This window comes from Psammomys obesus, unplaced genomic scaffold, assembly GCF_907164565.1.
Source record: "Psammomys obesus unplaced genomic scaffold, mPsaObe1.curated_primary_1811, whole genome shotgun sequence".
NCBI classification, from domain to species: domain Eukaryota; kingdom Metazoa; phylum Chordata; class Mammalia; order Rodentia; family Muridae; genus Psammomys; species Psammomys obesus.
Genome location: NW_026596158.1, coordinates 2,804,869 through 2,867,527, shown reverse-complemented (window position 1 = coordinate 2,867,527; position 62,659 = coordinate 2,804,869). Strand labels below are relative to the sequence as shown.

The 62,659-nt window shown below is 52.9% G+C and overlaps 5 protein-coding genes across 5 annotated transcripts in view; 3 read left to right on the top strand and 2 right to left on the bottom strand.

Annotated features, from left to right (window-relative positions):
• The window catches only part of Sbsn (suprabasin), a 4,348-nt gene extending 3,779 nt beyond the window's left edge, over positions 1-569 (bottom strand). Inside the window, exon 1 of the mRNA XM_055594670.1 lies at positions 1-569. Within this exon, the coding sequence (XP_055450645.1) occupies positions 1-569 (569 nt within the window).
• A 6,482-nt stretch (positions 570-7,051) lies between these two features.
• On the top strand, positions 7,052-19,207 carry Gapdhs (glyceraldehyde-3-phosphate dehydrogenase, spermatogenic). Its single transcript, XM_055594698.1, has 12 exons — positions 7,052-7,118; positions 7,937-7,990; positions 11,739-11,916; positions 13,127-13,223; positions 13,405-13,511; positions 16,043-16,133; positions 16,219-16,337; positions 16,625-16,706; positions 16,990-17,141; positions 17,271-17,433; positions 18,853-18,950; positions 19,035-19,207. The coding sequence occupies exons 1-12, from the start codon at positions 7,052-7,054 to the stop codon at positions 19,105-19,107; spliced, it is 1,281 nt and encodes a 426-aa protein (XP_055450673.1). The 3' UTR covers positions 19,108-19,207.
• Positions 19,208-19,409: 202 nt separating this feature from the next.
• On the top strand, positions 19,410-21,252 carry Tmem147 (transmembrane protein 147). Its single transcript, XM_055594682.1, has 7 exons — positions 19,410-19,620; positions 19,696-19,765; positions 20,256-20,315; positions 20,412-20,548; positions 20,672-20,756; positions 20,849-20,970; positions 21,050-21,252. The coding sequence occupies exons 1-7, from the start codon at positions 19,544-19,546 to the stop codon at positions 21,171-21,173; spliced, it is 675 nt and encodes a 224-aa protein (XP_055450657.1). The 5' UTR covers positions 19,410-19,543; the 3' UTR covers positions 21,174-21,252.
• Positions 21,253-24,056: 2,804 nt separating this feature from the next.
• Positions 24,057-35,431, bottom strand: Atp4a (ATPase H+/K+ transporting subunit alpha). The gene is made up of 22 exons (XM_055594665.1): positions 35,420-35,431; positions 35,184-35,324; positions 35,009-35,068; positions 34,386-34,589; positions 33,134-33,247; positions 32,748-33,000; positions 32,315-32,583; positions 31,690-31,888; positions 31,355-31,464; positions 31,142-31,276; positions 30,657-30,849; positions 29,642-29,817; positions 28,838-28,974; positions 28,604-28,754; positions 28,350-28,518; positions 28,104-28,258; positions 26,525-26,648; positions 26,064-26,209; positions 24,823-24,956; positions 24,451-24,552; positions 24,266-24,357; positions 24,057-24,085 (listed from the first exon to the last, which is right to left on the bottom strand). Exons 1-22 carry the CDS (start codon positions 35,429-35,431, stop codon positions 24,057-24,059), a joined length of 3,105 nt encoding a protein of 1,034 aa, XP_055450640.1.
• Positions 35,432-55,418: 19,987 nt separating this feature from the next.
• On the top strand, positions 55,419-55,867 carry Pmis2 (PMIS2 transmembrane protein). Its single transcript, XM_055594697.1, has 2 exons — positions 55,419-55,580; positions 55,739-55,867. Exons 1-2 carry the CDS (start codon positions 55,419-55,421, stop codon positions 55,865-55,867), a joined length of 291 nt encoding a protein of 96 aa, XP_055450672.1.
• The last annotated feature ends 6,792 nt before the right edge of the window (positions 55,868-62,659 follow it).

Sequence of the window (62,659 nt, the reverse complement as noted above, 5' to 3'; positions counted from 1 at the left end):
CCAAGAGCATGGTGGGCCCCCTGACCAAGCTTCTCTGCCTCCTTCCCACCCTGGCCAAGAGCATGGTGGGCCCCCTGACCAAGCTTCTCTGCCTCCTTCCCAGCCTGACCAAAAGCATGGTGGGCCCCCTGACCAAACCTCCCTGCTTCACTGCCCGCCTGGTTGACCCCGTGGTGGGCCCCATGGTGGATGATTTTGTCTGTCTCCTTTCCAACCTGTCCAGCGGCGTGGTTGACCCCATGGGCAAACTTCTCTGTTTCCTTTCCTGCGTGTCCGATTCCACTGTTGACGCCATGGGCTACCTTGTCCAAGCCATGGTCCACCTCCTTGCCGGCCTGGCTCCCCATGTGGCTAAGTCCATTAAAAACTTTCTCCACTTCCCTTCCAGCTTGAGTGATTCCATTATTGATGCCTTCAAGGGCCTTGCCAACCTCTGCCTCGGCATTGCTCAGCCCTCGGCTGAACCCTTCTATGACCTTCTCAATGGGATCCTCCCGGGCTGCCCTCGCAGGCAGAGCCTGGAGGAGCAGTAAGAGGCAGCAGGTCCTGAACAAAGTGGCGAGCTGCATGCTGTTGAGAAGGCAGGGAGGCTGCAGAGAGGAGCGGCGGGAGCAGGCCGCTATTTATCCTTCGGCTCCCTCCCTCTTCTCCATCCCGCCTTCCCCCCTCCCCCATGACTCAATTGCCCCTGCGAGGCTTTGACTTGGTTCCAGTCAGGGAGGTGTTTCCCAGAGACATTAGGGATTGAGCAATGAGAAGGAGGAGGAGGAAGACAGGGTGAGTCACGGAGAAGAGCATCTTTCCTCTTTGACCCGTTCAGGCCCTCCACCCCAGAGTAGGGTTCTGCCTTGCCCAGACCCCGCCTGTTTTCCTTTCTCCCCCATTGCCATCCACCCTCCCTTGCCTTTGAACCCACATTCAGACCCCCTCCATCCCTAGCCACCATGTCAGCCCCCTTAGAGATCTAAACCTACAGCTGTCCTGCTGAATGACTCCCAACCAAGCAGACAGGGAGGAGGAGAGAATGCCCAGGAGCTGAGGGCCTTGTCTGCTTTCATCCTTAGGGGCCCCTCTCCCACCTCCACCGCTGCTTCAGTTACATGGCCTTTGTCCCGGCTCCTCAGACATCCCTCTCACAGGTGCCTAACGGCTTTGCGCGTGCCTGGAAGCTAGAGTGTCACACAGCTGTCTCCTCTCACGCTGCACCTGGCCCAAATGGCCGCAGCAGCATCACAGCGAGACCTTCCGCTGTGAAGGTCTTCCATCTCCCAGGCACAGCGTGGTGTTACAGGTATGACAGTCATGTCCTGTGACATCATCCCTCGGTTTCTATAGTACTTATCGCCGTCTGAAATTGTATTTAGTTTCTAATAGTTGTGTCTCGCCTTCTAGGTGGTTTGCGTCTAGCCAATAGGCCCTTTGGACTGGGTACTGCCATAGCCCCAGTTTGCGGGAGACATTAACTGGGGCTCATGGATGGGTTAGAGGGAAGGGAAGAGTCCAAGCCTGAGACCATCTCACAGGGGCACCTGGGTCCCCAAAGCTACATGGGGTCTCTTGGGGAGGGCTGCAACTTTTGGAGGCAGAATCACGTGCTCATGACAAAATCCAGACCTCTTACCTCCCAGCCCAGGGGCTAGGGCTGGGGGCTGACTGCCACTGGGAAAGGACGCAGTGGTACCTGAAAAGCCGGTTGAGGCAGCCTGGGGAGAGGCTTGGAGACCTGGTGGAGCAGAAGCTGTCTCAAACATGCGGGCTGGGGGCCAGGACCTTTTCCTTCCTGCCTTCATCCTCGGGGCCTCCAATGCCCTCACCTGAAGCCCCGGGCATTGGCACTATTGGCTCAGATTAAAGGGGAAGCCACTGGGAACCTGGCCTGGGGCTGGTGTCTGGCACGAGAAAGGCAGGTAAAGGGTGGTGGAGCTTCCCCGGTGTCTACCTGAGGGGTAGTTTAGAGGAGGCAAACAAGAGTGGGGAGCAGTGGGGTGCAGGGGTGAAGATCAGTAGGTTGTGATGGCGATGCTGAGGCCGAGCGAGGGGGCAGTACTGGGAAGGGCGGGCGTGGAGGAATGCACAGGGTGTGCGCCAGCGGAGGAGGTGGAGCTATGCGCGTGGGTGCCCAGGTGTGACCGAGAATCAGCGCGTGTTTTCAACTCCAAACCAGGGCGCGAGGTGGTCCCCTCAAAGCAACAGCAGCCCCACCCAGAGCCAAACAGCCCAGGACCAGGCACCCAGGAGCCTCAGCCTTCCCAGCTCCGACAGCAGGGGCTGGTTAATTGAGCCAATAGGCAGGGTGCATCTGTTTCCCAGTTTCACACTCCAGTGACAAAGGTGATCTCCGGGCAATGTTGGGCGTGGCGCTCCAGCCGGAGCATCTCTAAATGATGGAGAGTCGGAGGTTAGGCAGAGAAGTGAGCCAGGGTGTGGGGGTGGGGGGGGTCAGAATCCTGGTCCACCCCAAGATACATAGGTTTGGCCTACCTTTTTTAAAAAAGTATCCCATCTTTTCTATGTTCTGTTGTGACAGGGTCTCAGCTAGCCCAGAATGGCCTGGAGCTCTTTATGTACCTGAGGCTGGCCTTGAATTCTCTATCCTTCTGATACCCTGACTGAGTGCTGGGATTACAGCAGGCATGAATCACCACTCTGTATTTTCTTTCCCGTCCTTCTCTCCCTCCATCAGCCCCTCTTCTCAGCTTTCAGTTCCCATCTGCCAATAGATCCAGGACTTCTCGCCTTTCTCCATCACCGAAAAGCAGCCTCTGGCAATCAGGCTGTGCTGCTTTCTCGGTGCTGGCAAGGAGCTCAGACTCCAGACTCCACACTTCATGCCATGGTGCCCAAAACTGTAGCCTATGTTCATGCTGGTGTCTGCCCAACCAAGATCAAAAGTGGGTGCCTTACCCAGAACCCCTCTGAAGAGGACTGCGTGGGGCCTGCCAGCGCACATCTGCCACAGGTAGAGAAGCAGGTGCCATTGCTGGCAAAAGGCAAGCCTCTCTTCCCTGGTATTCGGCAGATGTGCCCATAGAATTGATCTGAACCAGCTGTTGGGAGAAAAATCTCATGACCGTTTCCTCTCGTTATTAATTTGTCACTCCGAACGGCAGATGTGTCACTTTGAATGGCAAATTTTGAGGAGTTATTGGTCATTTTTGTTTTGTTTCAGCTAGGCTGACCTCAAACTCATGACAATTCTACCCACCTCGGCACCCTGAGTTCTAGGTCACAGGCACGGACCACCATGGTGCCCACCTCTCAGAGGGGGTCCTTTTGGTGTGATTCTGGCCTTGGCTTTATGAGAAATCTGTATCTGAACCTCTATATGAAGCTCAGGCTAGCAGAGAACTCTTCGTTTTCATGCCTCAGCCGAAAAGGGGCCGAGATGACAGGCATGTGCCACCACACCAAAGAAAACTTTGCCCAATAGCATCTAGATGGCCTGTCCCATCCATCCTGCTTTCTTTCACATGCTAGGCATGTGTTTACCAAAAGGCTATATATGCCCTAGATATTTTTGCGTTTCTTTTTTCTTTCCTTTTTGTTTTTGAGATGGGGGTCTCACTTTGTAGCCCTGGATGTCCTGGAACTCACTGTGTAGGCCAGGCTGACCCTCAAACTCCCAGGGATCTGCCTGCCTCTGCCTCCCATGAGCTGAGAGTAAAGATGTGTGCCACCACACCCAGACCTTTTTAAAAAAAAAAAAAAAAAATATTTTGAGACTAAGTTGGCCAGGCTGGCCTTGAACTCACTCTGTAGCCCAGACAGGCATCAGGCCTGCAATCCTCCTGCCTCAGCCTCTAAGTAGCTGCCTTGACAGATTCATGCCTATCTCCCTCCAACTTACTTTCAGTTTTCCTCTCCAGAGCCTTGCCAATCCCCACCCCCCGGGGCCAGTTCTTGACATGATATGGTTCTGGCTTCAGTTTTATGAGACAGGACCTCTATGTGGAGCCGTGGAAAGTTTCCACGGGGACATGGAGAAGGAAGAGATTATATCATTGTATGAGTTTTGGGCTTCCACCCTTCTCTCTAAGATGGTGACTCCTATCTGCAGCAAAGCCCCACCCCCCCTTGGTCACAGCTGCGTGTCAACCGGCCCTGCGGGTGACGGCATGTGCTAGTGAGTCACAGAAGTACAAGGGAGCCCTGGGGCTTGAGGGGACATTTTCTCCCTGCTCTTTCCTAGACGCACCCTGAAAGCCTGCCTTGTAAAGCTAGGCATGGAGACCTGTAACTGGCGCCGAAGCATCTAGGAGGATCACAGCAATTCTGAGATACGAAGTGTGATCTCGAAAGGAAGAAGAGCAGGCCTGAAGAGGTGGCTCAGTGGTTAAGAGCAGGGACTGCTCTCGAAGAGGACCTGAGTCCAGTTCCCAGCACCCACGTGGTCCATCTGTAACTCCAGTTCCAGGAGACCCGACACCCTCTTCTGGTTCCCAAGGACACACAGTGCACAGACATACATAATAAGTGTTGTTTTAAAAGAAGAAGGAGAAGGGGGAGAAGGCCATTTGTGGCAGATGCTGTCCCAGATGTTGAGACGCAGCCAAGGCTACAGAATACACGGGGGGAGGGGGGGGGAGGCGGGTGTCGGGGGGGACGGGGGACGGGACATCAGCGGGTGCTGAGAACAGGGAAACTGCTTGGAGGTCGCTTCACGACTGGGGGTGAGAAAACAAATGAGCTGAAGTGCGATTCTACGGAGAGGCACACGCTTAGCCTATGGGAACCCGGATTCCATCTCCGGGGCCCTCCTACTTCCGGCCAAGGATGACAGACAAGGTGCGCCGCACATGTGCCAGCTTACACACTCAATAGGACAGGTTAAGGGCCCTGTCACTCAACCCCAAGCAAAAACTAAAAAAAAAAAAAAAAAAAAAAAAAAATTGCTATCTTTTTATCTATTTTATTTTTACTTATTTATGTTTATAAATATATTTTAAAAAATTTTTGAGGCAAGTTTTCTCCATGTAGCCTTGGCTGTCCCGGACTCGCTCTGTAGACCAGGCTGGACTTGAACTCCTGGCAATCCCCTGCCTCTGCCTCCCTGAGTGCTGGGATTGAAAGCTTGTGCCACCACCGCCCGGCTCTTTTAAGATTTTTATTTTCTTAAGTGTGAGTGTGCAGCTATGGGAGTGTGAGTTCAGCGAGGATGGAGGCCAGAAGGTGCCTGTTGCCCTGGAGCCGGAGTCACGCGGGGCTGCAAGCCCTGGGACCGGAGCTGATGTCGTCCCCAGCGGCCCTTTGCCCCTGACTCATCGCCCCAGCTTCCCAGCCGGTACCAAAATGCTGGGGGAAAATAGCCCTGTAGCCCCCCGGTCCTTGCATCATTTCCGTGGCCGAAAGCGGAACCGCTAATATTGATAAGGTTTTTTTTTTTGTTTTGTTTTGTTTTGTTTTCCTGTCTAAAACTTTAAATAAGTAATGTTTAAAATTTGCAAGTTATAAAGTTTAAAATAATAATAATAAAAAAAATGTGCCAGGGTAATGTGTTTTGCTTGTGGAGTGAGTGACTTCTCAAACATAGGGTCGCCCAGCTGGTGCGCTGGCTAACGAGTTCAGTCCCCAAGACCCTCACCGCGGGACACAGCTTACACGCGAAAGTTGTCCTCTGGCCACCGCATGTGGGAGTTGACACGCACGCATAATACATGCATGTAATCTGTCATCAAAGGGAGACAGAAGTAACAATAGGCAGGGAAAGCCCCGCCCTTTCTGCACTGGCAGGGGCTCTCGCTGAGGCAGGGTCCCTCTGGCTTCTGCAGGGCCGGGGACTCCAGGCTAGCCGGCCCACAGCAATCTGGACTACAGAGGCATGCTACCGTACCTGGCTGTGCTCACACACGTGTGTGTCCTAACTCTGTTGCTTTTGGTTTTTATTCTGGGAATTGGTTGTTTATGCTTGTATATTACCGTATTTTGTTTTTAAATTTTAAATCTTAGTGCTACTACTTTTTAAGAATTCCCTGGGTGCATCAAATGCGTTTGGATCATCTCCATCCCTTCCCCGCCTCCTCCTCCTCCCAGATCCTCTCTACCTCCCACCCTCTTCCAATTTCACAAAAAAAACAAACAAACAAACAAACAAAAAAAACCACCAAACAACCTTTTGAGGTTTTGGCTGCACCTATGGGCCGTGCCTGAAAGGACCAGAAGAGGGCCTGGATCCCCTGGATCTGTAGCTAAGGATGGTTGTAAGCCACCGTGTGGGTGCTGGGAACTGAACGCAAGACAGCAGCAAGTGCTCTTAACGGCTGGGCCGTGTCTCCTGCTCCGTGTCTCCTGCTCCGTGCCCTCATTTCTTTGTCTTTCAAGCCCACACTGATTGGTACTGCCAACAGACTCATGGGTGTGGGGTGTCCCAGTAGTGTTCCGTTTACAACCCTAAACAAAAACTGACTTCCTTTCCCAGGAGCCACCAACTGTCTATAGCTCCTGAGCCGGGGGTTGAGGCTGCTGAGCCCCTCCCCCGCCGAGAATGTTGACGGCAGCGATGTCGGGCAGGCGACCACCCCTGCTGTGAGTTCAGGAGTTCAGTGGGTCCAGGGAATGGCCAGGAGACACTGCTTCGTTGCCGTTCTCCCGGACTTCTGGATCCTACAGTGCTTCCTCCCTCTCCTCGACCTCGGTGAGAAGAGCCACTCTTAAACCATAGGAAACCCAGGCATCCAAGGGGAGAGCTGGGAGGAGCTTTCTAGGCATTTCATACCCTGGGGAAAGCTAGCAGAACTCCTCAGAGAGCCAGGAACAGCATGGAGCAGGTGTAGAGGGGAGGGAGGAAGAGAGACTCAGCAGCCATGAGCAGCTGTGTGAACCTAGTGGATTCCACTCTAGGAGCCAGAGGCTGGCCTTGAAATCCTCAGTGTGGGCCTCCCAAAGGCCTCTGGAGGGTGAGCTGAGGCCTGCACACCACTCCCTCTGTGATGGCACTGGGTACTGTGACATCATCAGAGGCCCTGGAGGCCCTAGGCCTGGGCTCTGGGAGCTTCTTTATACCTCAGTAACACCTTGGAGGGGTCCAGGCGGCCAAGTCATGAGATCTTAGGCCATGTCACAACGTGAAGTCGTCCTCACCAATGTTACCGTTGTGCAGCTACTGAGGCAGCCATGCCCGGGTGAGGAGGGCCTTTTGGGGTGACCCTGAAATGAGGAGGAAAGTGGGGCCTGAGTCACCATGCCCTCACACAGGGTGCCTGAGTCCTGAGACCCTTCCTCCACCAGAGCGCTGGCTGCTTGGTGGCCCTGGGGCAGTGGGCCAGGGGTGGGCCCTTCAGGGGTGGGCTCTTTCTCACATCCTTCCCTTCTCTTCCCCACTCCCATCCCATCTCTTTCCTCACCCCAGAGCTTCTAGTTGAGATGGGGGTGGGGGTGGGGGCTGGGGGCTGTGTCCCCAGGATTGTCTGAGTTTTGGGTTCTATCAGTGGAGAGGGGAGAAGCAGAGGCCAAGATGAGGCAGGGCACAGGAGAGGGAGGGGTGACCAGCATTTGTGACAGGGTCTACATGAGTGTGTTTGCTGTACTCCATTAATGTCCCTGGTGGCCAGTGCCAAAGGGGCTGGTGAGCTTAGTCCTCCCTGGGCTGCAGAGAGCAAGGGTGCTGGCAGCACCCTTCCCCCACAGGCTGCACCCTTTATGGGCAAGGGAGGCATGCGTTTTCACAGAGCCTCACAGGCACCAGGGGAGGCCTGAGTGTTCACTGTCCCCATTCCATGGAGGCCAGCAGAGGTCAAGAGAGGGCAGGCCACTTCCCAGCCTCCCAACCAATCAAGCAAGGAAGAAAGGGTGCAGCTGGGGTTCTCCCCGGGACCTTGGGACTCTGTATCATCTTACTGCCAGCTGCTGGGCAAACCCAGTCTGAGGCTTGTGTGCATGTGTGTTCAGGTGCTAGAGGGCGCAAGGGCTTCTGGGAGGACAACCCCCAGTTCGCTCTGGTGATCACACATGCGGATGGGTGTGTGTGCTCGATTTAGGACACAGCAGCAGACGGGTTAGCAGCAGGGACCTGTCCTTTGGCCACCAGCTGCACACTCCTCTGTTAAGTGGGCATGTGTGATGGGGGCAGGGAGGGAAGGCCCGTACTTTTCTCTGAACCGCTTTGGGGTGAGGGCAGATCCCTGCTTGGAACTCTAAATGAAGAAATCTCTCTGCCTCCTTTCGTTCTCAAAGGCTTTCCAGGGGTTTGTTGGGACATTTGGTGCCACAGCACACTGTGGAGGCAGAGGAGAACTTGGCAGGGCGCTCCTTGCCGCCGTATGGGGCCCAGGGATCTAAACCAGGCAGCCAGGCTTAGCAGCAAGCACCCTTTCCCACTGAGCCCTCTCGCTGGCCCAAACCTCTCCCCCTCTTGTGACCACAGAGAGGAAACATCCCGTCACCAGTGAGTACAAGGTCATTGCCACCAGTAAACACTGACTGACACCTTGAGCAATGATCTGTTCAGTTGGGAACACCCAGGGTCCATTTGCAGGCCTCAGGTCTGAGAAGCAGGGAAGAAAGAGGTCAGGGGGAGGCTGGACAGCTGGCCCCTGGCTCCCATCCCCAACTTCTCCCAGTGCCTTATTCCCTTGCTGGTGGTGGCTCCCAGCCCTGTCCTTTACCATACTCCAACTTCCTGCCCTGTGCCACTAAACTCACAAGTATGTAGGTCCTCAGGTCCCACCCTTCCATTCCCTCTGGATGGAAGTTGAGATGCACCATCCTGGAAACAGGCCGGAGAGGTTCATGAACTTCTCCAGGGTCATAGGGCCGCAGGTAGCTGGAATGCGCAGCTTGAGATCTGTCGCCCGTGGCCCCTAGCTGCTGTCTTCAGTCCCCCGAGGCCTTCACGTATAGTTCAGACAGGACCACCCTTCCAGGAACACACTTTAGGTGTGTGCGTGGGGAGCCAGCAGAGTTTCCACCCAGGACAGTGCCATACACTCTGTCTCCTGAAGGTCCCTCAGGCTGTTAGCTCCCTGCGTGCTGCTACCAAGCAGGCTTCCTGCCCGGTGTACCAGCGCTGTAATCCCAGCACAAAGCGGCAAGGGTTCAAAGTCATCCTCACCACAAAGTGAGTTTGAGGACAGCCCTTGGGCTCTAATGAGAAAACCCCTGTCTCAAGGAGAGAGAGACAGAGACACAGAGAGACAGAAACAAAAGTCCTGGCCCTCAGTCTTGCTATTGTCAAGCTGAGTCAGATTTTCCTGGGAAAAGGCCTTTCTTTGGCAATTCTTACCATAACAGTCTGGGGCTCACAGAGCTGGCTCTGTTCCCAGACAGGATCAAAAAATGATCTTGGTAATATTAACGTGTAAGAGTGGGTGTATGTAAGCATGGGGTGTGGGAGGCCCTGGGTTTTAATCCAGCACTAAAAAGAAAAGGGTAGGGGGAAGCCTGGCAGAGTGTCGTAATCCCAGCATTAGGGAGGATGAGGCAGAAGGACCAAGAGTTCCCGAGTGGGCAACCTGACTCAGACAAGTTGTCCTCTGACTTAGACACACGTGCGATCGCGAGAGTGCGCGCGCGCGCTTTTGAATTAAGACGTGTAGGCTGGGGTGTGGCTCCGTGGCAGAACACAAGGTTAGCAGATATAAGGACCCGGCTTCAATCTCCAGCACCAGCCTCTGCCTAGAAAAAAAAAAAAATCAGGTGCCTGGGATTTTTAGTCATAAACCTCTTATATTTAATAGAGTATAATATAATGTAAATTTTTCTGTAGGGTCAGAGGGGAGGGCCTAGGTCATTTTAGACAAGTGCTCTACAGCAGATTTTTCTTCGGGTGTGTGTAGCTTTCTGTCTCTCTGCGTATTCGTGTGTGTGTGTGTGTGTGTGTGTGTGTGTGTGTGTGTGTGTGTACCAGTCAGGGCACAGTGTGGAAGTCAGAGGTCTGGAAGTCAGACTTCCACAGTGTGGAAGTCTGCAGGGTGAGCTGAGGCCTGCACACCACTCCCTCTGTGATGGCACTGGGTACTGTGACATCATCAGAGGCCCTGGAGGCCCTAGGCCTGGGCTCTGGGAGCTTCTTTATACCTCAGTAACACCTTGGAGGGGTCCAGGCGGCCAAGTCATGAGATCTTAGGCCATGTCACAACGTGAAGTCGTCCTCACCAATGTTACCGTTGTGCAGCTACTGAGGCAGCCATGCCCGGGTGAGGAGGGCCTTTTGGGGTGACCCTGAAATGAGGAGGAAAGTGGGGCCTGAGAGTCACCATGCCCTCACACAGGGTGCCTGAGTCCTGAGACCCTTCCTCCACCAGAGCGCTGGCTGCTTGGTGGCCCTGGGGCAGTGGGCCAGGGGTGGGCCCTTCAGGGGTGGGCTCTTTCCTCACATCCTTCCCTTCCCTTCCCCACTCCCACCCCATCTCATTCCTTACCCCAGAGCTTCTGGTTGGGATGGGGGTGGGGCCTGGGAGGTGTGTCCCCAAGGACAGGGAAGATAGGGAGAAAGAAAGAAGATTCCTGCGTGCCACCCGTCTTGCCAAGCTAAGTCTGATTTCTCTTTAAGAATTAAATAAATAAATAAATAAATAAATAAATAAATAAATAAATGCCTCCCAGAGTGAGGCTTATCTCCAGAATAGTTTGGAGCTCACAGAGCTGGATCTGTTATCACACTTGGTGGGTACAAGATCTCTGAAATGTTAGCATTTAAGAGTAGAGTGCAGGCAAGTGGGAGAGCGATTAACAGATGGGAGGTCCTGGGTTTACCCCCGCACTGAAAAGGAAAAAAAAAAAATGTGTTAAAGTGGAATGAAGCTGTAACCTCATCTTTGTGGAGGCTAAGACAGAAAGACCAAGACTTCAGGAGTGAAGTCGGGTGGTGGAGGCATACACCTTTAGTCCCAGCACTTAGGCAGATCTCTGTGAGTTCGAGACCAACCTGGTCTACGGAGCTAGTTCCAGGACAACTAGGACTACACAAAGAAACCATCTTGGAAAAAAAAAAAAAAACCCAGAGTTTTCAAGGTGTGGGCTGGAGAGATGGCTCAGCAGTAAAAAGCACTGACTGCTCTTTTAGAGGTCCTGAGTTCAATTCCCAGCAACCACAGGATGGCTCACAACCAGCTATAATGTGATCTGGTGCCCTCTTCTGGCCTGCAGGCGTACATGCACATAGAGCACTCATATACATAAAGTAAAATTTTAAAAAACATCTTAAAAAGTTCAGGCGTGAGACTCTGGGAAGAGACAGGGAAGAAAATAACATATGGAATGTTTTATCTACATCTCACAGAACGAGAAATGGGCACAGAAAATTCACCCTCATGTAACTCCTAAACACACACACAATGAAGCCAAAGCTGGGGAGAAATCCCCACACACATCTTAACCCCCGAGTGTTCTTGCTTCTATGGCTCAGTGGGTTGGGGAAGAAACGTTAGGCCATATAGCTGGCCACTAGGGGTACAGAGCCCAATGGGTTCTTTGTGGGAAAAACCCACTTTGTGTGTGTGTGTGTGTGTGTGTGTGTGTGTGTGTGTGTGTGTGTGTGTGAGAGAGAGAGAGAGAGAGAGAGAGAACGCACATGTGCATGGGAGGGTCTCATACCTTGTATGTGTGTCATACAGGTCAGAGGACAGTTTGTAAAAGTTGGTTCTCTTTCTACCACATGGGTTCCAGGATTGGCACTCAGGTCATGAGCCCTAGGCGCAAGCACCTTTGCCCACTGAGCCGTCTCACCACTGCCCATATATCGTGTGTAGTGTGTAGTGACCCAGCTCACTAGCCCCCTTCTGAACACTCTCTGCTCCCTACAGTAATCAGATCACCCCCACCTGCACCCAAAGCTGAGGAACCACCACCCAAGGCTGAGGAGCCGCCGCCGCCGCCACCCCCAATGGAGCCAGTCAAGTATGAAGAGCCGGCACCAACCCCTCCTCCCACTCCTCCGCCACCCAAGAAGCCACCTAAGGAGCTGACAGTGGGCATCAATGGGTGAGTCTATCTCAGCCTAAGCGGATGCTGGAGCCAGCCAGCCAGCCCTGCAGGCTGATGCTGTGTTCTCTGGTCACTATGGGCCGGAGGCATCATCTTCTCACTGGGCAGGCCAGCCCTCAGAGAACTCCCTTCTAGAAGACAACAGTCAGACAGAAGGAGGTAGTTCAAGGCTGCAGTCTGGACCACAGAAGGCCTCTGGGGAAACATAGGGATGAGGCCGTGTGCCAAGAGGCAGCCAGCTGTCTCTCTGCTTGGAAAAAGTCTTTGAGGTAGTGGGCAAGCAAGGGCGCTGTCACGGAAGCGACATGCTTAGTGTATTCTTAGACAGCCAGGAAGTGTGAGCGCCTGCAAGGACAAATTGGGGCTAGCGGAGGGGTTGCAGTCTCCTCTAAGACCTGAAGCGCCCCAGTGTGAGGAATATAGCTGTCACCTAACTGAGAGAGGACAGTGGTTTTACACGTGGAGAGGTAGGAAGCTTCCCTAAGTCCACCGAGCTGTAAGAACGGGGACGTTAGCAGGCATCGTGCTGTGCCTATAACACTAGCAAATGGCAAATGCGAGACTAAAGCAGGATTCCCAAAATCCAGGGCCAGCCTGAGCTATGAGTTCCTAGCTAATCTGGGCTACAGAGGAAGATCCTGTCTCAAAGACACAAAACAAAACAATGCAAAAGTGAGCCGGAGGCTGGGAGTGGTAGCACAGGCCTTTGATCCCAACAGAGGCAGAGGCAGGGAGGGGATCTCTGTGAGTTCTAGGCCAACCAGGGCCTAGAACTGTCTCAGCCTAGACGCTGTCTCAACTACAGAAAAATAAAGAAGACGCAGGGGCTGGAGACAGAGGTATATAAATAGGTGGTTGCGTACTTGCCTAGCTGCACAAAGCCATGGGTTTGGTCTCCAGCACCACACTTGCACAAGAATTCTTAGTGCCGTATGTGAGTTAGTGTGTGTGTGTGTGTGTGTGTGTGTGTGTGTGTGTGTGTGTGTGTACAACTTGCAGGAGTCCATTCTTTCCTTCCACCACATGGGTCCCAGAGATAGAACTGAGGAAGTCAGGCTTGGCATCATTGAACCATCTCACCAGCCCCAAGATTTCATCCTCTTATGGTTCAAAGTTCAACATGAACTTTGGTAGGACACTGGCACCATGACATCCCTGTCACTCTGTTCTCTCACCCTTCCCCTTCTCTGTGTTCCCACTTGAACAGATTTGGACGCATTGGCCGGCTGGTTTTGCGAGTCTGCATGGAGAAGGGCATTAAGGTGGTGGCAGTGAATGACCCATTCATTGACCCAGCGTACATGGTGAGTAGCACATGGAATGGGCCAGCAAGGGCGGCACTCAAGCTGGGGAGCTATCCGGGAACCTTCCCCCTCCCCCCGCTGCCACGCAGAACCTTGCTGACTCTTCCACAAGGTGGGGACTTGTCAAGGGCTGCTGGTTCTGCCACCTGAGCCCGGGCCCCCACTCTGTCTGCTGCTGCAGGTATACATGTTCAAATATGACTCCACACATGGTAGATACAAAGGAAGCGTGGAACATAAGAATGGACAGCTAGTTGTGGACGGCGTTGAGATCTGTGTATACCAGTGGTAAGCACAGGGCGACACCATGATTCTACACCTGACCTGTATGTGCGTGCCTCGAGGCACTGTTTAGAAAGAGGGTCTCTGGCCTCCGGAACAGTTAAGAACACTCATCTTCAGGACCGCGTGTGGTTCCTGGGTGTTCTGCATTTCACACACACCTGCCTATGCTCCCTGAGGTGTGTGGCTCCACCGCCTCCGCTCCTGCTTCCCCTGAGCCATCAGCCACCTCTCTATGGCAATTGAACCAGGAGCCTCTGAGGCCTCTTGAACCTCCACTGAGCCAAGGTACTCCTCTACCTAACCCCCATGCTCCTCAGCACCCCCAAACAAGGGCCCAGCCTCCAGAGTTCCCCATGTGCGGAGCATGCCACCCTGCAGTGTCTATGGCTCTGCTCTGCCACACTGGTCATCACCTCTGGGGACCCAAGCAAGGCTGACTTCCCAGTGCCCGCCACACACGGCTTCTGCTGCTGAAGCTGGGCCATTTATTTAGGTGTATCTCTACATCGGCAGTAACATGCCAGGTGGGGGGGGTACACTTGTGACCCCAGCCCGGAGCCACAGAGTAAAATCTGTCTCCAGGAAAACAACACAAAACAACACTATCTTGCTACTTTGCAAACCCTGAGAAACACTGAAGCCCCAGGTCTTTTGGCTCCGTGTGTCCCTTTTAAGTTGCTGTATGAGGTATGGGCAGGGAGCCTGGGGTGGGGGGCTGAGGGGAGGTGGGACTGGGAGTCAGGGAAATTAGAAGCTGAGTTTGAATGGCCCCAAAAGCGATTCCAGGAAGGCAGTTTATCAGTCACCCCAAGTCTGCACCTGTCTGGACCTCATCAGTCCTATATCTTGTGTTCTCCCTCCCTCACCTTCTCCACACAGAACCCCACTCCTATATTGCTGAAGAACAGCCGTACTTTCAGTTTTGAATGTTTATAAAATATATATGGCAAGACAAAATATATGGCTAGACAGACAGACAGATACATACATACATACATACATACATACATACATACATACATACACACACAGGCAGACAGATAGCAAGCAAAATGTCAAATCAGGTGTACAAAACATCTGGTGGAAATCAACGGGGATACCCCAATAAGCAAGTTCCCAGGCAGAGCTGGTGAGGCTTCCCAGTAAACGAGCAGACAGCAACAGACAGTGATGAAACCTCAGCTAGTTGGGGGCTTACAACACTCAGCAGAGCCTGCCTGGAGAAGCTGAGCTTTCTCTCACAGCTGAGCTTGCAGCCTCACCAACTGCCCAGCCTTGAATACCATGGGATAAACAACGGTCACCTGTATTCTCAGAGACTGAGTTTTACTGTCCCCTCCTTCCTATGTCACAGAGCTGAGAGGGGCCAGTCCATCCCTGGACAAGGGGTCTTGAAGAACACTTGACATAAACATAGGAGGGCAGAGGGGGAAGCCAGCCTGGCTTGCAGAGCAAGCTTCTCTGTGAGCCAGACACAGCTGCCCTCCTTCACTAATGCAGCTGAACGAATGGCTCTTCAGAACAGAGCTGTAGGCAGGAGGGGCTGTGCCAACTCAAGTATTGTTGCAGGAATTGCTGGAGTGCACCCAACTTGAAAGCTGAAAATAGGTGCATCCCATAAAAGCTACCAGAAAACAGTGTGGAGCAGAGGGAAAAAGAGCCATGTGCCTGGGGGCAGAAAGACGGGAGCCCCGTGTGTTCGTTCATTCCCACACTACAGTTAACTGGGGACAGAGCCTGGAGCCAGGTTCACATGCTGCCTTCCCCAATGCCCCAACACTGGCTTCTTTGAAAAATGAACATAGTAGTGTAATGGCGTTGTGGTAGCTAAAGGAGTTTCCTAAACTCAGACCAAAGCCTGAGGGCAGTTTAGCGAACGTGTAGAATGACTAAAATGAAGCATGTAAGACTAGGGATGTAGCTCAATAGTAGAAAACTTTCCGCTGTGTATAAAGCCCTGGCTTCGATCCTCAGCATCACAAAAAAAATTAAACAAACATGCACTGATAACTCAGCAATAAAGATCACAAATAGCTTTCAGAGGACCCAAGTTCCATTCCCAGCACTCCCAGCTGTTGTCTGATGTGTTCGTCCATGGGGACGTCCCAACAAAGGCTCAAGGGGTCATGACAAGAGGCTAGAAGACGTGGTCAGAGCCGGGACCAAGCAGCTTTGGTTAGCCTCACCATCTTCGGAGTCCATGCTCTGAGCATGTGGTGGGGGGAAAAAGGCTCTGGTCCCACTTTGGCAGTGTGGGATGGTTCCTGAGGGAGTAAGAGCCTGAGCTGAAGATGTGAATGTCTGTCTAGACACAGCAGGGCACAGCAAAGGAAGAGCGGTTGATTGTGAACCTGGAACAGGCAGGCGTATGTGGAGCTAGGGACAGGTATTGGCATTCCAGGCCCCAAGGCCTCTGGCTAGCCTGAGCCCAAGTGAGGGAAACTGACAGAGAGCCCGAGCCCAAGCGAGGGAAACTGACAGAGAGCCTGAGCCCAAGCGAGGGAAACTGACAGAGCCTTCCCACCGCTCCACAGCAAAGAACCCAAAGAAATCCCCTGGCGGTCCCTGGGGTGTCCCTATGTGGTGGAGGCTACAGGTGTGTACCTGTCACTGGAGGCGGCTTCGGTAAGTCAGGGAGAGTGCCCGGGGCTGTCTGGGAGGACGGTGCAGCGGTGCTGGGGAGACCCTAACCCTTGTACTCTGTCACTAGGCACACATCTCAGCTGGTGCCCAGCGTGTGCTGATCACTGCGCCCTCCCCTGATGCACCTATGCTGGTCATGGGTGTGAATGAGAAGGACTATGACCCTGGCTCTATGACCATTGTCAGGTACCCGGGACCACAGCTGTCCTTGGGCGTGAGGGTGGCAGAACTCTAGATCTCTGATGTCTCTCATGTCAACCTGCATTGTGTTCATTTCACCCCAAAACTACTAGGAATGCTCAGTAGCTGGAGGGCATGCCTAGGTAGCATTCCCCAGTGGAACCTCCAGTGCTCACTCTTTACAGCTCCCCAGAGGGCCCGCCCGCACCCATTCCCCCTTCCTCACAAAACCAGACTTAACGGGGAAGGTGTGGTGGCTCTGCCACACATCTGACACACTATGGCCATTTCAGCAATGCATCCTGTACCACCAACTGCCTGGCTCCTCTTGCCAAGGTTATTCATGACCGCTTTGGGATCGTGGAAGGGCTGATGGTGAGTTGGGGCAAGAAGGGTGGCAGGGAACCCAACACCTTCTTCTCAGGCCGTGCATAAGGCATGGAGTTAGCAGGCAGATGGCTCGGGAAGGAAGCCCACCACCTTTTGGAAGGCTTTTAACGAGGACAGGCCCTGGCCTCCAGGCGTCCCTCCTGTGGTCTGTTGGTGCTGGCCCTGGTAGCCTCCACACCTAGGCCACCACCACCCCCAGGTTCTAGAAGGAAGAGGAATGAGAGGTTAGGAGTGAGGAGGCTTCATCTTGGTCCTCTTGTCCCCCAAGACCACAGTCCATGCCTACACGGCCACTCAGAAGACAGTGGATGGGCCATCAAAGAAGGACTGGCGAGGTGGACGAGGCGCTCACCAGAACATCATCCCATCTTCCACTGGGGCTGCCAAAGCTGTAGGCAAGGTCATCCCGGAGCTCAAAGGGTATGAGGAAATGAAGGTGCTGCCAGGGTGGGAGAACCCTAGGGGGCCCTCACTGGCCTCAGGGCAAGGAGAGAACAGAAGCACAAGCCCCTGGCTCTGACAACCCACCCTTCATCTGAAACCCTCCAGGAAGCTAACAGGAATGGCATTCCGGGTACCGACCCCAAATGTATCTGTTGTGGACTTGACCTGCCGCCTGGCACAGCCTGCCTCCTATGAGGCTATCAAGGACGCTGTGAAAGCGGCAGCCAAGGGGCCTTTGAATGGCATTCTTTCTTACACAGAAGATGAGGTAGGGACTGAGGAAACCTTGGGGGAAGCTCTGGGATGGGGGCTGGGGAGTCCCCCTCGCCAGGAAGCTATTCTGCCTGGGCCAGGATTAGCACTGCAGACCAGGCCACGGTGATACACAACCGAGTGACTCTGAGGTCCAGGCCTGCCGGGGCTACATAATGAGACCTGTCTCAAAAAACAGAAATGCAGAACCTGCAGGCCAGGGAAAGCAGGTCTTCCTGCCTGAGCACTTTAGCCACTGTGATCTTCCAATGCTGCTTTTCCTTACAGCCTTGACCGTAAGACACTCACGTACTCTGTAGCACATACTGTCCAAGGAAACAGTGATTTAAGAGCTGAATCTTACAGCACTTTCACCACCTACACAGGGCCTGGCATCCAGAAGGTGCTTAATACATGCTTCGTGAACAAAAGACATCAGTTTTCATCTTTTGAATTCATGCTCAGGGGCTAGGCCAGGTCAGATACCTTGCCTAGAAGGAGACTTATAAAAAGTGCCATCTGTGCCAGGTGCGCTGGCCCACGCCTGCAATGCCAGCACTTGAGGAGGAAGAGGCAGGTGGATCTCTGTTGAGTTTGAGGCCAGCCTGGTCTACAAAGTGAGTTTAGAACAGCCAAGGCTACACAGAGAAACCCTGTCTCCAGGGACGGGGTGGAAAAAGTGCCATCGGCTAGGTGTGGGGGCACACGCCTTTAATTCCAGCACTCAGGAGAGAGAAGCAGCAGATCTGCGAGTTTGAGGTCAGCCCTCTACAGAGTGAGTTCACTCCTGTGCTCCCACCTTGGTGAAGTTCCCTTGCATTGGCTCCTGAAGATCCACTCTCAAACCAGTGTCCTTAAGGGCTACAGCCCTCAGGGTCTGTGTCTGTAGCTCCTCCCACCTGCTGCTAAGAACCAGGCTCATGCCATCCATTGCTTGTAGGCAATGCTTACTGGAAGAGCATGGTGATGTTTGTGTGTGCTCTCTTTCCCCTCGTGTATGAATTTGATGTCTTCCTCCACTGCACTCCATTCACTTACTGAAGAAAGCTGTAACTATAGCTTGCCAACTCCAGCCAGTCTAGCTAGCTGTCTTTCCCCGAGGATCCTCAGGCTAAATCTGGAATGTCAGGCTTATAGGTGTCTGCCCCTTGCTCAGCCTCTACATCTAAGTCCTAGGGATCCAAATGCAAACGCTTATGCTTGTGTGACAAGCATTTTTACCCACTAAACCACCTCCACCACCCCAATCTGTGTCCCTGAGAAAAAGGTCCCACCTGCCTTGGTTACATCCTGTCACCAACAAAACAAAAAAACAAAACAACAAAAACTCTATCCAATATGCCAGATGAGTGAATGACAATGTGGTCTGGGAGTCAAAGTTTGGGGTCCTGGAGGTCCTTGCTCTGCTACATGTATCTTTGAAACTGTCACCTAGGTGGTCTCGACCGACTTTCTCGGCAATTCCCATTCATCCATTTTCGATGCTAAAGCTGGAATTGCCCTCAACGACAACTTCGTGAAACTCATTTCCTGGTAAAGGGGGAAGACGCCTGGTAAAGGGGGAAGGTTGGTAGGAGGGCACACATACACCTGACGCCCCCTTCCTCCCCTCCCCAGGTACGACAATGAATACGGCTACAGTCACCGGGTGGTAGACCTCCTCCGCTATATGTTCAGCAGAGAGAAGTAATGCAGAAGGCCCCTCCGCGTGCGCACCTCGCGTTCCTGCCATTGGGAAAGTTCCCCCTCAATGTAGGAGGCGCGGCTCTCGCGCAGCTGCCAGCTCAATAATAAAAACCACAGTGCATACAACTTCGCCCTCTTGCCTCTGCGCCGGTCACCGTGGGTTCAGGGCCGTGTCCAAGGTTCTCGGATGAGCGAGAAAAGTGGCGGAGCTGTCAGAACACCAGCGGTTAGGCTCTGGAAGCCGGCAGCGGGGCGGCCGATGGGCGCTCTGACGTCACAGCGCGCGACGGGCCGGGCCGGACTACAGTTCCCATAAGGCCGCGCGCGGGCCACGGCAAACCAGGTGGGCGCCAGGCGCCGGTGCCGGGAGGCCGAGACCCCAGCTCAGAGGAAACGCCGCCTGGCGAGTCCCGCGCTGGCGGCACCCGGTGGCCGGTGTCATGACTCTGTTCCACTTCGGGAACTGCTTCGCCCTCGCCTACTTTCCCTATTTCATCACGTACAAGTGCAGCGGCCTGTGAGTGCAGGGCGGGCGCGGGGCGGAGAGGGTGCGGGGCCCGGGCCGACCCCTCACCGTGGCCCGCTTCTTCAGGTCTGAGTACAACGCCTTCTGGAAATGCGTCCAGGCCGGGGTCACCTACCTCTTTGTGCAGCTCTGCAAGGTGAGGGACTCTTTGACTCCACGTGTCTGGCCTCCCGTCACACCAGTTCTCGGGGGCCCGGCTCTGCTGCTGTGGCCTTCCATAGGACCACCCTCGAGACCACGCTTAGGGGCTGTGCCTTAGAAAGGATGGAAGCCTGGGAGAGGCCTGGATGCAACTTTTTCCCAGCACTCGGTAAAACTGAGGAAACCTCTTAGCGTTGTCTAAGCGATATTTCACCCACAGGGTGTCGCATTGTGGTTCCTGTGCTACGCGTGCGTTCGCGGAGGCATTTCTAGACTTAACATTCCCCTGTGAACTTCTAGACAGGCACTTGCTCTCTATCTCCCCCACTCCCGTGATCTTACCACTTAACACCTAGAATGACCCCCAGAACCCAGCCTCGTGCCCACTCACTTTCCACAGTATCCACGTAGGTGTTCTCTTTTTTTTTTTTTTTTTTTTTAAATCTCCCTCACCTTCCGGTGACCTTTCTACTTTCTATTCTTAGATGCTGTTCTTGGCCACTTTCTTCCCCACCTGGGAAGGTGGCATCTATGACTTCATTGGGGTGAGTTGGACAAGGGAGAGCAGAGCGAGCGGCAGGGAGTGCGGGAGTGGGCTCACCTGGTCCCCGTGTTTACTGGAGCCTCTGCCTGACACACAGGAATTCATGAAGGCCAGTGTGGATGTGGCGGACCTGATAGGCCTAAACCTTGTCATGTCGCGGAATGCAGGCAAGGGAGAGTACAAGATCATGGTGGCCGCCCTGGGCTGGGCCACTGCTGAGCTCATTATGTCCCGGTGTGTGGAGCAACCTGGGAAGGGACTCCTGGGTCCCACAGGGCTGCTGGAGGGTGGGGATCAGTGTCTGGGGGCTTGAGGGGAGTGTGGGTACTGGAAACTGCCTCGCTTTGCCTCCTTCAGCTGCATCCCTCTCTGGGTGGGAGCCCGAGGCATCGAATTTGACTGGAAGTACATCCAGATGAGCATTGATTCCAACATCAGCCTGGTATGCATGCTGTTCCCATCCCGCCTTCATGCCGTCAGCCGTATTTCTCCCCAAAACTTGGTCCCAACTTCCCACTTCCTCCCTCCCTGCAGGTCCACTACATCGTGGCATCGGCACAGGTCTGGATGATAACGCGCTACGACCTGTACCACACCTTCCGGCCCGCTGTTCTCCTCCTGATGTTCCTTAGTGTCTACAAGGCCTTTGTCATGGAGTAAGCTGGGTGTGGTTTGAGGCTGGGTTCAGATGGAGGATGGTTCTTTTTCCTTTCCTCATGTGATGTTTCCCCACAGGACCTTCGTCCACCTCTGCTCGCTGGGTAGCTGGACGGCGCTGCTGGCCCGGGCAGTAGTGACAGGGCTGCTGGCCCTCAGCACCTTGGCCCTGTATGTTGCTGTTGTCAATGTACATTCCTAGCTTAGTGCCCCAGGTGTTGGCCCACCTTTTCGCTGCCTCTCTCCAGATTTTAGTCAAGTAAACGGTGTTTGGAAAGTTTTGTGTGTGTATGTCTATTTCTCTCTCAGAAACCGAATCCTAGGACTATGTCACTTAGGTCCCACAGATCCTGTCTGGCTTCAGGACCAGGTAGGCAAGCTGGAATGTTGGCCAGTCCTCCTGGTTTCCCCAGGGGAGCCTGAGGGCTTGATAATCATTGAACGGGCTAAAGAGTGGGCACAGTAGAAGGTAAGAGGGGGATTTGGGCAGAGGGCATTCTTCCTCCTTACAGCTTGGCCTGAGCTTTCCTGCATGTGGGCCTTCCCTAGGTAGGCTACCTCTAACCCTCCAGCGCCCTACTCCATACTCCGGCCCATCTACTGCGTGACAGCCAAGGGCCTTCATTTGGAACCCGTCCAACCGGGTCACCGTCTCCGTGGTGCTTCATTGTAAAGTTGACAGCTGCCTGTGCCCTTACCCTTGAGACATCTGGAGCTGCCCCATGGAATGATTTCCCTAGTCAAATGCCTACCGTCATTCAAGCCACAAGGCCTCTATGAAAAGTGCCTTGATTCTGAGCTTCTTCATGCTAATTCTGCAGCCTGCAGATTAAATCCTGCCTAAGTCTCAGTGTGTTCGGGGTAGGAACTCTAGGTCAAATAGCTAGAGTTGAGCCCACCAACTTGGACACTGTCCGGAATGCCAACTCCGCCACTGCAGTCATGCCCTTGCTTGTTCAGTGGGAACAAGTGGATAGGGCTTTTGCCCTATCCACTTTCTTAGAAGAACCAAGGCCTTGACTGTCTCGTTTAAGCTCCACTGAGGTGGAAATTGCATTGTCTTAGGAGGGCGCTTCCCAGCCTTGGTCTTCCCGGTGTCATCTACTGGGGTAGGGCAGTTGCCCCATCCCACTTTGACTGGGCTTTCGAGATGTTTAAGGTTAGACATGTTGGTTCTCCTCCTACCTAGGGGTCTGTCTCCAGCCCATGAGCGGAGGAGCATGCCTGGAATGGCCCGTGAGCACTGTACAGGGATCACCCGCCCCGGGAACCACTTCAGGGAGCTAGTTCAACTACTTCTAAAGAACAAAGGTTATATACCCCTTGGGGAGTGGGATGCTTGATTTGCATTAAACAGCACACTCCTATCACATGAATGGAAACACAGTGCCTAATCATCATGGAGTCACAGGGAGCTGTGTCAGAGGTCATGGTTAGGGGCGGCTGTGTCTAAAGACACTCCATGAAGTCAGGCAGAGCAGGAGGGCCTGCTGGGAAAGAGGGAGTCCTATCTTTAAGGCAGAGCTCAGAATGGCTGTCCGGACTCTGAGAGCTACATCCTCAAACAGCAGGGTTCCTGCAATGTAGACAGCGCTCCTTCAGGCTCGTTAGGACAGTCTGCTTACACACGGCACACTTCCTCTCAGATGGACCACCTTCCTCAGCGCCCCGAGTGTCCCCAGCAGCTCTGTGCACTGCGACTGAAGAACAGCCTTCACTGTGCACTGTGGAGCTGTATTGGGATCACTTTCTCATGTACCTCCATCTCAAGGCCTGCCTGTCCCTTCATGGAGACGACAGAACTAACTAGGGCCCTCATGGGGAAGCCTGGGCTGTGGCTAGAGGTCTGGGTGGAAAACAGGGTTTAGTGGGACAAACAGAAAAAGAAGTGTCCAGGCAGAGGTAAAGGCCTGGCTTCTGCGAAGCATGAGACTGCCTGATTCCAATTCAGCAGGCCTTGTCCAGTAGCAGTCAGTAGCCACAGCTGATGGCTGATATGATATTGACCAGGGCAGTGGGGGTTCTACCAGAGTCGGTTTGGGGTTTGGGAAGCTGGCCATGGTGGTGGTATCGAAGGACAGAAACCAGAAGGCCACGGTGAAACAGTCCTCAGCAGGGGTGGGAAAGTAGCTTGAAGCCAGAAAGTGAGTTGTTTTTGTTGGTCGGTAGGAGGCAAAGTGGGGAGGAGACAGGTCTGTAAAGGGATAGCACTCATTCGGGGCTTGGCAGCTCCCAGGAGCCTTCCCCCTTCCTAGGGAGGTGTCCCCTGCCATTGGTGCAGGTCTGAGAGTGATGGAAAGGCCAGTGTGGGTCACACCAGTCCAGCGGGAGAGGCTGGACACAGACGTGGGCATAATGACAGGCGGGACTGAAGTCCTCAGGGCTTGAGGGGATGGGGGCAGACAGGAAGGAGAATCTCAGGTCCAGCCAGAGAAGCTCCTGACACAGAAGCGGGGTGAGGCAAACAGGTTACCAGGAAAGGGAGTGGCCACCGGGATGGGGGCATTCCCAGTAACTGGAGGAGTTGGCTCTTCAGGAGGTAGGAGTTTTTTGGGGTGGGGGAGAACCTCCAAGATTTGGTAAGGACACAAAGGCCCAGGCACCAACACGTGAAATCAGTGAAGACTCTATGCACTGTGGCCACAGGCTGCTTGCTGTGGACGTCTGTGCCAGGAAGCTCTGGAGACACTGCAGCCCTGAACATTAGTCCCTACAGGGTAGGCTGTGAGGCGTCAAGGGTACTGGTAAACACTTAAGACTGCGCCTTGATGTGGCATGGTTTATTACTGTCCAGCAGAACAAGAGGGGTTTGTAACCGCCCCCAGCAACCTTCTTGGCCCTCTGGAGTCCTTGGGATAGGCATGCCTCCATAGCAACTGCCATGGCCATGGAGGGCCTAGCCCCTCCCACCTCAGAGGAATTGCCTGGGGTGCAGGAACTTTGGGGTAAGAGTAGAGGGTAGAGTCCCTTTGAGGGGCTGTCAGGGGTTGCAGAAGTGGGTACCGCCTGGGAACCAGTTGCACTGTTTTGATGGTCACTTGTAAGTCCCATCCCTGTGCTGATAGATGGAGGGATGATGGTCCCTCTAATAGTAGAGTTCCTGGTCCCACCAGCCTGGAGGAGAGAGGAGAAACAAAGTTCAATGCTAGGGTGCAGAGGCAAGAACAAGGTCACCAGCAGTAGTGCTTTACAGAGGGTCAAAGGCTTGAAGTTATACGTAAGGGTCAGAGGTCAGGGAGTTGCTCGGTGAACCAGTCAGTCCCCCAGTCCCAGGGCCCTAGCCTCCACACTCACTCCCTGGGCAACAGCGAACTCCAAGTTTCCGGATCTCGTCATAGACAAAGATGAGGAGGCCGAAGGGCATGGGCACCAGCCACCACTGGAACCTGAAGAGCGGGTTAGGGATGATGGGATCAAGGCTGTGCCCCCGCCGTGTCCCGCACCCCCCATCCCTGTGGCAGTACTTGGCAGCTCCTCACCGGATAGGCATGAAGTTGAAGATGTTAGGCATCCCTGGGCAGTAGCACAGGAAGCTACCAATGCAGACCTGGAACACAATGGCGATCACCAGGATCCTGTTCCTGTGGGGGCAGAGACAGACCGGCCAGCTGAGGACAGCAGGAGGAACTTAGGGGGTCTGTAACTCCGAATGGCTGCTCTTAGGAGCAGGAGCCAGCCCTGTTGGCCTCAGCCCGTGGTCAGGATGTGGAAGGGCCCTGATGGCTAGCTAAGGCCTTATATCCAGGGTTTGCTCCCAGCTCACTGCACATGGTGCCAGCATCTGCTGTTTGGGAGCTGGCAGGATCTGGAACGGGGGACTGGAGGGTGGGGCGGGGGCCGGCTGGGGACACCTGAAGAAGCCCTGCTGGAAGGCCGAGAGGCGGCGTGTCTTGCGGATGAGGACGTCAGCGATCTGGCACATCTCGATGCTGATGAAGAACACAGTGTAACAGGTATACTGCTGGTACAGGCGCTGACCGAATGTCTGCAGGACAGGAGAAGACGGAGGGGCAGCCTGAGCCTGGGGGAAGGGTCTCTGCTGCCCATTGGGCACTGGCGTCCCTCAACTCATCTCACATCACAGGCTGAGCTGCGGACACCAGCATCTAGAGGGGTCTGGGAAGCTCTGCCTCAACAGACAGATGGACCACGGGGGATGGGGTGTCCCAGGAAAGAGAGAATTTCCTGAACGCCGAGTTAAGGAGCCTGGGAATGGGAACTGGAGGGTCTTCAGAAGTGACAGGGACCAAAGAGTAGCAGAGAAGGAACTGGGCAATAGAGGGTGTATGCTTATTTCTTTAGCACCACTCCAGGTGTGTGTGTGTGTGTGTGTGTGTGTGTGTGTGTGTGTGTGTGTGTGTGTGGCCCTGACTGGTCTAGAACTCAACTATCTATTGACTGGGCCGGCCTGGAGCTCACAGAGATCCCCTACTCATCTTCACAGCTGCCAGTGATGGAGGCATGAATTGAACTGACCTCCAGGTAGCAGCCTCTCCCAGCAAAACAGCAAAGTGACAGGTGTCAGACCCCTCAGGGGGCCCCACTCCCGGAGTCTCCAACCACAGGCCTGAGGTGGGGCCTAAGAATTTGCATCTCAAATGAGTTTAGATGGTATGAATTCTGCTGGAAGCAGGCTGGGTAGGGAGGCGCAGACACGCCACACAGCTTTTTTGTAGGATGGACATGGTGAATCCTGACTAGCTCCAGGCTCTGAATTCTTAGCTGTGACAGTGGCTAGGGGGGAGTTCCTGCTCTGTGACCCAGGACTCTTCAAGAGAAACTAGACACAGCTGGCCTCACTGCCCTTCAGGCCTTCGGTGACATTGGTGCTTTACACCAGAACTCTGTGTGAATGACATCCCTAGGAAGATGACAGAGGGGGCCAAGCGAGTCTGAGATGAAGTGCTCTGTCAATCCAGCAGGAGGGTCACCTCTATCCTGAAGCTATGGTGGAGTCAAGGACAGTGAGGGAAAGTCTCCCCACAACCATTGAGGCAGGGTGACGGAACCAGACACTCTGGCTGAACCGTCTCAACAACAGTGCGTGTCAGTGGGTAGGAGGACAAGGGAAGGGGGTGGCAGCAGAGCTCACCCATTCCTGGCCGTAGCTGTCTTGAAGATCTTGTAGGTGATGGTCCTCCCACTGTGGCCGCAGCCCCACACACAACAGAGGGAACCAGCCCTCCTGTGCCATGGCCGTGAAGTAGTCGGCAAAACCCGCAAATGACTGGATGGCACCTGCGGGAGGGAATAGTGTGGGAACAGAGATGGAGACAGACTTGCAAAAACCAACACACACACAGAGCGGGAACACAGGACCCAACAAGCCAGAAATAACACAGAGAAACAAAGGGAATACAGACGGGGACAGAGAGACCCCAGAAAGACCGAGTCACTGACCCAGAGACAGCAGGCCTAGAGTTATACTCGAGGACACAGAGGCCACCATGGACAGGGAGGGAAATGCAGCAACCAAGCCCAGGAGCTCCACCCAGGAAGTCCACAGCAGGTGGCCAGTGCCTTTGGATCCCAGTTTTGGGCAACGGGCCTTACCAATCTGGAAATAGGAATAAGCAGCCAGGGGTTCGTTGACCAAGCGGTCACGCCTGGGGTTCCGCGGACGGAGGTGCATGATGTCACTCTCGGCCTTCTCATATGCCAGGGACACTGATGGAAACTAGCCAGGCACAAGAAAACATGGCTGAGGCATAGCCTGGGCCACCAACTTCTTCATTCTGAAGCCAACCATCACACACACAGACAAACACACACACACCTCTAGGTAAAAACAAACAAGGAAGGAAGCCCTGCCGTGGCCACACAGCCATACCTGGCCCAGGTGGGTCTCCATACAAATGGCTCATGTAGTCTGGACCGGCCCTGAACTGCTCTTCCCACCTTCTGCTCCCAAGTGTCCCAAGGGCTGGGATTACAGGTGTGCATCAGCACTTGGCAAACGTCTGCTTCAATCCTGCTGGCTTTAGCTCTGTGGCTGGCTCCCTCTCCTCCGCTTCCCTCTTTCTCGACTCTGTGTCCTCTTCTCTTGCTCTGTATTTTTGGACTCTGGCACTTGTGGTATTCCAGCCTGGGCCTCTCTGTTTCCTGTTGTTAGGCCTTTCTTTCCCCTTCCCTCTCCCTTGCCTCTCACCCACCAGGGCTTGCTGTGTGGCTCAGGCTGACTTCGAATTCGCTGTGTAGCCAGGAGATTGACAAACTCCATGGTCCTCCTCTCTCTGCTTCCCAAGTGCTAGGATCTCGGGCATGTGCCGTAACAGCAAGCCTTATTCTATTTCCTTGATCCTGTCTCTTGATTCATATTCTCTCTCACACACGCCCCCACACACACCTGTGTTTGTGTGTATATGTGTGCTCTGTCCCCTCCCCACTCCTGTCTGTGATGTGTGAAGGGACAGTCGCTGCTGGGATGGCCCCAGAGTAGACTGATCAGGTGCACCAGCCCCAAGGAACATGGCTGCTGAGCTCAGACCCTGGCTGGGGTCACTAATTAGCTGAGGGACCTGGGGCAAGCCACTCAGCTTGTCTGAGCCTGTCGGATGATCAGCAAGGTGGGGAGAATCACAAGAAAGCCTTTCCCGGGAGGACAGTAAGTCATTTAGCTAAACCAGCCCGGGCCTAGCCGAATCATCACTGTGTGAGGCGCTGGGCACACCGGTGAAAAGGCTCCCCTACTTGCTGCTGTCAGGGCTGCTTCTCCAGGGGGTCTGCTGTCTCTGTCTGCTGCGGGATGTCTGTTTGTCACCGTTCGTGGCTGGAACCCCATGTCTGCAGGTATCTCTACTCTTGGGCTTCAGGGCTTTGTTTTTTGTTTTTTTGTTTGTTTGTTTTGTTTTGTTTTGAGCAGGGATTCACCATGTAGCCCAGGCTGGCCTCAAACTTGATATCTGCCTGTGTGCTAGGATTACAGGCATGTCCCAACCGACATCTGTCTGCCTGAGTGTCTGTGAGTCTTCTGCGTCCTTGGCTCTCTCGCCGTCCGCCCGTCTGTGTCTATTTCTGAGGTCTGTGGATCTAAAACTAATTATAGTGATCTTGGCCCAGTGTGTCCGTCCACACGTGTGTGTCGGGGGCGCGACGGGGCGGGGGAACCAGGCCCAGGCCTGAGGAGACTCACAATATCTGTGCAGAGTTCTATAAAGAGAATGGTGATACACCCCAGGGGCAGGGGCACACTGACAGTGATGTAGATGAGGTAGGGTGTCAGCTCTGGAATGTTCTTGGTCAGTGTATAGGCGATGGATTTCTTCAGGTTGTCGAAGATCAGTCGGCCTGTGGGGGCAGAGCGGGTACCTCAACCCCCCTCCAAAACCGGCTTCCCCCTGAGCCCTCGGGGCCTGCCCCTCCCGAGCAGGGCACAGACCCTGCTCCACGCCCGTCACAATGGAAGCAAAGTTGTCGTCCAGCAGAATCATGTCAGCAGCATTTTTGGCAGCATCCGAGCCAGCAATGCCCATGGCCACGCCGATGTCCGCTTTCTTCAGGGCTGGGGAGTCGTTCACACCATCCCCTGTCACGGCCACAATGGCACCCTGAGGGCAGTGGGTCAGGTGAGCGGGCGATCAGAAGGACAGCCGCAGCCTGGCCCATCCGCCACCCTCCTGGGCAGGGCCTCACCAGCCGCTGACAGCTCTCCACAATCACCAGCTTCTGCTGCGGGCTGGTCCGCGCGAACACCATCTCGGGGTGGGTGCGCAGAGCCTCCACTAGCTCAGATGGGTCCATGTCCTTCAGCTGCATGCCGTTGATGACGCAGGCCCGGGCGTCCCTGCAGGAGGGAGAGGGTCTCACCGGGCCCTCGGTCGGTGTGGGGGGCGGGGGGGAACCACAGGGAGGGCGATGGGTCCTTACTTCCGGTTCACCTGGTCTACGGGCACGCGGAGGCGGGCAGCAATGTCTTCCACCGTCTCGCTGCCTTCGGAGATGATGCCCACACTGGCTGCGATGGCCTTGGCTGTGATGGGATGGTCGCCGGTCACCATGATCACCTGTGGGAAGGCCAGCACACCCTTCACCCCTTCAGATCTCCGCAGCCATCCCCATTCTCCCAGGTGGGCATCTGCTGATAAGCATGACCGCCTGCTGTGCTCAGGACAAAAGAGGCCACCTTCCCTGTCCTTCTTCAGGAAGATAGATGCAGACAAGACAAGCAGGCTGCGCAGCCCATCAAGAGGGGGAAACAGGCCCAGTGAGGGACTGCGCAGGAGAACGCTTCTCTGAGGAGGTGACTTGTGAGTTGGCCATGCGGAGATTCAGCCAGCGCAAAGGTCCTGGGGCAAGAAGATGCCTGAAGCCAGCCCAGATGTGGCCAATCAAGGTATTGTAACCTCTAGCCACCAGCGCTGGTTTGGGGGTGAAGGGCACTGAGCAGGGCAGGCGGGAGCTGTGAACTAAAGCTGCTGGGGACGGAGGCAGGTGGTGACTTTTGCACACTCACGCTGGAGCCCTGCTGGAGACTAAAGCCAGAAGAGACGTGAAGGGCACTAAGACATGAAAAGGGCAGCTTTGTGACGACACTGCGGCCCTGGATACAGCTAACACAGGCAGCTAACACACGTTCCCTAGAATGTCTGTATCGTGAAGCAGTGTGCTTTAACTGGTGACCGCGACAGGTGGGTTTCTGTTGTCCTCTGTCCCCATCCCCAGGTGCCATACCCGGATGCCTGCCGTGCGGCACTTGAGCACAGCATCAGGAACGGTGGCCCGCGGAGGGTCAATCATAGAGACAAGTCCCGCAAAGCAGAGGCCGCTACTTGGGAAGTTCATGGCCTCCACGTCGAAGGTATAGCCCGGTGGGTAGTCCTTTTCATTCAGATAGAGCTGGCAGAAACCTGACCAGAAAACAAAACAAAACAAAACAAAAAAACAACAGGGAAATGAGAGGCGCGTGTGCTAATGGGGCCAGCAGAGTCTGGAGGCTTGTGACGTAACCAGACCCCTTGCACCATCTGTGGGGGCCAGATCCTGAATCCTTCCCACCCCGCCCAGCAGATGACTTCAAGCCACACATGGTCTGTAATCCCAGCACTTGGGAGGTGGAGGTAGGGTGATCAGGAGTTCCAGGCCAGTGAGAGCTACATTGGATGGTTGGGGAGGGAGAAGGAAGGAGGGAGGGAGGGAAGGAAGGAAGGAGAAAGAGAAGGAAGAAAGAAGGAGGGAAGGAAGGAGGGAAGGAAAGAAGGAAGGAAGGAAGGAAGGAAGGAAGGAAGGAAGGAAGGAAGGAAGGAAGGAAACCTTTCTTTCAAAGCTAAGAGAAAAGCAGAATTGGACCATGGGCCTGGTCTGTGCCTTCCAGGGTTTCCAGGGGTTAAGATTTAAGCAGTGAAGACAAAAGTTGGGGAGGGTCAAAAGTACCGATAAAGAAGGGACATGACAGCCCACTCCTTTGTGGACATCCCTGCACTGAGGAGGCAGAAGCAGGCCGATCTCTGAGTTGAAAGCCCGCCTGGTCTACAGAGTGAGTTGTGGACAGCCAGGACTAGACAGTACGACTGGTTCAAAGTATCAGGGTAAGGGAGTCAGGACTGACACCGGGAGGGGAAAATCAAGGGGGAGGGCTGGGGCAGACCGTGCCCCGGGCGCCATCCACAGTACCGCACAAAACGACAGCAAAAACAAACTGGTCAGGGCCAGGAAGTTTGGAAGCGTCTGTGCCCACGGCGGCTCTCACCAAGAACGCGTTCACCCAGGCCTCCCAGGCTGAGGTAGGCGGTCTGGAAGGCCTCACGCCACTGCTCGTCCAGGGGCAGCTCCTGGCCCTTGATGAGGATGGAGCTGCAGCGCTCCAGCACGCGCTCGGGGGCGCCCTTCATCACCAGCAAGTGCCGGGTGTCGCGCGGATCCTCCAGCGTGTGGATGGACAGCTGGGGGCGGAGGTAGAAGCAGAGTGCGCGAGCTGCGCCGTGATTGGCGGGCCGATGGGCGTGGCCGCGCGTGGAGGGCGTGGCCACACGAGGAGGTGGGGCCTTGAGGATGCGGGGTCCTGTCTATGGCAGTCCTCGGCCTGGGGACTGTGGGTGGGGCTTGATGGGGCGGGAACTTCTCGTGGGCGTGGCCTGACCGCATGTGGGCGGGGCTGTGAGCTGGATGGAGGAGCTAGGCCGGCCCCCACTGTGGGCGTGGCCCTCTGTGGGCGTGGCTCCGAGAGCAGCGTACCTGGAACTTGTTGGTGGAGTTGAAGGGGATCTCGCAGACTTTGGGGAAGCCGTCCCGGTAACCCATGGCGTTGCCCAGCGTCAGCTCCGAGAACTTGAGCAGCGCAGTCTCGGACGCGTCTCCGATCACGATGCGCTGGGGACAGGGTCCGGTGAGGGCCGAGGCCCGCGTCACCAGGCCCCCCGATTCCTCTGGCATCCCCCGGCCTCTCACCTTGGGCACCGGCACGGCGTCCTGGCCAGACTTGAAGGCGGCGCGGTTGCACAGGGTGAGCACGCGGCACAGCGCCCGCCACGTCTCCGAGGACTGGTCGAACGTCTGCCCTGGAGACCGGACATCCGGGCGGGGACCTCGATGGAATGGGTCTCCCAAACCTCCCTGGGATGTCCCTCCCCCGGCGTGGACCCTACCCCACTTCCTTTTCGTATCCCCAGCCCGCTTTCTCCAAACACTACATAGGGAGCTTTCTCAAGGCCGGATTCCGTTCACCCACCGCCGCCTCTCGCTAAGGCCTTCTGCGCTTGCACCTTCCCCTCCCAGCCCCACACCTGACTGGTCTTCCGTGGTGTCTGCGGTGTGGATATGGTTGTCAAACCACAGATGGGACACCGTCATGCGGTTCTGAGTGAGCGTTCCTGTCTTGTCCGAGCAGATAACCGACGTGGAGCCCAGCGTCTCCACTGCTTCTAGGTTCTTGACCACGCAGTTTTTACTGGCCAGCCTCTTGGCCGTCAGTGACAGGCAGACCTGCGGGAGGATGGAGGGCACAGGCATGGCCGGGCCCTGACAGCCAGCCCCGCCTCTCCTTCCTCCACTACAGCCACCGCGCTTTGCAAAAAGTAAAGCAGGCTGGTTCTCCCCTCCAAGCGGTCTGTAGCCGCGCCTTCCCGGTATCCCCAGATACTGCCAGCTTATGTGGGTCTTGAGTTTGGGCTCACTTCCCACAGGAACCTCATCTTCCTCGGCCCAGGACCCTGCCTATCATCTCTAAGCCCTGGCGTGTGACATGGAGCCAGGCCAGAGCAGCCTGGTAAATGTTTACTAAATGGATGGGTGGTTGGGTGGGGGAGTGAATGGATGGATAAGCAGGCAGAAGGGTGGCGGGTGGGAGTCTGGTGGGATGGCCCAGGCAGCCGCCATCTGCTTCCCACATCTTCTCTCTCCCCTACTCACGGTGACAGTAGCCAGCAGCCCCTCGGGCACATAGGCCACCACAATGGCCATAAAGAAGACCATGGCCCGGAGGAAGGTGTAGCCAATACACATGGCCACCACAAAGAACGTGGCACCGAAGAGGATGGCCAGGCCGGCGATGATGTCCACGAAGTGTTCGATCTCGATGGCGATGGGCGTCTTCTCGTTCTCCACGCCCGAGGCCAGCGAGGCAATGCGCCCAATGATGGTGCGGTCCCCGGTGCTCACCACCAGGCCCTGGGCCGTGCCTGCGGTTACAACCACAGGAGAGCTCAGGGCGGCGTGGGCAGCCCCAGAGGGTGCCCTGTGTGGCGGGGAGGCGTGGGGCACGCATCTTGGAAACCAGAAGGGGGGCTGTTGTGGGAAGTGGGGGCTGGGAGGCTTCGGGGCAGGCCGGCGGCGGGGCACGGACCCTCCAGGCACATGGTGGAGAAGAAGGCGATGTTTCGGGTCTCCAGGGGGCTCTCGTGAGTACACTCGGGGGAGCGGGTCTGCGGTTCGGACTCTCCGGTGAGCGAGGAGTTGTCCACCTTGCAGCCCTGGGCCGACAGAATGCGGATGTCCGCCGGCACGCGGTCCCCGCCCTTCATCTCCACCAGGTCGCCCACCACAAGCTGGTCTGCGTTGATCTGGAACTTGTCCCCGTCTCGGATCACGGTGGCTTGCTGTGGGGTGGGCAGGGGTGGGGGCGGCGGTAGAAGTCGGTTACTGTGTGGAGACTCGAGGAGGCGAGGTGGAGGAAGCTGACAGGGTGGGCCCCCTGGAGCTAGCCGGAGGAGACGGGGTGGCAGGACCCACCTGGGGCACGAGATTCTTGAAGCTGGCAATGATATTCGTGCTCTTGAACTCCTGGTAGTAGCCAAAACAGCCAGTGACCACGACCACAGCAATGAGCGCCAGGGCCAGATAGAGCTGCAGAGCGAGACGCACACGGATTTTACTCACGGGCGTTAGGAGCCCCCTCCCCGAGGCCACCGTTCTGCTTCGGAGCCCCCTGGCGTTCCCGAGGTCACCCCCAGAGCTTCCTCCCTCTACCAGGAAGCCTCGTGTGCTATTCCTGCCATCCAAGCCCTTGTCCCCGTGTCCTACAAACACCACATCCGCTGGCCTTGGCTCCTTGGCGTCTCCTTTAATGTCTGTAATCCCATAGTCTCTGGCTCCTGATCTCCCGGGTCCCCATGCAGCCTTGGTTCATGTTTCTTGATCTGTTCCTCCAGACACCCCTAAGCTGTACATCTGCCACGTCGCCTCCTGTTTCCACGCCCCACGTTTTGCACTTTTTCTAATCCATGTGCCACCCTGTGCCCTTGTGCCCACTAGTCCCTGTGTCACTTTGTCGCCATTCCTGTGTCTGTGCTGCAGACCTTGCATGCCGTGATTGGCATCTCCATGCCGAATGCCAAGTCTGTGCGCTTCGGAGGACCAGTGCCATGTCAGTTGACCTGTGGCCTTTCAGGCTCTTTTCCTCTGTCTGGCCGACACAAAGCCAACCCCTCTCTACATCTCCATCATCTGCATCCTCTGTCTCCTGCCTGGGTCTCTGTGGGCTGTGTCTGGTGGTCAATGTTCCTTAATGTCTCAATCCGAGTCCCTGTGTCCTGCCTCATGTCCTTGATTTGTCCTTATATCCTCATTTCCTCTTCTTCTTGGATCTACATCTTACTTGTTTTTACTTTATGTACATTATGTGTGTGAGGGTGTCGGATGTTGGAGGTAGAGACAGTTGGGAGCCACCATGTGGGTGCTGGGAATTGAACCCCAGTCCTTTAGAAGAGCAACCAGTGCTCTTACCCACTGAGCCATCCCTCCAGCCCCTTGGCTCTATAGCTTACATTTTGCAGTTGTTCCCTGCCCATCTAAGAGTCATCACCAGGGTCGCTGGCGACCTGTGTCCTCAGGTCTGTCCCACATCCCAGCGTCCTCCGTCTCCCGAGATCCGTGCCTCAGAAGCACATCTTAATGTCTCCGTGCCCTCACTCGAGGCCCCGTTCGTCCTAGTCCCGCAGGTCTCCCCGTGTCCCACGCCCGCCCCGCAGCAGCCTCCGCTCACGTTATCATCGGTGGTCAGGTCCCCCTCGCTGGCCTGGATGGTGAAGGCGATGAGGCAGATGGCAGCGGCCACCCACATGAGGCACTGCAGACCCCCTGCCAGCTGCCGGGCAAACTTCACGTACTCGGGTGTGCCTCGAGGCGGCCGGAGCGCGTTGGGCCCGTCCCTCAGCAGCAGCTCAGCTGCCAGGCTGGCAGTCAGGCCCTGGGTGCAGGCAGGTGTGGTCATGGTGGGGCTACAGGTCTTGCCCTCACCCCTCTGTTTGAGTCTCCCTCTCCTTTTCTCTTCTCTCCCCTCTCCTTCCGTCTCATCCCCTCCTCCTCTCTTCTTCCTTCTCCTTGCCCCTTTCCTCTCCCTCCATCTTTCTCATCTCTCCCCTCTTCACTTCCCCTCTCTCTTTAGAGCTCTTTCTCTCTCCCTCTCTCTCTGTTTCTCTGTCTCTGTCTCCTATGTCTAACTCCTCTCTTCCTCTCCATCCCTCCCTTCCTCTCCCCATTCCTCTGTTTCTCTGTATACATCTCTCTTGTCCTCCATGTCTCTCTTCCTCCATCTCCTCTCTGCTCGCCCTCTCTCTCTCTCCTGTCCATCTTCCCCCTCGCTCTGCCCACTCACTCCTAGCTCACCTTGGTGGCGCTGGTCCGGTACTTCTGCTCCAGCTCAGACACAGACAGCTGGTGGTCGTTCTGGGGGATGAAGCAGGACACTCATTGTCTGCTTCTCACAGCCCGGCCCTGCCCACAGCCTCGCTTCTTTCTGGTCCCCACCTCGTCCTGCCCAGACTCCAGCCCCCGTGCTCACAATCTCCATCTCCTTCTTCATGTTCTCCAGCTTCTCCTTCTTCTTGCCTCCCCCACCGCCTGCCTTCTTCTTGCTCATCTTGGCAGCCATGTCCCCACCGGGGCCAGACCCCAGTTCCACTGAGTACAATTCGTAGTTCTCCTGGGGAGGGGATGGGGCAAAGTTGATGTCAGATGCCATCGGGACTTCGGCCTCCCCACCTCCACCAAGCCTCAAGTCTCCCAAGAGTCACTCACCGCCTTCCCCATGGCGCCTGGTGCTCTGCCTTCTCTGGTCCACAGAGCCAGCTAGGGTCTGGACCAAGCTTGATATACCCAGGGGGGGTGGGGGTGGGGCAGCACCAGCTGATTACGGCTGATTATGAGGCTCCTTGAGGCAACCTTCAGGCTCGGAAAGCCTAGACATTTTCTACTGGGCTGTTCCGGCCCGTCCAAACCTCATCGCCACCTGCCACTCCGGTCAGGAACCCCTGGGCTAGAAAGCCAGCTACCAACAGGAAGGAGCGTTGCCCTCGCTTCGAGGCAGCGATGTGTTGAAAGCTTCCTGCTACTCATTCACTCAGCCTCCCAAAAGCCCTCTGAGAGGGGGAATAACTGAGGTGGGGAAACTGCGGCATGGAGAGGTAGAGCCACTTGTCCAACCCTAGTCTAGGACACGGGAGAGTCGGGACCAGGCAGATAACAGGCACAGTGCCCTCTTGTGAGCCCCGAAACCTGTGCAGTCACCCGTGAACTGCATACAGGAAGTGGAGGCTTGTGGGAGGTCCACGGGGACCCACTGGCACACTAAAACCTCCAGCTGCTCCCCACAGCTCCCAACCATTCCCTACCCCAGTCTGCTCAGATGGAGAAACAAAGGTGCCCACTGCAGAAAGGCTGTATCTGGGGGCCCTCGACTGAGCTGGGTGCCGGGTGGCGGGGAGTCAGAGAGGCCCTTCCATGATCCCAGGCAGAGATCCCTTGGGGGATGGCAATGAGGAGCTGAGCTGGGGAACCGGCATGGTTTGGCATGGTTTCGCACTGGCCTCCCTTAGCGGGCATGTCTCCAAGGGCATGTGTAGGAGCAGCTGATAAGATTATCACCCTAGTAATGTCCTCTGTGGGAGCGGGTCACCGGGGAAGCAAAGGGTGGGCAACCTGAGCCCGCCAACACCCACCTGAAGACCCCAACCCCGCTCCAGGAGGCCCCTGGACACAATGACAGCAGTGAACACAGATGGACCTCACCTGAGCCAAGCATACAAAAGCATGCCTCAGGAACTTGGCACATTTTTTTTTTTCTTAAGATGTATTTAGAGTGTTCTATCTGCATTTACGCCTGCCAGAAGAGGGAATCAGTTCACATTATAGATGACTGTTAGCCACATGGCGGAAGAGCGGACAGTGCTCTTAACCACTGAGCTATCTCTCCAGCCCTGGGAACTTGGCACTTGTGACTCTGTCTCTCCAGTTCTCTTTTCCAGAGGTCTGTGTGGCACTTTCCCTCTTCTGAGAGCTCTCCCTGAAGCTGCAGGACCTCGGCATCCCATTCACTTCCCCCAATCACTCTTCCTGTTCCACTCTGGCATTGTATTTTATTCATTTGCTCTTCTGGCTCCAGGTGGAGGAAAGCTGGGGCCTGGTTGCCTTTGTTGCTCCTTTGCACAGGTCACTGAGTGTGAACAGGTTCCCCTCAATGGCAGGTGGGAGCACCGTTCACAAGCCCGGGGTGCCAGATGGGCTCTTGGGAAGTCTCACTCTTTGGGAATGCCTCAGGTGACCCTCTAAGATGGCATCCAGCCCCCACCCTGGCCTACCAGCCTCTGCCCCCAACACGCTCAGAGCCTGGGGGGGCTATGGGAGTTGGGGAGTCACAGAGGGGGCGATGTCATCAGTGGCAGCAGACAGCTGACTAAGACAGCTTGCCGACCTCTGCCAACGTGGGAAGGCCCCTTTGGCCTCTCCCTCACCGGCTTTCTCTTCTCTCTCTCTCAAGTCTTAGTGTTTTTATGCTATTTACATTTTCATATGATTCGCTGATTTCATGTTGATTAATATTTAAATATTTCAACCTGTATGTTACAAGAACAATAAAATGAACAATTCAACTTACCCTTCACCCAAATTTAGCAACTTGGTACATTTGTTCTAGATAAATAGTTAAATGGATGGAGATAGGTAGGTAGATAGATGGATAGATAGATAGATAGATAGATAGATAGATAGATAGATAGATAGATAGGATAAATGATAGATAAGTAGATAGATGGATATAATGCATATATATATATATCCAAATCAATAGATTGATGGGTTGACCAACCAATAAAGAGATTTTAATTTTGTTCTGACTGAATTATTTAGAAGACTTGTAGGTAGGAACTTTTGTTTCCTTGGATCTTGTGCATCTCTCTCCTGGAGCCTCTCCCCTACAGCCCATGATAACTTTGAACTCCTAATCCTCCTGCCTCCATCTCCCAAATGTTGGGGTTACAGCCATGCCTGATAAGAAATGAGACTTTTTCTAACTCCATTCAGGCAGCTGCTGCCTGTGAATAAGCGCATTTTTAACATAAGAATGAACAGTTTTTTTAAAAAATAACACAAATGAGGAACTTTAATAACTGTGAGAATTTATTTGAATTTTCCAGTTTTCCCACTGAAGTCCTTGCAGTCCGGGACCTGGTCTGGATGGCACTTTACACAAGATGGCACGTCCCTTGCACACCTGTCGTCCTCTTTGTTTGTTCTGTCTTTCTTGCTTCCTTGACGTGTGCGTTTTGGAGAGCACATCTTATTCTGTGGATTTCCCCCTGTCCATTGCGATTAGATTCAGTTTGCTCACTTTGGGTAGGAACACGGAAGTGATGTGCAGGACATTGTCAGGTTGTGTCTCGTATTTAAGTCTGGACCGTCTAGAAAAGAGCATATATATGGGTTTTGAGACGCCCATTACTTGGGCCTGAATCCAGTCACTGCCAAAACCTGAATACATATAACCACTGCCTTGTCTACCTCCGCAGACCTTGCCCGAGCCTGGGTTCACATACCTATTACCTGAGCCTGAGTCCACACAGACCTGATCCTGTGGCTAGATACCCACTATCCAAACCACCACAATTTCTTCCAACACGCCCAACCTACTATACCCAACCACCCAAAGACAGTGCCTGCTTCCACCACCCTGAATTTGCAACAACTTTGTGGCCTTGTTCATCTCCAGTGTACAACAGCCAGACACACTGATGATGAAATACTTTCCCTAGATCACGCAGCCTTCAGATCCTACTCCGTTTCTGTATATTTGGGATGATTGTCTAGCTTGATCAAATTATTCTTTTATCACGTAAGCAACCCTGACGCCATCTCTCGGCGGTGAACACACAGGCCTCTACCTCCAGGCTGGATCCGGACTGGGCAGGAGTATCTGAATATGCCTGGTGCCTTGGATGGACTGTAGCCCGAGGGGTGGGGACGGGAAAGCGGTGCAGTGCTACTTCGGGTGGATGGGAAACTCCTGGCATAATTCAAGGGCAAAGCCTAATGGCAGGTGTGCGAGGATGCGGCCAGTCAGCAGTGCGTATCTGACTCAGCCTGAGCATCTCACGCAAGTGCTGCAGGCTTGTTTGAGAACAATGGTCAGATTTAATGTAGTTTTCTTTCCCTAAGAAACTGGGAGAGACAAATACAAAGAGAACAGAAAGCAGATTACAAGGAGAAATTTGACCAAGAGTTTCCTGTATATATACATTTCCAAGGCCTGATAAGGCTCAGACTTCTGCTGTCTCCTTCCTTATGCTGCTTTCTGTTTCAGGATGGAGGGCCTTCTGCTTTTCAAATGTTCATTTCAGGGCTGAGGATGTCATTCAGTAGTAGAGCCTCTGCCTAGAATCCCCCAGTGAGGGGCTGGGGTGTGGCTCAGTGGTAGAGCCCCTGCCTAGAATTCCCCAGTGAGGGATGGAGTCTGGTTCAGTGCCTAGTAGCACAGTAACACACACACACACATACACATACACACACACACACACACACACACACACACACACACACACACACCCCAGCAGGGTGTTCCAAAGCTGGCTCAGTGGGTAAGGGCACATAATGCTCTCACAGAGGACTCCAGTTCAGTTCCCAGCCCCCATTATCAGTGGCTCACAGCCACCTGTAACCCCAACTCCAGAGGACCCATCCCTCTCCTCTGGCCTCCCTGGGTACCTACACACATTAGGGTGTACATGTGTGTATATCCTCCACACCCCTCTCCTCCGTGATGCTCTGCCCCAGACTGTGGGGCCAAGTGCCCAGGAGTTGAAATCTTTCAACAGGGTGCTTCCGTCGAATATCTGGCCACCACAACACCAAAGCAGCATTCCCGGCCTCACCGCCGACACCCGTAAACCTCCACCTTGGCCCTGCGCTGTGACCATCTGGTGATTCCCCCCACACTCTGCACTCCCGTCAAGACAGGCTGTCTCCGAGAGCATTCGCCGTGTGTTCCGCATCGTGCGGCCTGGGCTGGCCCCGGGGAATGTTTGCAGAGTGTGTGGACCTGGCTGTGACCTTGACTTTCAGTACGTGTTTGAGACTTCCTGATAAGATAGCGGGCACAGCGGTGCCCTTCACTCCTCCATCACCTGCAGGTACAGGAGGTTGAGGCAGACACCGGGCAGGCAAGGACCTTGCTGCTCGCTCCTTTTCAGGCTGGTCTCACGCACAGGTGATGGCGAGGTTTGTCACCTCCTACCCAAAGCCTGATAATCTGGCCACCCAGGCTCCTGCACCCTGTCCCTCTCCTCCCGTCTTTGACCAGATTGGAAAGGTCCTGGGCAGAGCCCTCCTCCTCCTCCTCGGAGAAGTGTCTGGTTGCCCTTGCTTCAGAGTCTCAAGGTCATTATGTGTAGACCCGGCTTTGTCTCCCTTCTCTGTCCACCGAGGTCCAGCATCCATCACCTCCCATCTCCACATCTCAACAGCCTGAGCCCCCACCCCCATACACCCTACTCCCCACACTTGTCCAGAGGAAGCATGTGACCATCTGAGTCACAGCACTTCGTGCTCACAGCCCTGCCCTAGCTACACCTCTCCAGCTGAGAGCCAAGTCCTTACAGAGTACCCAAGACCCAGTGGTATGGCCCTTTGTGCCTGCCTCTAGGTCCCCTCTTTCTCCTCTCCAGCCTTGGTGTCCTTGACGATGCTGTTCCCACACAGAGCAGCAGCTGTGCTCACGGTTGCCACGGAAGAAGGAAAAGCCCTTCATTCCCTGTCATACCCTCCGCTCCTTGATGTCTTTCGAAATACAGATTGTGCTCAGGGAACACGTCTGTAACCCCGACCCTTGTGAGGCTAAGCCAGGAGCATCTCAAATTCAAGGCTGACCTAGGCTACGTAGTAACACCACCTCAAAAATAAAATTGAAGCCTGGCATAGTGGGGCACGCCTTTGACCCTAGCACTCAGGAGGCAGAGGCAGGTGGATTTCTGTGAGTTCAAGGCCAGCCTGGTCAACATAATGAGTTCCAGGACAGCCAGAGCTACATAGTAAGACCCTGTCCAAAAAAAAAAGTTTGTTTTCACCCTTATTTGTTTATTCGTGTGTGTGTGCGTGTGTGTGTGTGCGTGTGTGTGTGTGTGTGCACACACACGTGCGTGCACAGCATGGCACACTGCCAGCCCATGCTTATCCTAAATGCTGTACTGTGGATTGTATCTGAAATGTCCCCCTACGGGTTCGTGTTTTATTCAAGTTGGCCCTGGCTTGTAGCACTGTCTTGAAGGCTGTGGAGCTTTCAGGAAGTGGGGCTTGGCCAAGAGTAGTGGGTCCCTAGTGACATAACTTTGAAGGTTGTGCCGGGTCCTGTGTTCTCTGCTCCTGTGAACCACGTGGCCCAGCTGCCGCCTCCCACCTCTGCTGCCGTAGACAGGGCCGAGCCTGCCTCCACTGCCCGGAACTCTCCGGAACTCTGAAATAGGTGCTTCCAAGCCCTCCTCCCACAAACTGCTCTGTCGGACGTTCTGTCCGACCAACAGACCAGTGACTGACACGCTGTGAGGATGCAGTGAGACCATGAACTGGACGGCTCCGTGGGTGCATTTGAGGTAGGGGCAAATATGGAAGAGAGAATGGCCTGAGGCATGGGGGGAGGCAGGGTCCAGAGATGCCATGATGTCGTGGCTACCTCCGATGGGGGAAGCACAGAGGGGAGCTAATGGCCAGGGCCAGGGCTGTCTTGAGAGCAGAGAGAAAGCTGGAGAGAGAAGAGCAAGGCAGAAGAAAATACCTTTTGGGTCATAAGCAGGGGCTGGGAAGGGAATCTGGAACAGCCCGAGAGGCAGCGCGGTGGAGGGGGAAGGGAGAAGGGCCAGAAGGCTAGTGTAAGGGCTTTGATATTCATAAGGACACGTTACTCGGGACTGAGGAGCTTTGGTATGGAGCCACAGGTGAATGCCAAGGGAAGCCGGCCCTTCTGGTAGGTAGAAACCCATTTCACGGGTTTCTGATTGCCACCAGCAATCCTTCACTAGTCCTCGTCCTCGTCCTCTGGGGTTTGGGACCTAACACACAGGATATGACAAACTTATTTTAAAGTGGGAACTTCTTGGCGATGGTCCAGAGGGTAAGAGCTTTTCTTCCGGAGGACCCAGGTTCAGTTCCCAGCATCCGTAGGTGGCTCACGACCATCTGCAACTCTCCAGTTCCAGGAGGCCCAACACGTACATCACGCACGTACATATACAAAGGCAAAAACTCACACACGTGAACTAAAAATAAATATTTATGCATAGTTTATTACTTACTTAATTTCTGGGCCGAGAATGTAGCTTAGTTGCTGGAGTATTTGTGTAGCATGCATCAAGCTCTGGGCTCAGTCCCCAGCACCACACCCCAGGCAGGGGGGCACACACCTGTAACCCCAGCACTCAGGAATTGGAGCTGGGAAGATCAGAAGTTTAAAAATCATCCTCAACAATGTAGAAAGGTGGAGGCCAGCTTGGGCTACATTAGACTGTGTCTTAAATTTAAACCTCTGTCTCTCTCGTATGTCTCTGTCTGTCTCTCTCACACACACACTTCTTAAGAGTTCTTTTACATCCAATGTAACTCAATATTTTTTTGAGATTTATTTCATTTTAAATTCCGTATGTATTGGGCTGGAGAGACGGCTCAGCGGTTAAGAGCACTGTCTGCTCTTCCAGAGGACCCGAGTTCAATTCCTAGCAACCGCGGGTGGCTCACAGCCATCTATAATGAGATCTGGTGCCCTCTTCTGGTGTGTACTCTATAATAACAAATACATCTTTAAAAAAAATATCCACATGTATCTGAGTGGGAATGTGTATGGCCAAGTGCAGGTGTCTGTGGAGCAGAGGAAAATATTGGATCTTCTGGAGCTGGAGTTACAGCTATTGAGAACCTCTTGGCAGGGGTTCCTGGGCTGCAGAATTCTCTGCAAAAGCACCAGTGTTCTTAAGCACTGAGCCATCTCTCCAGCCCAAGGTTCCTGTTTCTTTATTCTCCCAGAACAAGTGCTGGTGTTCAGGTTGGAACTTTCTTTTACATTTCCTTTGCTGCTTTTGTTGTTGGGGGAGGTGAAGGTTCTGACACAAGGATTCTCTGTGTGTAACCCTGGCTGTCCTGGAACTCTCTCTGCAGACCAGGCTGGCCTCAGACTCAGAGATCCGCCTGCCTCTGCCTCCCGAGTGCTGGGATTAAAGGCGCACTCACCACTGCCTCTGTCTTCTACATTTTCTTTTCATTTCTTTTTCTTTTAACACAAGGTTTCAAACTGGCCTCAAACTCTTTGTAGTCAGGGATGACTTTGAGCCTCTGGTTCTCCAGTCTTCATCTCCAGAATACTGGAAATACAAGGCAGGCCACCACATCCAGTTTCTGGGGTGCTACTGACGGAGTCCAGAGTTCCCTGTACACTAGGCAAGCACTGAAGCCATGGAGACACACACACACAACCGACCCCAGACATTCTCATGGCTCTGTCTTGCTCCAGGCCACAGCTCAGCTATTAGCTCCGCATCAGGGCTTCCCTGAGTTGCTCTATTCTCTCTTCCAAGTCTCCCGTTTCATTCCATTTGTCATACAGACCACTGTCCGGAAACACCGTCCAGTATGGTATCTCCCAGCCACAAAGTTTGTGCTGCATCGACTTTTAATTCAGTAAAATCCTACATTGTACAATGTCCAGCATATTTGGCCAGTGGCTCCCACACCGGACGGGACAGACATTGCTCCTGCCACTGAAGAGAGTCGTTAGGCAGGCTGATGTCAAACCAACCTGTGACCTCATTCTTTCGCCTCTCAATGTCATGGCGAAGGTCAATGTCAATGTGAGACTTTTGGTTTTGTTTTGCTTTGAACACAGGTTCTCAAAGGTAGCACTGGCTGGCCTGAAATCTGCCACATAGACCAGGCTGGCCCAGATGCCCAGAGATCTGCCTGCTTCGGCCTTCTGAGAGCTGGGATTTAAAGGCCTGTGGCTTCTAGTTGCTGGGATCTAAACGAAGAGCCTTGCACAGGCTAAGCAAGGGCCTAACCACTGAACTAGAAAAGGATTTCTGCTGTTGTTTTTATTTTGTTGTGGCATTACTTGGGTGTTTTGCTAGTTTTTGAGGAAACCTCTTTAGTTCAAGCTGTTCTCAAACTCATGATCCTCTCGACTCAGCCTCCTGTGTGCTGGCATTACAGTATACTCATTTTGGTTTTCTGAGATAGAGTCTAACTATATAACCCAAGTTGGCTTTAAATTCCTCATCCTCCTGCCACAGGCTCAAAATGCTGGGATTACCAACATGCACTACTGTGACAGTTTGAATGAGAAACGGTTCTAACATGCACAAGTATCTGAGCATGTGATCCCCAATGAGTGGCACTTTTTGGAAGGTTTGAAACATTTATTTGTTTGCTTGTTTGTTTATCAATTGATTGATTTGTTGAGGCAGGGTTTCTTTGTGTAGTCCTGGCTGTCCTGGACTCGTTTTGTAGACCAGGCTGGCCTCGAACTCACAGAGATCTGCCTGCCTCTGCCTCCCTGAGTGCTGGGATTACAGGCGTGTGCCATCGCACCTGGCTGGAACCTTGGTAGAGGAAGTATGACCCTGAAAATATCTTACTCTCCTTATCTCATTTCTTCTCTTCTCTTCTCTTCTCCTTTCCCTTCCCTTCCTTCAAACCTCCTTAACCCCACCTCCTTGTGTAGAGACAAAAATAGGCTCTTTGCTTCCTGCTCCTTCTGTGCCATGCTGTCCCTGCCATGATAGACTCCCCCTGTGAAACCACAAGGCTAAAACAAGTCTTTTATTCCTTAAGTTACTTCTGGAGCCACCAAAACAAGGCACCGCGCCAGTCTTCCCTTTACACTAATCAGTAAAGAGGCACGCCTCATCCATCCACCTTAGGACCGACCTGGACACTGCTGTCAGTGAACGAAGGCCCCCCTCCCCAGGCACCTGCAGAGCAGATCCACAGTACCACCAGAGCAGGTGCCCGGACACCCACATAGACAGCAAGTAAGCTGAAAAGCATAAACGGCCTCCAAATATTTACTGCTCTTAACATGGCCGCCAGACTGCTCCTTCAGCACAGACAGCTGCTGATGTCCAAGGTCAGATGGGGCCTGCTGGGGGAAGTGGTCTTTCAGGACGCTGTCATATTATCTGTCTCGAGGATCAATGTGATAGAGCTGGCCATCACGACGAAGCCCACAAGGATGCTGGAGATGCTGAAGGCCAAGGCCAGCTTAGAGTTCCTCTGGGCTCTCCTCCAGTCCCCAACAGAGTTGGCTTCCCGGGTCTGTGGAGGTGAACGCAAGCAGCAAAGGGGTAAAGGGTGAGGGGAGGGACATTCCTGGAGAATCCAGCATCCGGACCCAAATCCAGCATCAGTTCCCAAAGGAAGGAGTAACCAAGAGGGTTCTAGGATGAGGGGGCAGGGCCAAGCAGGCCCCTGGAGTTGGGGAGGACTGGGAGTTGAGCGACACCCACCTTAAGGGAGAACAGCAGGGCTGGGATGGCCAGCAGGATGCAGAAGCAGAAGGATGTGATAGACAGGCACAGATAATCCCTTGCCGGGGTAGGCAGGGCGATCAGCATGACTGGCCCTGACACAGGAAACCTCTGATAGGCCTGATCCCCTGGCGTAGCCTGGAGCTCCAGGTCCTCGATTTTGGCCCCAGCAACCATGGATCCTGACCTAAGGCAGATCCTGACCTAAGGTCAGTAAAGGCTGTACGTGGAGGGTAAAGAAGCTCCCGAGAAAAGAGGGCCAGAGCCGGGCCTGGTGGTCAGGAGCGTTGGAAGTTCAAGACCCACCTGGACTACAAAAGGTGCTGAAGGTCAGCCTGAGCAACTCTGTAAGAAAACCCTGCCTAAAAAATAAAAATAAAAACAAAGAGGCTGAGGTTTTAGCTCAGTGATGAAACGTACAGCCAATAATATGCCCAGGAGGCGCTGCAGGTGTGGCTCTGCAGTAGCAGGGAGGGGCTGGGGGCAAGGCTCGGCGGTACAGCTTCGCCAGCATCTGGGCTCCACTGTACCGAGGAGATAAAGAAAGTAACGTGCCGAGCCAAATGAAGTACAAGGTACAAACGATGTCATCCTAAGCCAGGGGTGGGGCTTCATCCGGGGTCTCCCACACCTCCACGTTCCCATGGAGTCGCCACACTGGTCCCACATCCCCTCCACGCGCTTCCTGGAATTCCCTCCCTGTCTCTCAATCACTTTTCCTTTCTCCTCTCTCTCTCTCTCTCTCTCTCTCTCTCTCTCTCTCTCTGTCTCACTCTGTCTCACTCCCTCTCCCTCTCTCTCACACACACACTTTCCTCCCTCATGGTCCATAACTCATCACAAACCCGAGGTCTGTAGTTCTGACCTGCGCTTCTCAGGTCCTGAGATGACCTTGGCAATCTGCGTCACTGGGCGTGGCCTCATGAGGGGCCACCGCTTCATTGTGATTGGCCGCTGTCCAGTGGGTGTGCCTCCAGTGCTTGCATCTGATTGGCTCAATGGGGGCATTATCCAGCCACACCTTTTTCTGCAAGCTCTTGTGATTGATGTTCTGAGCCGGGAGCCTAGGTTACAGTTAAGGGCCCCTTTGGCTATTTTCCCCCCACCTGAACTAATAAACCCAGTGTCCAGGGCATGAGTGGTACTCCCAGGCTGGACGAGCAATCAGAACAGTGCTGGCGATCACATCAGCGTAACATCCTGAGGTTTATGCCCAGGCTGGACGTCCGGGGCCACACAGTGAGTTAGGCCAACAAGATCCTGGCCCTCCTAGACTTCACAGTTCATGGGAGAGAAAAAGGGGGAGGGGAATTAAATCGATGAATAAAATTAACCGTGAGCCAAATCTGCTATGGTTTGAATTTAAAACGCTCCCCTCCCCCAACTCACATTTTAAACATTTGGTCTCTTGGGTTTGTGGCACTTTGTGAAAGCTATTGGACCCGGCAGGAGGAAGGAAGTCTCTAGGCTTCCTTTGAAGGTTTTTCTCCAGTTTAGTTACAATTGTAGCTCAAGGCTGTGCTCTGTGGGACTTGGCCAGCGGAGGTAAGTCTCTAGGGGCAGGCCTTTGAAGGTTGTTTCCCAGCTTTAGTTACAACTGTAGCTTCTATTTCCTGTCTGTGGATGTGTAAACAGCGCCTGGTGTTGGCCCTGCTGTCATTAATTCTGTCCGTTGTAGGGCGCTGAACAGCAGTATTCTCCCAACATTCCGGCTTGGAGGGGGCTTTGAGCTTTGGAGGGGAGGTAAATAGAAAGTCACCTGTCTGAAAGAGCCAAGACTCCTGCGGGCTGCTCTCCAGCAGTTAAATAAAGAACCGTGGGAGGATTACGTACCCCAATTTACGGAACCAGGGCCTCCTGATACGGGTGATGGGAATTAAAACCAAGTTGAAACTGGGCGTTTAATCCCAGCACCAGGGAGGCAGAGGCAGGTGGATCTCTTGTGCGTTCGAAGGCAGCCTGGTCCACAAAGCAAATCCAGGACAGCCAAGGCTACACAGAGAAACCCTGTCTTGGAAAAACCAATCCACCAATCAATAAATAAAATCAAGTCGTTGTTGGAGGAGGTCTCAGCAAGACTGAGGCTGAAACAGGTTTATTGCAAGCAATAAGGTTGTTTACATCCTTATTGGAAACAGTAGAATGGGGGTTGCCAGGAAGAATACAGCTGTAGTTGCCAGGATACAATGACGTTTGCAAGTGATACAGGGTACACAGGACTCACATCTAAGACTAATTGCTCTGCCAAACTGTAACAGGCCCCCGGACTTTAGCAGGTCCCAAGACCTTAGCACAACTGATTCCATGATGCAGGCGCTCTTCAGGTGTAAAAGTCAGCATGCAGACAGCACCACCTGCCAAAAATGAAAACAAAGACCTGATCCATCAAAACCCACAGTTCTGGGGAAGTCTCTAAATGTACTAACCTCGCTTTTCGGCTTCCATCGTTCCGCTTCTGCCTAACTGTTCTTGTTAGCTGACGTGTGTCAACCCAGAACGTGGTTTTTGTGTTTAAAAGGCTCAGGGCTACCCTGGGATCCCCAGCACCCAGTGTGGTCGCCGACTGGCTAATAAAGACTTTCTACTGGCTTAAACCCGTGTCCCAGCAGTCTCCTCTGGTGAGCACCTGACAACACATGCTTCCCTGACGTGGGGGGAACGCAGAGATACGCAGTGACCTGAACACTCCACTGCCTGAGGGGGTGCCTCGGTTTCTCAGGAACTGGCAGACATACAGTGCCCGGGGAGCCGTGGACTCTAACCTGAAATACCTATGACACAGGCCTCTCAGAGCAGCTAGACCAGGCCAACCCCGTGAATCCCTGAAGAAGGAGACTTTTCTGAAGCACTGCAGAGAGATTTCTTGAGCGTTTGAGCTGCCCGCAGGCTGGTGCAGAGGGCTCCCAGCTTGCAGCTTTACTTGTGTTTTTTCTCGACGAGGCTGCTTTGGAATCATCCTTGCTCCTCATAAGTGATGCTTCGCCCACACTCCTTTGGAGCTTGTTGGAAGCCAGGTCTCAGCTCTCCTGTGGCACAGGTCCCAGGCTCGAGTCGATGCCCTGAAGAGTTAGCCAGATCTGCAGTTTTCAATGGTTGTTCTCAACCATATTCTTGCCCACTGGTCACCGGTGGGTTAGATTTGCTTGGTGGAATTCTCTGTAACAGCATTTCTTACAGAAACTGAACTGATGCTCAGAGCAGTTACATGGCAAACACCTCGTTTCCCGAGGCAGAGTGGGAGAGGATCTGGCTGCCGTAAGAGCTTGCAGCCTGTGCTGTTCCATTTTATATAGATAGATAGATAGATAGATAGATAGATAGATAGATAGATAGACATATACACATACATGTGTGTTTCTTGCCCGCATGCCTGTGCGCCACATATGTGCAGTGCCTGTGGATACCAAAAAAAATGGGGGGGTTATTGGATCCCCTGGATTGGAGTTACACACAGTAGTGAGCCACCATGTGGGTGCTGGGAACTGTTTCACTGCAAAAAGCAACAAGTGTTCTTGACCAAGGAGTCATACCTCCTGCCCTGGTTTTCCTTACCTTTCTTTAATGACAAGAGCTCACTATGTAGCCCAAGGTGGCCCGTAACTCTCCATGTAGACCAGACTGGCTTCAATTTCACACAGATCCACTGGCTTCTGCCTCAAAAGTGCTGGGATCAAAGGTGTGCACCTCCACCTCCATCACGTATGCAACTATTCTAATGCTAATCATCATTAGTAACCCCAATAAAAAATGCACTGGTCACCAAGGTGGACTCTGATGCAGTCATTACTTTGGTCTGCGATGGGTTTCCTGTGGTGAGTAGGTGTGTTGGTATAATGCTCTTGTGGAATGTGTACACTTTACCCTTGTTCATTCAAATGCTGATTTCTCTCCCCCACTCTCTGGTTTCAATCTGGACATTGCATTGTGATACTTATTCTATGCGTCACCTGTCTCAACTTTGTGTAAACAGGCCAAAATAAAGCAACCAGCCACAATGTTGAGCAAGGGAAAGGAAGCAGGAAGAGAGGGAGGAGCCAGAGGACAGGAAGGTGGGAGGTAGAGGAGGAGGGGAGAAGGGAGAGAGCTGGGAGAACAGAGAGCAGAGATCTTGGAAAAATGTGGAGAGATGGACTGGACCTAATATATCACAAAAAACAAGTACAATGTGGGAAATCTGAATGGTAGAAACTATGTGGGCTTGGAGGTTTAGGATGGAGTAACTATTGCCCAGCATTGTGTTCTAGGTTAATTAAATAAATCATAGTCTCTGTGTGGTGATTTAGTTATACAGCTTTTAGGACTAACAGCAGCTTTACCAGAAGATATAGCAATAGTAAATATTAATCGTCACTTACAGCATAGGTGTGTGCATTGTGTGTCCCCAGAAAATGTCTGTCACACAGTGCTGCCACGGTGGACCCCCTGAAGCTGTGAGCCAAAATGAATCCACCCTCAGGTTTTTTTTTTATTGAGTGTTTCTGTCACGTGGATGTAAAATTAGCACATGGCTGTGAGGGGTTAATTAAAAAGAGGGAGGGATGGACCCTGGAGGGATGTGAGAGCCTGGGGAGCAGGAATGGGTGGGCACAAACATTATCCTGGGAAAAGAATGTGTGAACCGAGACAGGAAACACAAGAGGAACCAGCCTTGACAGGGTTCCAGGGAAGGGAGGACGAGCGAGTGCAAAGGCTCTGAGGTAGGGAGTAGGTTGGCAACAGCGGGAAGAAAGACAAAAACAGGAGCTGCATTCACAACTGATTCTAGATACCTGAACAGCACATATCACAGGTTCACACACACACACACATACACACACACACACATGCACAACTGAGAACACTTAGTTAGGGTGTCTGTTGCTGCAACAAAACACCATGACCAAGAAGCAGGTTGTGGAGGAGAGGGTCTGTTCAGGCTTACACTTCCAGATCATAGTCCATCACTGGAGGAAGTCAGGAACTCAAGCAGGGCTGGAACCTGGAGGCCAGAGCTGATGCAGAGGCCGTGGAGGGGTGCTGCTTCCTGGCTTGCTTTCCTTGGCTTGCTCAGCCTGCTTTCTTAGAGAACCCAGGACCACCAGCTCAGGATGTCATCACTCACAACAGGCTGGGCCCTCCCTCATTGATTACTTGCTGAGAAAATGCCTTACGGCTGGATCCCATGAAGACATTTCTCAGTTGAGGTCACTTGTTCTCTGATGACTCTAGCTTGTATCAAGTTGACGCAAAACCAGCAGCACAATTGACCCCTTGACAACTTGACACACAAACACATCAGTATTAAGTCAAAACCCTTCCTTTCTTATTCATCCTCAAGGTCTCACATGATAAATAACTTTGAAAGTCCCGTAGTCTTTACAAATTCAAACACAATTTTCAGTCCCTTTAAAATATCCAATCTCTTTTGAAAACTGAAGTCTTTTAAAATTCAAAGTCTCTCAACGGTGGGCTCCAATAAAATACTTTCTTACTTCAAAAGGGGAAAAGAAAATCAGGACACAGTCACAATAAAATCAAAGCAAAAACAAATTCCGGCCGTCTTGTGTCTGGGAACCACTCGTGATCTTCTGAACCAGAACCACACTATCTTAAATAAAAATAGCAGTGGGCCTGACAGAGTCTCTAAGCTTCGCCCTGAAACTTCACAAGCAGGCCTCCATCTTCTGCACTGCTCTCGACATTCTTATCTTCCAAGCTCCTACGGGACATCCCGCGGAACTCTCAACATTCAGTGGAACGTTCAGTGGCTCTTCTAGCCCAAAGCTCCAAAGTCCTTCCGCAATCCTTCTGAAAACATAGGCTTGTCACAGCAATACCCCACTCCTGGTACCGACTTCTGTCTTAGGGTTTTATTGCTGTGACGAGACGCCGTGACTACGGCAACTCTTAGGAAGGAAAACATTTAATTGGGGCTGGCTCACAGTTTTAGAGGTTCAGCCCATTATCATCGTGATGAGAAGCGTGGTGGCGCACAGGCAGACATGTTGCAGGAGAAGGACCTGAGAGTTCCACACCTTGATCCACAGGGAGCAGGGACTGGTGACCCCCTGGCCAGACCTGAGCTTGTAAGATCTCAAAGCCCGTCCCCACAGTGGCACACTTCCTCCAACAAGGCCACACTTCCCAACAGTGCCACTCACAAACATGAGTCTATGGGGCAAGATATCGGGGATGGTGGGAGGGGGGTCAGGCATGGGGAATAAAGAAGAGAAAAGCAAAAGCTGGGACCAGATGGTATCGCATAAACTGATGACTTATGCCAAGCAAGTTTATTAGGAAGTGTCGGAGAGAGACCGGGACAGAGTCAGGAGAAAGCTAAATCGGACAACTTTGGCAAAGAGAACACAGGATGTACAAGACAAAGCTACCTTAGGACTGATAACAGGCTGCCTGTCCACAGCCCTTTAAGGGAAAAAAGCTGGTTTCTGAGAAACTGAAACCTGTACTCTTTCAAGGCCCTAGCCCTAGCCTCAGACCAGCCTTGCCAAGTCCGCTACTGGGCAAGGACACTAAGTTTCATTTGTCCTTTCACTGGGGCCTCTGAGAAAGCCTGGGATCGGTCTGGCTCCCAACACAGAAAGACTGTGAGCTCAGATGCCAGTGAGGCAAAAACACCTCATCACCTGCATTAATAGATAGATAGATAGATAGATAGATAGATAGATAGATAGATAGATAAATAAATAAAAGACAAAACAAAGAAAAAAAATAAACTAAGCGGGTGCTAAAGAGATAGCTCAGTTTGGGAGTCTCTGCACCCTCCACGGCAGTACGACATCTGTAGGAGTTAAGAAGGCAATTCGGTTCAACACAACTGCATAGCTGGTGTCGGTTCTGACTTCGGCAGTCTGACCCCAAGTGGTTCTTATTGGAAGTGTATCTAAGCAGAACACGATTTGCCGAATACTTTTCTGGTAATAATTAGCTCAGTCACGAACACACAAGAAAGCGTACGTACGTTTCCTCAAGGAACAAAGTAAACCAAATAAAGATCAGGTGTGACCCTCAAAACTCTTTATAAAGACCTGAGACACCTTCTACAGCTTCTATGGGTCGACTGGGAGAAACAAGCTTGCCACGAGGGTCTGAGGGTGAGGGAGGCTCCTGCCTGGTGTGGCAGGTCTCCATGCTAGAACGAACATCCACTCCCAGCCTTCTGGGGGACATCAAGTATTGGATTCCTTCCCTTGAAGGAACAACCGTGTGTACAAAGATCCCAGGTTCCTTTAGCTCTGCACGTGCTACCACAAGGAACTCCATGCCTTCTGCAGCTTAGGAATTGAGAGCACCCGCTACTCTCACAGAGGACCTGGGTTTTAGTCCCAGTACCCACATGGTGGCTAAAAAAATAAAATTAAATTAAAAAAAAATCTGTAAGATCTGTAACTCTAGTTCCAGAGACTCCAACACCCTCTTCCGGCCTCCACAGCCCTGCATATTTTTGTTACGCAGATACACATGCAGACGAAAAACACCATACACATAAAATAAAAACAAATGACGATTCAAAAAGGGGGTGGAGGTTAAAAATAAAAAGGTGATTGCTGCCTGTCCCAGTGTGCTTGCTAGCATAGTCTGGTTTCTTTCAAGCTCTTTGAACAAAAGGAATTGCCTTGCTGAACTGTTTTCACTATTCCTGTGTTCCTTTGTAAACACAAAGAATATTCCTCGTTTTTAACCTTGTTTGCTGAAAGCAGCCAACAGATTGAAAACTCCCTTCAAAATAAATATCCACTATTAAAGTTATTAGCAATATGTGAGGAGAGAGTGATGGCGTGTTTGCAGTTCTGAGCCCTGTTCTGGATTACTGGGGAGATGGGAAAGTAATTTTTTCCCTGTGTGTGGTGGTCCCATCCTCGTTCCCCTGAGAATACCCCCCATAGACTCATGCTTGGATGTTTGGTCCCCAGTTAGTGGAACTGTTTGGGAAGGATGAGGAGGTGTGGTCTTGTTGAGGAAGGGGTGTTCCTGGGGGTGAGCTTAGAGATCTCAGAAGCCCATGCCAGCCCCCACCGCTTCTCTGAAGCCTTTGAATCAGATATGAGCTCTCAGCTGCCTCTCCCGCACATGCCTGGCAGCTTGCCATGCTCCCTGCCATGACTGTAATGGGCAAACCCACTGAAAGCGTAATGTGTAAGCCAAATAAACCCTCTCCTCCCCCCCGGACTGGTTCGGTCAGTGTTTAATTACAGTGACAAGAGAAGCAAAACGGGATAGAAATACAGCCAAGAATTGATTTTAAATAACTTTAATTATTTTTATTAGTACATGCTGAATTTACAGACCTGTTCGTTGTTGTTACCCAGGGACACATAAAAAACCTCTCCTGTGGAGCTGGAGAGATGGCTCCCTGCATAATTAAGGTGGTTTGAGTGAGAGTGTGCCCCACAGGCGAATATGTTCAGACACTTGTTCCCCAGGTGGTGGTGGTGCTGTTTGGGGAGATTGTGGAACCTTTAGGAGGTGCAGCCTAGATGAGGAAATATGTCACTAGGGGCAGGCTTTGAGTTTACAGACACACACACACACACACACACACACACAACTCTGCTTCCTGTGCGTAGATAAAATGTGATCGACTAGCTTCCTGCTCCTTCTGCCTCCATACAATGCCTTCATTATGCAGGGAGAAAAAGACAGGAAGGAAGGAAGGAAGGAAGGAAGGAAGGAAGGAAGGAAGGAAGGAAGGAAGGAAGGAAGGGGAAAATGATCAGTAATAGTCAGAGGTGGTGGCACACACCTTGAACCCAGCGCTCAGGTGGCAGAGGCAGGAGACTGTCCGTGGTTTTGAGGCCAGCCTGGTCTACAGAGGGAGTTCCAGGCCATCCAGAGCTGAACAGTATAGCAGCAAAAAAGATTAGTCACTATTTCCAGAGCTCGGTCCTTAACCTCCAGGGCACCCAGCCCCTTCCGACCGCTGCATCCCAGAATTGAACCCAGCAGGTAGACAGTGTCCTGGCTCTGCAGTCATCGCTAGACCCCAGACTGGTCCACCCAACTCCCTCCAGAGAGTTAATTTCCTATGCTATTTGCATTTTTAACAAAACAGCTGTGGGGGACTGGAGCCAGTGAGCTATACCTACGTTTAGGTGGCATTCCACGTTAAGACAGCCCTTCCAGCCCATGATACAGCCCAGAGCATGTCTGCCATCCTGACACTTCAGGAGGCAGCGCGTCAGGGCAGCAAAGTCATCCGTGGCTATGAACTGAGTTCCAGGCCAGCCTGGTGTAACGGAAGTTTGGGGTTCTTTGTAAACTCAGTCATGTTAGGTAAACACGTTTCGGTTTTAATCCCGTCTGTGTGGGATTTCAGTCGGGCTTTAGTTTGTCCACAGCTAACAGTAAACTGTGGGGGCGTGGCTTTTGCCAGGCTCACAGAGAGGGGCGTGGTCTAGGACTCAAGTATAAATATGAGAGCCTAGAAAGAGGCGGCCTGGCGTTCCTTGTTGGCGTGTGGCCTGCAGCAGTTTGGAGAGACCCGAGAGAGACAGAGAGAAACCGCTCTGAGGCACAGCGGCTTGAAGCCTACTTGCCTATGATGTCTGCTGTTGATGGAGATTGGCCGATCCCCCCCAAAGACCCTTCGACTCTCAATAGCCGGGAGAAGAAAAGGGGCCCCTCTCTCCACTAACCTTCTCTCTCCTGCTAGGGTTGGGAGGTTGAAAGGGAGGTTGAGGCCTAAACACCCCCAATAAAAGTTTTAAAAACAAGTGCTACAGCCTGGAATGTATGAAATATTTTTTTCAAATGCTGGGATTGTGGGTGGCCACACCTCAACGGGTTCTTATTTATTTATTGGCAGGATTTTACTTATTAAGACCCGCAGGCAGCCTTGAACTTGCTGTATAAGCTAGGCTGTCTCAAACTGACCCTCTTTTTATTTATTTAGAGCCAGGGTCTCGCTATGTAGTCCTGGAGCTCGCTGTGTGGACGACTGAGCTTGAATTTACAAAGATTTACCTGCCTAGGTCTCTTAAGCTTTCTTACAGATTTATCTACCCGCTTCTCGGAGGACTTCCGTGCTCTCTCTCTCCCCACTCTGCAGAAAGACAAGGAGGCTCCACCATCGTAGGCCCCAAGCGCCTGAAAGCAGCGGGACCACGCCCACCTCTTGAGGCCAGCCAATCAGGATTGGAGATGCTCTTCCCTCCATTGTGAAGAATGGCCTCTGACAGGGCAGCGTTTAGGATTCCGGGTAGCGCCCCGGAAGGCGCGGTGGCTCTGTGTCGGTGAGTAAAAAGATCATGGATACACCCGCACCTGCCAAAACTTCTAAGAAGCCGCTAGACCGCGAACAGACTTCCGAAGAGAAAGCATTTTACGCTCGGAATCACTTCGTCATGACGGTCCTCGCGCTGATCCTTTTCCCACCCTTGGGATTGGGAGGCCTCTACTACAGCCGCAAGGTAAAACTCTTCCCTGGACACTGGCCGCTTGCCACCTGCAAATGCTCCTGTCCCCTAAGTCTCCGGTTGGGCTCTCCCCACAGTGGCTCTAGGCCTCCTACCCTCCTCCCAAGGACCTCAGGCCCCAGAAACCCATACCCATGCTCCCGCCCTTACAGACCGACGAGGCCAACAAGAGCAGCGACTGGGAAGACGCTTACCACAACTCAACTCGGACTATATTTTTTGATGTATTTGGCATAATGATTGGTTTGGGCCTCATTTACGTATTCGTCCTAGTTTTATGAAGCCTAGACCCAACAGCCACCCACGTAGACACTGACCAGCCACCAAGAAGAAACTCAGAGCTTCAGACATCCCGCTCGCCAGGAACCGAATGACTCAACATCCCAAAGATCCCGGAGGCCCCTGCCTGCACTCAGTCACCTCATTCTCATTGGGCCTCCACAGCTGTCTCCATCCACCTTGGAGACCCACAACTCAAGAACTACGTCAGCGTAAGCTGCTCTTCCATGAAAAGAAGAAATCGTATTTCTTAGCCCAATAAACTCGAAGGGAATATTCTGGCTTCTCCTGTGTTCGTGAGGAGATGGTTTTCCTGGGTCTTCTTAGACCCAGTGAAAACCAGAATGCAGTAATGGTGCCATACACACACACACACACACACACACACACACACACACACACACAAGAGTATATTTAGAAATCTGAATGTATGTTTACTTGCTACGTGTCTTCACTTGGAAGCTGAGGTGCTGGGCTTCTGTTGTCTCAGAACAGGAAAAGAAAACAACTCGGCCATCTGTGCTGGCACACGCCTTTGATTCCAGCACTCAGGAGGCAGAGGCAGGATGGATTTAGGAGTTTGAGACCATCCAGGGCTACATAGTGAGTTCCAGGACAGCCAGAGCTACATAACAGAGAGACCCAGTCTCAAGAGAGAGAGAGGAAGAGGAGGAGGAGGAGAAGAAAACAGAAACTTCATCCACAGGGGTTGCATCCCTGTAATCCCAAAATTCAGACGTTTTCAAGGCCAGCCTGGGCTGTGTAAATGAGACCTTGTCTTACACACACACACACTCATGCGTGCACACACACATGCACCTGATAGGTGATGGATGGATAGATAACTATCCCCGCTTCTGCAGAAAATCAGAGTTCAGTTCCCAGCACCCATGTCAGGTGGCTTGTCACCTGTGACTCCAATTGCAGGGGATCCGACGGCCTCTTCTGTGTGGCTCACAGACTCACTGGCATACGCCCAGACGCGCATGCATATACAATCTCAGACCAGGCATGGTCGGGGAAACACTTAATCCCACCACTGGGGAACTGGGGAGGCACAGGCAGGTGGACCTCGGAGTTCATGGCCAGCCCCGTCTAGAGAGTCAGTCCCAGGACAGCCAGGGCCATACAGGTAAACCATTTTTGTACTCTGAAGAATGAAGCACGCAAAAAAAAAAAAAAAACAAAAAAAAAAAAAACCTAAAACGGGGCGGAAAGCTGTAGTGTAGGTTACACCACTTGAGTCAGCTAAGGAGGAAGGACGAGAAAACAGGTCCGCTGCGATTTGAGCGGCGGCTGAGCAACCCCGCCACCTGTTGGTAGTTGGCAGTAAGTTCATCATCTCCTGCGAGTTCGGCGGTTGTGCGAGCGTGGTCGTTTGCCAGCCTGTGACTGTTTGAATGTGAGAGGTCATCGTTAGGTCTACCTCCGTCGTTCGCCTTAGTTTTCTGAGACAAGCTCTCTCACTGAACCTGCAGCTTGCCATTAGGACCAGACTGGCCCAGGGTCCATTTGCCTCTGTCCCCACAAGCCCTGGCTTTTTACTTGGCTTTGGGGCTCCAAACTTAACGCTTGTGCAGCCAAGAGGACTCCATGCCAGCCTCAGCTACAAAGCAAGCCCAGGCTGGGCTACCCAAGGCTCTCTAGAACAAACAAACAAACAGGCTTAGGGAGATGGCTCCCTGGGTAACGTTTTACCTGAGTTTAGATTCCCGGCACAAAACAAAAACAAAAAAAGAAAAAAACTGAGCGTGGCAGAACACGCCTGAAGCTTCAGCACAGAGACAGACATGGTAAAAATCAAAATAAAAACTAGGGGGCGTGGCTGAGGGTAGAGGGCTTGGGCGAAGTCCGGGCTTTGATCTGTAGCCCCGCTTGGTGGTGGCAGGAGGATCTGAAACTCAGGACCATCCTCAGCAAGTTGGAGGCTAGCCTGAGCAAGGGGAGATCACTGGTCGGAAGTCCTGGAGGTGGGAGGGGCAAATGTCAGGACTGGGTGAGTGGGCGGGCCCCTCGAGGAAAACCAATGCGGCCTGAGACCCCTAAGGCCCCCATCACGCTTGCCTCAAAGACCATTTTCTAAGCTTTGAGGTGCTCAGCCGAAACCTGGGAATAAGCAAAGGAGTTTAAAAGAAGCCGGTTGTACAGCTCTGTTTCCAAGCTGGAACTTGGAAGTCTCAGGCCGACCAATGAGCAGCCAGGACTGAACTTGCTCTATAGGAACCATCCAATAGAAGTAGGAAGCCGGGCCTGGGAGGCGGGTCCTGCCCGGTTGACACAGCTTGTGGCCCAGAGCTTTCCTGGGACCTCCTGCGGATTTTTGAGGGTAGCGGTGGAACATGGGGAAACTTGATTTTTAAAGGTTAGCGAAGACGTGGTGGTGGGAGCCGCGCAGTTGCTTTATCAGGAAACATGAGAGAGTACGGTTAGACGGGGAGGAGCTGGAGCGTGCTAGCCTGGCCGGTGAGGGGTCGTCCTCGCTCGCTCGCTGTCTGCCGTGGTTCTGAGGCAGCGTCTCTCACTGAGCCTAGGGCTCACTGTGTCTAGACTAGCTGTAGCTGTGCGTGGAGTCCTGGGGTGCTGGGACAGGCAGATGCCGCCACGTCGGGCGTTGCCATGGGTGGGTACCGGGATCTGGAGTCAAGTCCTCCCCTTTCGCTGTAAACACTCTGCCGCGAGCCATCTTCTCAAGCCTTGGGGGTTTTGTTGGCGTGTTCGTTTGTGTTGGTTTGTTGTTTGTCTTTAAGGAAGTTTTTAGTTTAGCTCAAGCTCCTGTTAGCTATGCAGCTGAGAGGCTGGCTTGAATCCTCCTAACCGACTTAACCCGCTTTATTTATTTTGTTGGCTTGTTTTGGGCTTTTTGAGACATGGGCTCACTATGTAGATCAGGATTGCCTGGAACTCACGATCCTCCTTACCTCTGCCTTCGAAGTAGTAGAATTATAGATGGACCACAATACCAGTAAGGCTTTCTCTCCTCTCTCTTTCCTCTCTCTCTCCTCCACCTCTCTCACTGTATCTGTCTCTCTCTTTCTCCTTTCCTTTTTACAGGCTCACCGTATACCCCCGGCTGGAACTTGCAATCCTGAACTGGCTGGTACGGAACTCTAGTAGATCCACCCATTTCTGCATCCAGAGGGCTGGGATGAAAGGCGTTTGTAACCATGCCCAAAGAGAGTCTTACCTTTAGGGTGTTTTATAGGGTCCAAAAAGGTAGCTTTGGGGGGTGGGTAGGGAGGGACAGTGTTTGGGGAACAAAGTGTTGTAAGAGGACATTTTACATTTTAGAGAGAAAAGTCATCAGAATCAAGGATTTGGGGGGTAGAAGAAGAGCCAGTGTGAGCTACGGAAACAATTATAAAGGTGAAGAGGGAGGGGGACTGGGGACACAGGAAGAAGTCCACAGGCCAAGCGAGATGATAGGCTGTGGAAGGTGGGAAATTCTGATGGGCAGGAAATTCTACCGATGGTGAAAAGGAGTGGATCAGGATCTGGAGAGACAGCCCACTGTCTGAGAGCACCAGCGGCTCTTCCAGAGCTCTGACTCCAGTTCAGCACCCTCGTCAGGCTGGCTTCCAGGGCATCCAGCAGCCCTGCTGACTTCCTTGGGCACTTACACAGACACACACACACATAAAAAGAAAAAGAAATATTTACCCCTTTGGTTTTTATTACTTTATTTTACTTTACACGCATGATTTTTTTGCCTGCGTGTAAGCCTGTACACCGTGTGCCCACTGTATCTGCTGGGGCCGGAAGAGGTCATCAGATGCCCTGGGGGCGAGAGAACCGTGAGCTGCCATGTGAGTGCTGGGAATCAAACGGGGTCCTTAGGGAAAGCAGCCAGTGCTCTTGACCACTGAGCCACCTCTCTGCAAGGGCTAAAGTTAACCTGTAAGCTCCATTTGCCCAAGAACGGATAACATCTTAGAATGCTGGCAGTTATTATTCATGTAAAATGACTAGTCACGTGTTTCCCCTGGTTGCCTAGCTTGACCACACGGAGCTGGGCTGTGTGTAGGCAGGAAGGACTATCAGAATGCATGCTTGCCTCCAATTGGATGGAGGCAGGAAGTTCCTGCATCCTTGCTAGCTTTGCCTTTATGAGCCCCTGACTGACCTAGTTCAGCGCCATTCCCCGGGAACCCTGGGTGTAGACCTGGCAGTGTCCATCTTCCTGGCTGGTACTTAATAAAGCTTGCTTTAATTGGATAATCATTTGGTCTTTCTCCTCACCTCACGGTTTTCAGGCTTAAAACTCTCCAGCCCCCAAGTTTCTTTTCTTATTCTTTTCTTTCTCTATCTCTCTTTTATCTTTAAGAACGAGGTAAGGATGACTGAATGGGGAGTCTAAATCCGTGCTCAGACCTGAGTCACTTTCTGTCTCCGTGTGTTTGAACTAATGGCTGCAGTCAATAAGAACGAAGGGCAGAATGAAGAGGAAACTGAGGCTGCAGTCAGCCAAGCTATCCCGGAGTACTGCTGGTTAGCCACGCTGTCCCTCTGCTGTCTGCTTCCGCTGGGCTTGCTCGCCTTGCTCTTTTATCACAAGGTGATGCTCTTCATTCCTCGTCTCCACCCTGACTCCCCCCTGCTTCCTGTAGATTCAGATCCCACTCCCCATTTGGGTCCTTTCTGCTCCCCACTTTACCCTCTCAGAACCCTTTTTTTTAAAAAGCTTACTTTAGCCAGGAGCAGTGGCGCACGCCTGTAATCCCAGCATTCACGGAGGCAGAGGCAGGCGGATGGCTGTGTGTTCGACACTAGCCTGGTCTACAAAGCAAGTCCAGGACAGCCAAGGCTACCCTGAGAAACCCTGTCTGGAAAAACCAAACCAAACCACAAAGGCTTATTTTACTTATGTGTATCACATATTTGTTTGTGCATGACTGAAGTGCCTTCAGGGTCCAAGAGAAGATGGGGGTTACAGGCAGCTGTGAGCCCCTGACACGGATTCTGGAAACCATACTCAAGGCTTCCGTCAAAGCAGTGTAGGCTCTTAACCACCAAGCCATCTCTCCAGCCTCTATCTGAGGATCCTTTAAAGCTTATCTTTTTCCTCTTTCCCTCTCCCCTGAAAAGCAGACAGTGATCTACAAGGAACAGAACAAATATGAAAAGGCAAAAGACGCCTCCAGATATACCTTCATTTCGGCCTTGACCTCCATCATTGGAGGAGCCATCATTTTTCCCTTCATGTTATACCTAAAATTCCTCCTGTAACCTGTCACTGCCCGTGGACTGACCACGAGATATGTCCATACGATGACGGGACTGATGTGGCCTGCAGCTTAGGACTCCCTGGGACACCTTCTCGCTGAGGTCTGGGGTGCCGAACTGATTGAGATCAGAAATAAAATCAGTAAGAGCAATGACAGGCCTTTGTGGACTCTGGTGCTAGATGGAGACTCAGCATGGAGGCAAGGATGAGCCATGCCCAGGGAGGGCAGGGCAATCAGGGTGCCCGGCTCTACTTCTAGTCTTGCTGATACCCACACAGCTACCGCTCTTGAAGCTGTCTTTTCTTTCTTTTTTTTTTTTTTTTTTTCCTTTGCAAATTTAATTGTCAGGACAGGAAGGCCTTCCCCCCTGAGCCAGCTCTCTGGTTAGTCCTGGCTCACTTTCTGCTGTTATTTTGTTTTTGTTTTGGCTTTTGAGACAAGGTTTCTCTATGTAGCCCTGGCTGTCTTGGAACTCACTCTGTAGACCAGGCTGGCCTCCAGTTCACAAAGATCTACCTGCCTCTGACTCCCCAGTGTTGGGATCAGAGGTGTTCCAAACACTATCTAGCCCTAAACCATTTTCCAGTTAGTGATTTTCCTCATCAGTGTGAGCCTTACGTGGTATGAGTTTTTACTAATGCCAAAAAAATATTATTTTTACCTTGTTAAATTCCGGATCTTTTTATTTTTAGAAATATTCTCGAACTTTTTGCTAGAGTGCAGTTCAGCCTGATACACCCAGACCTCGTCTTTCCAGTCAGCATCTGAGAACTGTTTGGTCAAGAACTACCTTAAAGAGTCATTAAGTCAAACCCCAAGACAAATGGCTCAAGTGCCTATTTAACATTTCAAAGCTGACCTGCCCACCAGGTTATCCCAGAATCCTGCAGTCCTTACCTGCCTATTTAACATTTCAAAGCTGACCTGCCCACCAGGTTCTCCCAGAATCCTGCAGTCCTTACCTGTCACAGGGTATGGCTGGGATACCCAGCCCTCTACCCTAAACTCTCTGGCCCAGGGCAGGGCTGCCCCCTCCCCGAGGCTCTTGCTTATAATCCAGACATTTTAGTAACCCACCCCTTCTGGGCCTCCTGGCCTAAGCTTCTGGTTCTCCTCCCACTCAGCCCACAAGGCCTACCCAGTCAGGTAGCCAGAATGCTAGAGAGCTAAAGTTCCTTCTACATAGTCTTAAATAGCCCTCACCTCAAAGTCCCTCCTACTCTTTAATCCCTGTCATCTGGTTTCTTGCTCTGCCTCTTGATTTAGGGGTAACTTTATTAAATCCTGTGTACAGAAAGCTCTTGGATTAAAGGTGTGTGCTAAGGCTGGGTGAACCACACCATAATCACCTGTTTACAATAAAGTTCTGGGAGTAAAGGTGTGTGATAGGGCTCAACCACACCAAAAAAGAAACAGGGTTTTACAGTTCCCAATGGGATCAAACATCCCGCAACACCCCATTTTATCTACAATAAACGTTCTCCTCCACCATACCTAGCAGTCATGTCCTTCCCTCTTTCTTTCTTTCTTTCTTTCTTTCTTTCTTTCTTTCTTTCTTTCTTTCTTTCTTTC

Coding starts and splice junctions, on each gene's coding strand:
- Atp4a (XM_055594665.1), bottom strand. Junction 30,850..31,141: donor ACTCCACCAACAAGTTCCAG/GTACGCTGCTCT, acceptor CTCCGCCCCCAG/CTGTCCATCCACACGCTGGA. Junction 28,519..28,603: donor TGGAGAGCTGTCAGCGGCTG/GTGAGGCCCTGC, acceptor CACTGCCCTCAG/GGTGCCATTGTGGCCGTGAC.
- Tmem147 (XM_055594682.1), top strand. CDS start 19,544: ATGACTCTGTTCCACTTCGGGAACTGCTTCGCCCTCGCCTACTTTCCC. Junction 19,621..19,695: donor ACGTACAAGTGCAGCGGCCT/GTGAGTGCAGGG, acceptor CCGCTTCTTCAG/GTCTGAGTACAACGCCTTCT. Junction 20,316..20,411: donor GCATCTATGACTTCATTGGG/GTGAGTTGGACA, acceptor CCTGACACACAG/GAATTCATGAAGGCCAGTGT.
- Gapdhs (XM_055594698.1), top strand. CDS start 7,052: ATGTCACAACGTGAAGTCGTCCTCACCAATGTTACCGTTGTGCAGCTA. Junction 11,917..13,126: donor CTGACAGTGGGCATCAATGG/GTGAGTCTATCT, acceptor CCACTTGAACAG/ATTTGGACGCATTGGCCGGC. Junction 16,707..16,989: donor GGATCGTGGAAGGGCTGATG/GTGAGTTGGGGC, acceptor TTGTCCCCCAAG/ACCACAGTCCATGCCTACAC.
- Pmis2 (XM_055594697.1), top strand. CDS start 55,419: ATGGATACACCCGCACCTGCCAAAACTTCTAAGAAGCCGCTAGACCGC. Junction 55,581..55,738: donor GCCTCTACTACAGCCGCAAG/GTAAAACTCTTC, acceptor CCGCCCTTACAG/ACCGACGAGGCCAACAAGAG.